This window comes from Lagopus leucura, unplaced genomic scaffold (genome assembly GCF_019238085.1).
Source record: "Lagopus leucura isolate 7727_CA_CO unplaced genomic scaffold, USGS_WTPT01 Super-Scaffold_100022, whole genome shotgun sequence".
Classification (NCBI taxonomy): Eukaryota; Metazoa; Chordata; class Aves; order Galliformes; family Phasianidae; genus Lagopus; species Lagopus leucura.
This window is the reverse complement of record NW_024962275.1, coordinates 3,071,319-3,140,733: the sequence shown is the minus strand read 5'-3', so window position 1 is coordinate 3,140,733 and position 69,415 is coordinate 3,071,319. Positions and strand designations below refer to the sequence as shown.

General features: G+C 52.6%; 1 protein-coding gene and 1 long non-coding RNA gene across 2 annotated transcripts in view; both read left to right on the top strand.

Annotated features, from left to right (window-relative positions):
• Nucleotides 1-22,661: 22,661 nt before the first annotated feature.
• On the top strand, nt 22,662-47,772 carry RXRA (retinoid X receptor alpha). The gene is made up of 9 exons (XM_042878728.1): nt 22,662-22,927; nt 26,532-26,682; nt 27,476-27,655; nt 33,679-33,848; nt 37,758-37,887; nt 40,184-40,316; nt 41,609-41,700; nt 42,537-42,642; nt 44,507-47,772. The coding sequence occupies exons 1-9, from the start codon at nt 22,718-22,720 to the stop codon at nt 44,652-44,654; spliced, it is 1,320 nt and encodes a 439-aa protein (XP_042734662.1). The 5' UTR covers nt 22,662-22,717; the 3' UTR covers nt 44,655-47,772.
• A 9,263-nt stretch (nt 47,773-57,035) lies between these two features.
• Nucleotides 57,036-69,415, top strand: part of LOC122184284 — a 24,094-nt gene continuing 11,714 nt past the window's right edge. The window contains exon 1 of the long non-coding RNA XR_006180525.1: nt 57,036-57,142. This is a non-coding gene — a long non-coding RNA (uncharacterized LOC122184284). The remainder of the gene's footprint in view (nt 57,143-69,415) is intronic.

The following is a 69,415-nucleotide window of genomic DNA, read 5'->3' as shown; positions in this document are numbered from 1 at the left end:
TGGCCTCTCCAGCATCATCAGCTAATTAAAGCTAATGGTTCCCAGAGCAGCACTGACAGCGGCTGATGCTATCGGTGCGCAGCCGGGTCAGTTTGCTGGGGCATTGCAGAGCTGCATCCAGCTCAAAGCCTGTGCTGATTTTTGTGGTCAATGGGAGATGTCATTGGGCAAACATTGCTGTGCTCATGTTGGCTCTGTGGTGGATGGCCCAAGGCTGCTGGTCCTTGGGGACCCGATGGTTCCCAGAGCTGATGCCTGAAGGAAACATATCCCACTCTTGCACTGAGATGAAATATCACCCTGGTGGCTCTTGTTTGCTGGTAAAATCAGGAGGCACGCGGATGCCTCCATCCCTATAGAGCTGCAGCAATGCTCTGTGCATCACCACAGGGTGCTTGGTGCTCTCCAGGAGTGGGACCCTGGGATCAGCCCTCCCTTGGCTGCTGCCCCGGTGCCTGCGTGGCAGTGGATGGGCAAACACAGCATGGCTGGTTTCACTGGGACCTTGGACTCTGCCCTCCTGGAGGCTGAATGGAAATTAAGCATGCTAAAATTAGCTGTTCCTGTCCCTACAAGGCAGGAACCGGACGTGGGAATCCTCAGGGTGTTGCAACCTCTGTCTCTTTGGTGTTGCAGTCTGCCTCATTGGTTTCTGCTGTCTCCCTCCTGCACCAGGTGGTGTCACCTGGCAGAGAGAGCTAGCACTGAAGGTCCTTGTGTGAGGAAAGTTGGTGATGGTATCCCTTGGAATCTACCCTGCTGTCCTGTGCTCTGTGCTGCTGGAATGGAACAGTGCCGGTAACGATGCTCCCCCAAAAGCATGTGAGTGGAAGGATGCTCCTGGCTCTAAAGTCTTGGGGATTTGCACCCTGTTCTCCTCTTGTTGCTCAGGTCTAGGCTCTGTGGGTGCCCTGGGGGTTCAGGCATCCCCATGCTCCCCTTTGCAGCCCAGCTAAGCTGGGAGGCAAAGTCCAGGCTGGCCAAAGGGCAGGGGAACAGGAACAGGCTTACAGCACCCTGCTCAGTAAAGCAAGTTGATAATTAAATCCTGTGGCTTTTATATGAATTCCAGGGCATTTTCCTTGGGCTGGAGCCATCTGTGCTATGCACCCCACCCGCTCGCTCTTCTATTTGCTCTGTGCAGCTCAGGGCTTTTGCCGTGACATTGGGTGAGCACAGTGCTGCAGGGAGATGTTTTTCATGGGGTTTGTGAGGCACATGCAGGTGTATGGGAGACAAAACTCCTGGGGCTGCAGGTGGATCAGGCAATCGTTCTGGCTCCATTGGGTTACTGCTCTGTGCTGACCTGCTTAACTCTTCCCTGTCGTGAGTGGCTCAGTTGTTATTTGGCAGTCTGTGAACAGAGGTGCTAGGAATACTTGACCTGAGCCTCTTGAGAGATGAGCAGAGTGTTTGTGTGACTGTTGGTGGCGAGGACAGGAGGGGAAACTTCTGTTTGGTGGAGAGGCAGGACTGATGCTCTCTTTACTGTCATTGGGTCTTTTTGGGACTAAATGGTGATAAAAAGATCAGACTGGAGGGGCTGTATGACACAGTGGGCAACCCTTCCCTAGCTGGAGGCTGGTGGTGCTCCCGCCTTGCAGCAGTGTCCCAAAGCACCACAGGGAATCCCCAAAGTCCTTTGGGTTGTGCTTGGATCCCCCTTTACCTGTGCTGTTCATGGGATCCAGGGCTGTATTTCCAAAAGATGTCTGTGTGGACATTCAAGACACCTTTTGTCTCTGAGTGTCCACTTACTGAGTGTCTAAGGGCCTTACTGAGGGTCTGTAGGCATTTCTTTAAGCCAACGGATGCATCCCACAGCCCAGAGGATGCTCCAGCACCAGGAGGCATTGCCCTGAGGAGCTTTGGTTGGGGCATGAGGGGAGTAACAGCAATCTCTGGCTGGGATGGTGTTGCCCAAGCTCCATCCTTTGGGACTCACCCTTGGATTTGGATTGTGTGCTCCCCTCTATCTGTGCAAGTGAGAACAAACCCAACACAGGCTCCTTTTTAATCCCTCCCCTCCTGCATCTGCTCGCACTGGGTGCCTCTTAACCAGGGTGTTCCCGCTGAGCACGATGAGAAGATTTGAGCACTCATTTGAACTGCAGACTCAAAGGAAGTGGCAGCAGAGCTCCCCAGAGCTGTTACCAGCTGACATCTGGGCGTGCAGCCGAGTTCTGGTGTCAGCGAGACGTGCGGTTGAAAGAAGAGGAGGTGGGAAGCCCAAGACACCTGCAATTTGGTTAATAAATATTTATTCGGAGGTGACAAATGCTCTTCTGGATAAAACAGAGTTAGCAGAAGGATTGCGAGGGAGTGACAGGGCGTGCTTTCAGAGGAAGGTTTGCAGCAGGGATGTTGAAATGAGCAGATGATGTCGAAACTTGCGTTTGTTTCTCAGTGTGTGATGCTGCAGGCAGATGTCCCACCCCTCTGAGCCCCTGCCTGGGGAGATCCCCTCCTGAGATGGGGGAGAGCATCCCCATGGGGTCCTTCTCTGGGCACCTCTCATGGTAAGGTGTAAAGGGGTGAGCTGGGAGCTGAGGCAGGAACTTTGGACAGAGCAGAGTGCAGGATGTGGAGCTGCTGGGTCTGAACGTCTCAGTTCCTTGCAGGGCACATTGCCTGGCAAACAGCCACTGGGGACATCAGGGCTCTGGGGCCGGCCTGCTTCTCTGAGTGGAAGCACCAAGTGATTTTTGGTCTTGATTTTGCACAAGCAAAATGGTTTTTGGACCATCTTTGAGCTGGGGGCCCAATCACAGCAGGGTAGCTGGTGTGTAGGCACTGCCCATTTTGGGGTGAAGGCTCAATGCCAGCCCTCAGGGATGCTCTGAGCACAAGGAGCCATCCCCACCCACTGCTGCCTGCTCACTTTTGCTGGCTCAGTGATACCCAACCTCAGCAAATACCTGGCCTCACGCAGGGAGATGGTTTTGCCTTCCCAAGGGCAATGCATCTGAAGTGAGAGCAGAGGGGAAGGGCTGCAGTGCTGCTCCTGTGGGGTCTGGGTTGGTTGACAGTGTGACTGGTGATGAGCCCGTGACCTGGGAGATTGATGATAGAACCATTGGCATCCGTTTGAGATTAGCAAGAGAAAGCTCGGTGCCCATCTCGCCCAGCATGTAACTTTAATGCAGAGATAATGAGCAGTGATATTTATTTGTAAAAGATCTGGAGATATCACTGCCCGGAGAGCAGCCAGGAGCTGTCAGAGTCCAGCCTGGCCCTGCAGCTGCTGTGTGGGGCTGTAACCCAAGCGCTGTGCTCTGATCGCTTTTCACGCTCCAGCTCTGCTATCCCAGCAGGGCATGCAGTCCTGTGGCTGAGATTTGCTGGAGCTGATGGTGGTTGGGCTCTGACAGCAAGGGGAATGCCCTTGGTCCCCAATACCAGAAGCTGGGGGGACAAGGCTGCTCCTGGTCCCCTCCTGGTGGGGTTAGCACAAGGGATGCCCGTGCAGAGATGCCCTCGCATTGTGTAATGGCAGGCTTAGGTGGGGTATGGCAGGTGGGTGTCCCGTCCTTATTAAGCCATCCCCTGGGTAATTACTAGGTTAAGGCCTGATGGGATAACGCTTCATTATTTTTGTGCTGCGGAGGGATTAGGAGCAGCAGGGATTTCTTGGAGCTTTATCTCTGCTAAGGCCCTGGGGCTGTGATGGCTCCTTGCATCCTTCCCAGCTCAGCAGTGCCGAATGCTGGTGCAGCACAATGAATCTGTGCGTCTCTCTTACGTGCTGTAAGCCAGAGGGAGGAGAAGAGGTGTCTCTTGCAAATAAACAGGGAGGTGGGTGGCAGAGGGCTTCCCAGGTGGCTTCTCTCATAATTTATGGCCTAGGCAATGCAGAGCTGTTAGCATGGCTTTCGGAGGCTGTTTGCTGAGTGTCACCTCCTGGCATGGAGAGCAAGGGAACATCACTCCAGTCCCATAGCTCCGGGGCTGTTTGCACCCTTATCCACAGCCTGGCCAGCTGCTGGTGAGCCTGGCATTCAACACCCTGAGCGTGTCCCAGAGATGCTCCTAGGATGGATTTGGATGGCAGAAATGGAGTGAAACACACTCGGCGGGCCCCAGGCTGAGGGCTGGAGCTGGCACAGCATGGGGAGCAGGCAGGCTGGCAGTGGGCCAGGCCGTGCACTTGATCCAAACACAGCTGGAGCTGATCTGATGAAGTGAGAGGTTAAGAAGAGAGCATCTGTTATCTAAAGGGGACACACAGTGGGAAACTGTAAGCTCTTTATTCCACCCCCCCCCCCCCCCAACCCTGCCCCCTCTGTTCAGTGCATCATCCCTGACTTTATTTCTTTGATTTATTAAGGAAGCCTGTGCTTCCGGGGCTGTAATTAAGTGCCACTGTGCAAGCTTTTGATAACTGGCGGATGATACAGCGGCTCACGCACTCGCTGGCTGCTGGAGTGCTTTAGGACTGAGGTAACAGGAGAGACCTTCCCTCTTGCGGGGGTTGTGCACAGGGAAGAGATGGTTCAGCCCTGCTGCACGTGCCAGCAGGTGAGAACGTGTTGGCCTGCACCTCCTACCTGGACGTGGAGCTCCCTGATGGGGCTGTCATCTCTGGGCAGGTGGTCCCAGAGCTTCCACTGACATCCCATAGGTATTATGGTGATGCCCAGGGGAAGGTCTTCACTGCCTCTTCAAGCTGGGAGCGTTGGGCAGATGCTTTGGTTTGCGTGGCTATTGGGTGCTGTGGTGCTGCTGGGGCACCCTGCTGTTCCCCTGCCCTTCCCCAGGCTTCCATTCTATCTCAGACAACTCTGAGCCCCTCTGTGCTGGGCAATGCTGCTCTGACATTCGGGTACAGTTTTCTTTCTGCTATGCAGGCTGTGTTTTATACGTAAACAGGATTATTTCAAATAGTAATGCCTCAGTAATGTTAGCTGGAGATGCTCGGAGCTCCAGCACTGCATCCCCCAGCGAGGGTGAGAGGAGAGGGGGGAAGGGTGAATGCCTCACCTGTAAATAAAATAAAAAGTGACGGAGATTATGCACTGCTTAATGAACTCAACCATCCAGCCTCCCGCCGAGCGCCAGCGCTGTTTATAAACTACAGAAAGGGCTTTATTTTAATGGGCAGTAAATCTCATTCATCCCAGTGCTGGCAGTCACGAGCACACGGGATTAATGGGATCGCAGAGAGGGGCTCTGTGCCTCCTCACCCTGCTCCCTGTTGCCCTCCTTTGCCCACGATCGCTGTTCTCCTCCCTTCCTCCTCTCCTTAATCCCCTCTCCGTGCTGATAACCAGGGTTATCTGGCCAGGAAGAACGGAGGGCTCTGTCCCTGTGACTCTGCATGTCACATCCGCTCGCTGCTCGGGTTTGTTTATTCACTTGAAAATTGCTCCCCCCCACCCCAGCAGCTGGAGGAGAGCTGAGCTCATTACACCATGCATTACTTCTTTTTCTTCTTCTTAACAAAACCAGCTCCCCTTTCTCCAGCACCCGCTGCCCAGTCCCGAAGCCAAGTGGTAGCAGGCACAAAATATTTTGTCTTGCAGGGAAAAAGAACTGAAAATAAACAGAATGTGACCTTCTGGGGAAGGGATAACACAGGAGTGCTGGGGAGGGACCGTGATGAGTTGCTGTGGGCTAAAGCCACCCTGTTGAGGAGGTAATCAGGCCTGGCGTGACACACAGCTGTTCTGGGCGAGTGAGCTGATGGGATTTAAGCCGATCACTCTGGAGGCTTTGGGAGCTGTTGTCACTGTGCTGGGGTGATGGAACGGGTGAGGGACCGTGGTGCGGTGACATTGGTGGAGCATTGGAGTCCCCCCGTGCCATCCTGTCCTATGGGGTTTCAGGATGGAGCGTGGGGCTGTGAGCGGTGTCCCTGGGTGCTATCCCTGCTGTCACTGGAGCAGTTTGGGGGCAGGTGGGGTTTTGGACGTGCCTCAGTTTCCCTCTGGGCACAGCAGGTTCCTGGAGGACTCCTGGGTGTAATTCAGTGTGATGCTCTCCTAAGGCGAGGAAGAGAAGAGTGAGTTGTCTATTGCAGTTTGAGTTTAATATCCATAATCTGCTATTAATCAAAATAGGGCTGTAAGATCCTTACTTAGGCCTAATCAGTGCATAATGGATTATCTGTAGGAACTAATAAAAGGTAATTATCTACGCTTTGCAAGTTCCAATTACTGTACTTATATGATCAATTAATTCTTGTAGCGGCTCCGCAGGTGCAGGCACTGCTGGTGGGGATGTGTTCCTTCCCAAAGCAAAAGGAATGGGACTCTGCATGTGGAATAAAGCATCAGCCTTCGCCCTTCTCACTGCCAGCCCTGCCCTTATTGGGCTGCAGAGTTCCTGGGGTGGCTGAAAGGAGGAGGAAATACCGCAGTGACGTCTGTGCAGTTGTAGGGGTGGCTTAAAATGACAGTGAATTGGAGGCGTGCTCTGTGTCCGTTTGGGACCCGGCATTGTTGTGGTAATTGCAAGCAGATTCAGTGTTTGTGATGAGTAGCAGCTTGGAGGGCTCTAAGAGGAACCCAGGATGGGGACCAGGGAGTGGTGGGAGAGAGGAGAACAACGCGGTTTTGGGGATGCGGTTGGAGTGGTGCAGCAAAGCTGTCCCCATGGCAGCAGCTGACCCTTGGCTGCCTCAGGTCTCACCTTGTTGTTCTCCCTTCTCTTTGTGGTTATTCATCTTTTGAACCTCAGTAATCCACGTTTTGGTACCCCTGAGACCATAGACCAGAAAGGAGCAATCAGGACGTTTTGGGTTGGTTTCAACCTTTGTGAAGCTTCTCACGGCACTGCAGAGGAACAGTTTTAAAACATGAGTTTGTTTCAGTACAGAACTGCATTGGAAAAAAAAAAAGAGTCTGCATGGGATCATTTGACAATTACCATTGTTTTTTCCCCCCCCCCCTTCCCTCTAAACACGAAATAAATTCATCTGTGTAATTTCTTGGGAACAGCCTTGGTTTCGTTGGCATTTCTGTTTAAAGATGAAAAAGCAAAGCCACAAAAAACCCCAAACCCCCCAATCCCTTCTGCTTAAAAATGGAACTCCCAGCTCTGCCAGTGATATACAGCTGTGCTCAGTTCCCAGTATGGCTGGGGCTGTCCCCAGCTCACTCAGAGCTGCAGTTTGTGCTGGGGAATTGTCAGTGCAGGAATCTTGGAGCAGGATGGGGCTGTCCCTGCTGCTTGGGCAGGGTTTGGGACGTGGTGGCAATGGGTGCTGTGATGTGAAGCATTGCACTTCGGTGGGGTTTGGCAGTGCTGCAGCAGAGGTGCAGGGAGCTGGATGGAGCTTGGCAGTTCCTTCAACTGCAGGGGAAGCTGAGGCACACAGATGGCCAGAATCCTAAGTGATGATGCCAAGGGGTGAGACCCATCCTTTAGCAACACCATCCCGTGGTTGGAACTTCCCACAGCCTCCTGGCCTCCTTTCCAGCTCTTTGGTTTGTGTTTAGGAGCCGTGACCACCAGGCTGGCAGTGCACAGTGGGCAGGATGTGCTCTTCGTGCTGCTGGTGACCGCAGTGCTCAGCCTCTGCCACCCTCTTCTGCCTTTTGTTTCTGTTCCTCTCCTTTTTTTTTCTTTCCATTTTCCCAAGCAAGCCACCACAGGCTCCTTCAAATATTCCCCCCAAAGTTGTTCTGCTTCTCTGCATTGTGTTTTCAGCACTGAACTCCCATTGCCCCATCCCAGCCCCATGTACCAGCTTTCTGCTCTTGGCTCTGCCTCTGGATTGTAGGGACTGAGTCTGGGCATGCCAATCCCTGCTCAGAACACGTCTGTACCTTTGATTTCACCTTCCCCTGGCAGTCCTGGGACTGGATCCTGGGCAACTTGCAGATTTGAGTCACTGCCTGCAGGCCTGGTGCATGGCTGGGGGCTGGGTGCAGGGTTAGGAGTTGGGTTAGAGTTGGGTAAGGTTAGGGGTTGGATTAGAGTTACTGATAGGCTTGGGTAGGGTTAGTGTTAAGAGTTAGGGATAAGGTTAGAGTTGGAGTGGGATTAGCCAACAGTCCAAGCCATGCAATCTGACCAAGACACCTCTAGGGCTGTAGGATCCCGTAGAGCTGGGGGCATTCATGGTGCCAGGCAGTGCTTAGCATTCATTGAACAGAACTTCCAAACTTCCATTCACACCAATCATAGGTGTGCAACCAACCAAGCCAAACTGGGCCAGTCAACCTTTTTGGCTAGGATTTGCTCTCCTGGGCTCTTCTACAACCCAGAGTACATCTACAAATTCAACCCTTGGTGATGTAAAGCTGCTACTGGATACTGCTTGGCAGTGGGAGAAGCCCAGCAACTGTTTGTGTGGCTTATGAAGCGTGTGGTTTGGCTTAGGGAGGATTGCACACAGATAGACACACGTTCTTTGCATTTGTTTGCTTGCTTGGTTTCAGATGGAAATGGAAGCCTCTGCTCTGTGGTTGGATCCTCCCAGCTAAGCAGCTCTGTGCATACAGAAGTTGCTTAAGGAAGGGAAAAGATGCTGAATGCGGAGCAACTGCTGTTACTGCGAGCGTTCTCCGACCTTTGTGAACAAAACCACTGGCACTCCTCAGTTTGCTTCTCTATGCTCAGCCCCTTTTCCAGCACAGTTACTTTCTGAGCCAACATTGCAGGTTTTATTACTGCCAATTATTATTTAAATAGCTCCAGAGGTGTACACAGCGCCGTGCAAACACGGGGAGGGACAAGGTCCTTGCTCGGGGAAATGGCTGGGATCATTTAGAGGGGTGTAGCAGTGATAATGAGGGCTGAGGTTGGTGTCGGAGCTGTGAGGTAGAGGGCTGGCTTTGCATCAGCCCATGGGAGGGGTCCCCACGTGGTCCTGCAGCTGAAATGGGGATGCTGATCTTCAGCGAGGTAGGTGATAGGGGAAGCATTGGCCCTGCCACACTAGATTAAGCCATTGCACCTTCAAATGCTGCTGTCTGACGTGGGTGAGAAGGGAGGGCTTTGGAAAGAAAAGGGAAAACCAGTCAAGGGCTTGTGCCACCCGGTAATTCACTGACCCAATTGTGCACTGCTGTGTGAGGGGAGAGAAATTCCTTCCTGACCCTTGTGCTCATCAGCCTATGCCCTGAAGCATGAGATTTGATTTTCTTTATCTGGCTTTCTGTAATTGCAGATGTCACGATGGTGCTCCCTGTATCCCACCCCTCGGAAATGGCATCTGTCTCACTTAAGTCAGTGGACCTTCCCTTCTTGGAGTCTGTTCCTGACCCCTTTCTGGGACGAGCAGGGAAGGAGAATGGGTCCCAGCCACCCGCTGCTTTTTCCCTATGAGTGGCCCTGTTTTTCTCCCCATTGCCATCAGTGTGAGTCATTCAGCTCCATAACTCCGGCCTTTCTGCTGGAAGCAGAGACAGTGCAAAGCCCCCACGGACCCCATTGCCATGCAGTGGTCTCTGTGCATTACAGCAGTGGTACCATTTGTCCCCAAGCCTGGGTGTTCCCTGGAGGGGGTGGAAGGGAGGAGAGTGAGGAACCCTGCTAAAAGGGTAATGCATGGAAAAGTGGGATTAGACACAGCCTGCAGTCTGAGTGCTGCTCAGGTTATAAAAATGATGAGCAGAAATCAAGAATGAGGTTACTGTTCTCTGGGCACGCCAGGCATGAACCCATCAGCAAAGCATTGCCATGCTGTGCTGGCACCCGCTGTCCTGCTGTGCATCCCCATCCCTGTCCCTGCTGGTGCTCTGCTCTGTGCTCTTTGCAGAGGCTTGGGGAGTGTTTCCGCAGCACTGAAGTGGCTCAGGAGGCCTCGTTTCCTTTTCCAGAGTGACTCGGGCATTTCTGGGAAGGAAGCAGCCTTCTCCTTAGATGGCCGCAAAATCTTCAGCGTTGCTCTTTGCAAGTGCAGTCGTCAGCACATATTGAAAGCACTGCGGTGCGAAACAGATGTTGTCATTATTATTTCTTGTTTGGATGTGGACGCGTTTAATCCCTTTCCATGTGCAGCACTGGCTCTCTGAGCTGCCCCACTCTTCATTTTGGTGGCTTTCATTCTTTTAACCCGATTCCTGGTGTCACAAACTCCTTCTGGGCCATAGCTTTGAGTGGAAGCTTGCTCTGTGTGAGCTCCCAAGCAGCACCGTGCGGCACGGGCTGCCCAGCTTTGTGTTCCCTCCATGCACGTGGGTAACTCCTGCAGCTCCTTTTCTCCAATGGATGGGACTGCTGTGGACATGCTGCACTGCAGCCATCCCTGTAGACCCAGTACCCAACAACGGGGTGCCCTCAATGGCTCAGGAAGAGCACTGAAGGCACTTCCATTGTGGAAAGCAGCCCTCAGGGGGAGTTGGCTGCTGCTGCATAGCAAGTGCATGGGGTTAATGGAGGATGGGGGTGATGGATGCGTGCCAAGAGCTCATCAGGGAAAATCGCATTCCTTCGAGGAAATCGATAATCCGGGGATGCTTATGTTGCTAATTTGCAGTGGGTCGGCTTCGTCGCGCCTGCTGGGTGTGCAGACGTGGGTTGGTGTGAGCAGGGCCCTCGGCTGTAGATTTCAGTGGCCACACGTGCGTGCATAGCCTATAGATCCCAACTGGAAGTGATGGGGCTGCTCTGAGCCGTTCGCTTTTCCTTCTCCCCCTTATGATGTTGGTAGGAACTTCCCACGTTCTCAGTGATTTTTAGATGCAGGAGAATGGGGAATGCAGAGCGCAACCCCAATTGGACCCAAATGAGACTCCATGAGCCCTGGGAACTCAGCAAACCTGAAAAAAAGACCCCAAGCTGACCCCAAGACCTATGTTGCGTGCTCAGAAGGGTGAAGCAGTGTGCTTCTGGGTGACAGGCTGGCTGGTGGCTTGCATGGGGACCCATCCCCTGGGATACAGAAGAAGGGCAGTTCGTACAGAGGGGGTGCTGAGCTCTTTGCTCGGTGGCACTTTTTCTGGTTTTTTTCCACTGTTGAAAGGGAAAAAAGCACGGGCTGCTCTGTGTGGGGATGACACAGACCCTGGGAGTGCCACCGGTGCATCTCTCCCTGCTCCCACCCCACGTGTATGGCGGGGGAGCACATCTTGCTGTGCTGCTGGGCTCCGTCACTGCAGTGCTTGCGCCTCAACCAGGGCTCAGCCCCACGTCCCATAACGCGTGGTGGCACGGGGCCAGGCTCTGTGCTAATGAGACGGCTTCAAATCAGAGTTAATCATTGACCAGCCTGAATGCTATCGGGGTGTATCTGAATTCCTCGCTCCTGTAGATGTGATGTCGCGGATTTGATTGTCGCGCTCTCGCCAGAGGCTGCTTTGCCAAACGTTTTGCAACGAAAAAACCCCAAACCACATGAAAGCAGCTGAGTTTCATGTTTCATTGTAACCCCAAATTCAGGTTTGCCAAAGGGTTTCAGTCGTTTTACGAACCTTTCCCATGAACCTTCAGCAAAGGCTGCAGCTTAGGCTGTTTTTGATGAAAAACCAGGTGCAATCTCTGCTGCTTTTGAACAAATCTGGAGCTTTGTGCCATGCTGGAGCTTGAGCCCATTTGCACAGAGCGTTGTGCATGCTCTAGGAAAGCCAAATTGCACACATCTGGGTCCAAGCTGCTTTTCTCCGTGGGGACACACAGCCACCAGAGCAGGCTCAGCACAGCCCCCACCAAGCTGTGAGTGCCACCGGGTGTTTTCCAGTCACTGTGAGCACCATGCTGTGCTTTGGTTTGCATTTGGAGCATGCCCACTCAACATCCATCACTGTGCAGGGAGTGCCAGTGGTTTGCATGGGGCTGTCCCGTCCCATTGCGTTGCTCACCGCTGTGGCTTTGCTTTGGAGCAGCCAGGGCTGAGCCTGGCCATTGCTTTAGGAATAACTGCAAAACTCAGGGCTGTGCAAAGAGCTCAAGGCCCAAAGAACACAGCGGGGCCGTGCAGGGTGAGAATTGGGCTCTTTGTGATCCCAGCCTGAGGTTGCTGTGTGTTATTGTATCCACACGCGGATTGCTTTTTCGGCAGCGCCGTCTTTCCTTTCTCCAGCAATTTCCTGAAATAACGTTAGGGAAATGTGAAAATCTTGAACTTTTGAACCTCCCTGGAGGACGGCGTGCAGGGGGTGGGTGGTGGCAGCAGGAGGAGGGGTCGCCGGCCTGTTGGCTGCCGTTTATTTTGGCTATGGGGCCCTGGGGGTGCACGGGGTGGGGGGAATCTCACCAGCCCCCAGCCCCATAGAAGAGCCCCTTCTTTAATGGCTGTCCCATGGGTGGGTTGTGGAGGCGAGGAAGGCAGAGGAAGTTTCCTTTTGCTTGCAGATGCCAGGAGGAGTAAGGGGTGCCTGGGCTGGGTGGTGAGGGCAGGAGGTGGCACACGAGGTGATGGATGGGAGCGGGTTTTCAGCTGGGCTGTGGCCATGGGCAGAGGAAAGGAGAGGGGTGGGGGGGGGGGTGGATACAGAGAGCCTGGAAAGTACTTTTCCCTCTGATGAACTTCAGAGGCGTATAAATCACTGCCAGGCTGCAGCTGCGGAGCATGTGATGCTGGCAAATGAATGTTCCTTCGGAAAACGGCCCGGCCACGTGCTCCCTGCTCACCTCTTAAAGGCACAGCCTGGGAGTGTGGGGCGTGGGAATGGGGCTGGGGGTGCTGCCTGCACCTATGGAAGGGAAGAAGGCGTGAAGGGGGTTCTGCAAAGCTCCCTTTAGTGCAGAGCTCTCTGTGCTGCAGTGCTCTTTGAGGTGCTAAGCTCACCATGGTGCCAAGCTTGCAGTGATGCAAAGCTCTCCATGATGACAGCGCACGGTGCAGAGCTCTCCGTGATGCAAAGCTCTCCACAGTGCTAAGAACTTTATGGTGCAAAGCTCTCACGGTCCATAGCTTTCCCTGGTGCTCTCTGTGGTGGGCTCCTGCTCTGCTAGGTGCAGTCAGGATCAAGATGCTGCTGAGGGAGTCCTGCTCCAAAGTGGAGAAACCACATGCTTTGGTTTCTGCGTCACAGTTCTGCTGCTGTGCTCTCACCCACCTGGGCTTTTGTGCATTGCAGGGACTCACAGAGGACGGAGATGTGTAATGTGGGCTCCAGGACATGCCAGAATCTTGCAGTGACAGTCATTGAGCTAGCAGTGTAGGTGACATCGCACTGGGTGCTGGCTGCCCGCTCAGCAGCGAGCTTGCCAGATGCAGGGGCAGAGGATGGAGGAGCATCTTCCTCATGAAGGCATCATGGGAGGAGAGGAACCCAGAGCTGCAACTTCTGCCCAGGGCTGCTGGCATGTGGGAGGGGGAGGGAGCCCAGCCACTAGCAGAACAGCTGAAAATGACTCAGTGCTTCCATAGTACCTTAGGTTTCTGTGCAAGCAGTTGCCTTCGTTGCCAGAGGGCTGTGGTGGGAGCTATGGGAAGCCATACTTCCTCACCTATTGCCCCAGTGCTGGGCTGGAGAGGTTCCCAGTAAATCCTAAGTGGGAAGTGAGTTTGGAAAAGTGTTTGGAAAGTGCAGTGAGGGCGCTCAGTGGGAGAGCTGGGTGGCTGCACTGCTTTTTGTTATAGTGGGAGAGGAGCTGGGGGGCTGCTGGGGTGCACTGCAGCTTCATTCACTGCATGTTCTCTCACTGCTGTTTGAGCAAGGAGAGTTGAGCAGGCAGGGAGGAGAAAACCCAAACCCAGAGCCCTCTCTGTGGTTTACGTAGTGAAGGAGATAAGGGAATATCTAATTGAGATAAACATATAATGCGAGCGTGGATGCAAACGGAGAGATCACAAATAGAATTTTGTGCTGGAAGAAGCAGAGGTTTTTTAATGTGGTTTGCTTTAGCACTGCTATTGGAGACAGCAACAACCTGTCCAGGGAAGGGGCACCTCTGATGTCTTCTGTCTGTCATTCAGTGCCCATTTCTCTTGAGAGATGCACACCAGATGGGGGGCTGCTCACCATGTTACCCCTCCATCTGCTGGGGCTCCTGGGGTGCAGTGCTGGGGGTGCCCAAGGGGTTAACCTGGGGCTGCTCCCTATGGTGGAAAGGCTCTGGCCCTTCTGTGCATGATAGGAACATTTTATTTTTTTTTTTAAGGGTTATTCCCCTTCCCAGGCCCTCCCTGTTATCTGTGGGCTGTCAAAACGCCTGGAATGTGGAGACCCATTGGACATTGACCCAAGCTCAATTAGCGAGGCTATCTGATTGGACTGTGTGCAGCCTAATTAGCTTTGGCCTCCAACCAGGAACTGAAACCCAAATGCAGGCATAGCATCCTTCCTTACAGCTCACCTTGAGAAAGGGTTCTTAGCTTGGGAAGATAGAGCCTTCCCCAACCTGTCCGTCTGTCCATCTGTTCCTCATGCCAGCTGATTCTGGGAAGAAAAACCTCAATCTGGGGATAACCTCCCTGCTGCCCAGCCCCTGCTGCTGAGCCCTGGGGGTCATGTAAAACCGGAGGCAGCTTTTTTCCCTTGAAAAACAGCACGTGCTGTCTGGCGTCCAGAAGGAACTTGCTTTTACTGAAGGCGTACTGGCTCTGGTGGCTGCCTTCCCTATCTCATCAGGCCTTCCTGCAGCACGTAGGCACCCAGTTCCCAGGCTCCTTGCTCCAGACCTCCCTCTGCGGTGGATGGAGATGTGGGGATGAGGTAAAGGGGTCAGTATGGTTCTGCTGTGGTGTGGGGACTGGACCCCATAGTCCTTGGCTTGCATTGGATTTCCAGCTTTGGCTGCTTGTCAGGCACACGGAAATGGTGATGGGGAAGGACCCCAGGGAACCCCTTGGAACTGGAGGTGGGCACGTCCCCAAGGGAAGTGCTGTTTGTAGGCTGCTCTGATGTCTTCTGCCCAAAGGCCACCTCTGTGCATCACTGTGCTGGCTCTCACCTGGAAGACCCACGCAGTTCTGTCCTTGCCATCCCCTGTTAACAGCTTCCCCTGCTACCCCAAACCGCCTCCAGCTGCTGAAAACCCACTTTGCAGCATTGCTTTTTTGTTGCCCACGTTGTGACTGGTGATGTTGCAATGCCGGCTGCAAGTTGGTGGTGAGCACCGGTGCCAGCCGCATTGGATCAATTAAAGCCCATTATGCCAAACGAATGACTGTAATTATCTCAAATCTGGATTAATGCACGAGCGCAGCACTGTAACTCAATCCGTCTGGCTGACGGTGAGCTGCTGGGCAGGAGGGCTGCAGGAGTCACTCCTTAGGATTTGTCTGATCCTTGGGGGGAAGATATTGAGAGTTTTGGGGTCTGGGCCGGGTGGGCATTCTGTTAAAGGGTTAAGATTGCACAGTGCTCACATTACCCACATGCGCCCTCACCTCTGCTCATGTAAGATCTGTTTGCAGGAAGGGAGGGGTTGTGCCAAGCCCAGGGCTGGGCAGTGGGGGGGATCAGGAGACCTGGTCTGGGTTTGCGTTGGGTTTGTTGGGTCAAGGTTGGTGTGCAAACTTGTCTTGAGCAGAACCTGACTGCAGCACCAGCGTTATCCTTCCCTTCGGCCATTGGCAAAGCATTGGATGCTCTGGAGGAGGTATTTTTTCACTGGATCTCCAGGTCTTCCATTCGCACCTTCCACCCACATGAACTTGGAGTGTTTCTCTTTTCCCTGTTGCTGTTTTGCATTCGGTGTTGTCTCATCCCATAATCTGTGAGCAGCGGTACAGCTCTCCCTCCAATGAGACACGTGGGTCGTCAGCCCCATTTTGGAGATGGAGCTGCAAGCTCTCGTTAACCAGAACTCTCAGCGCTGCTTCCTTGCACTCTTTTTGCTGCTTGTCTCCCTGCCTGCTTTGGAGAGGAAGACTTCAGGGCTTGATGGAGTGGCTTTCCCCAAAGCATGGAGACAGGAGGGGAGTCCATGACCCTGCATGGGGATGGGACCTGTGTGCTCAGGATAGTAGGAAGGGCACTGGGGATGCAGGTGATGCTGTGTTGGTGCTGCACAGCTATTGCCATGCACGCAGCCCCAAACTTCTCCTTTTGCTGTAGCTAAAGCGAGCTTAATACTTCCCAGCTCCTTTTGCATCTCTTTGCCTCCTGCTTGGTTTTCCATCGCTCAGAGCGTAGCACCCCCTCAAGGACAATTAGATCACTTCCAATTTGCCCGTAAGCTCATAAAACTGCAATTGAATGTAATTAAAAGGCCATAACGAGCTTCAGCAACCTGCGGGACCGCTGCGCTTTTGCTCTCACCACGCTGGTTTTGGAGAAAGGGATGAAGTCAGGGAGGATGCGAAGGTCAGTGTGGGCATGGGGAGATCTCAGAGTCATAGAAACATAGGATGGGCGGTGTCAGAAGGGACCTTAATGATGAGATGACGAGGATGATGATGAAGAGGAGGAGGAGGAGAATGAAGAGCGCTCTGCCAGCCCTGCAGCCCTGGCTGCCAGCAGGACCCCGCACCTCTCCTCGCCTATTCCTGCAGCAGGTTCCCAGCCTGTAAATCAGGGGCGCTCTCGGAGCTGCTGACAGCAGAACAGAGTGCATTGTGAGAGCAGGGACCGCGCCGGCCCTTGAGGGATGAAATAGGAGCCTGTAATTTCTCAGGACTGTTGTGACATCTTTGCACAAGCGTGTGATTGAGTCACATTTGCTTTATCAGCAGAATCCTTGTTTGCCCGGGTGCACCCCCCCGCCCCCTTCCCGCTCCCCCCGGCCCTGCTGCAGCATTCCCCCCTCCCATAGGTCATGCTCTCCTCTTGCTCACACTTCCTGCTTTTGCCTCCTCCACCCATAGCACTGCACACAGCGAGGAGGGCTCCAAGCCTGCCCTGGGGTATCAGGGGGATGCCAACCCCGAAAGTCCAAGATTGTGGGTTCTTTGGTGTGGGGTCACCAGAACTCGGGGCTCTGGCAATCCATGGGGTGCTCAAGGGTTGAGCATTTCCCAGCAGGGCCCCCGTGGTGCTTTAGGGTGGGCTGCCGAAAATCCAAATGTTGATGAGCCCTTCCTCACCCCTGCAAGTTGTGCTTCCAAGGACGGTGGGGAGGTTTGATTTTATCCACGAAGTTGTGCCTAGAGGACAGAGAAGACTGAAAGGGATGGAGTACTTTTGCACTTCCTGCCCTTGGTATGTTCAGGAGGAGAGCAGAGGCTGCACAGAGCCAGGGATTGAGGCTGGGGATGCGCAGGGTGCCAGGGAAAAGCTGCCCACGGGTGCTGTGATTCAATGCTGCAGCCTCATAAGATGAGATGTGGGCTGGAGGCAACGTCTTGCATTTACTGGATGTGTGCAGAGGGGCTGGGTTGGCAGAGCTGCACCCTGGGTCGGTGCTGTGAGCCTCTGGCCAAGGAGGAGACCCCAACCGTGTCTGCACCCCATCTGGCATCACTGGTCCTGTGGAAGTGGGGGAGATGGGAGAGCACAGCTGTGTGGCTTTGAGGTTTTAGTTCGGTCAAAGTGAAAACTTGTGGGGAGGGGGAACCCACTGTGAGCAGTGAAACTGAGCTCCTCGCCCTCCCTTCAAGGGAAAGCACCGCACGGCTGCGGAGATGGCTCCCCGAGGAGCAGACGCAGGCTGTGATTTCTTAACACCCACAAGAAGAGATATTTACATGCGTTCTCCCCTGTGCAGCTTTAGGGAGGGCCTGAAAGAGAAAGGGGAAAAAAAAAAGTGATTTTTTTTTTGGGAGGGGGGGGGTGAAACCGCACGACTTCCTCGTGCCTGGTTTGGGGGATGGGCCGCCTGTCCTCGCTGGGCGAAGCGCTGTGAATGCTGTGCGGTTTGGTGTCATTGGCTACAGGATGCTTCTTGTTCCTTGGTCCCATGGGTGCTGCACTGCTGAGAGGAGGGTTTCCCAAGGTGTGTTTGGTGCTGTGTGCCACCCTTGATTGGCTTCTCTCTCTTGCAAGTTGCAAGTGGAGGTTATGGAGCTCTGGGGGAGGTGGGTGCAAGCTGGACGTGACTTTGATGCTTGGGATTGTCACCTCCTTGGAGGTGGCAGGATGGCACCTCACGCCATGCCTTCTTGCAGGATGGGGACCTTGCTGTGCTGGTGTAAATCCAAAGCAAACTCGCTCCAGGCTGAGGGCTGTTGAGTATCATGCACTGCAAATGTGCTCTTTTCCCTGAATTCTTTCATCAGGGACCGAAGCGAGGATCTGACCTCTGGTGGTCACCACTCCCATGGCAGTTTCCAGGTGAAAGCTGGGGTCGAACCATTGAGTCCTACCATGCCGCAGGGCAGGCACTCATCTCTGCACCCAGGTTCCTCAGGGGAAAGCCTGCTGGGGCTCTGCTGTGCTCTTGAGGCAGGAGAGAAATGAGCAGCGATTTTTCACTGCTGAGTACTGTTAGGGAACCTCGCCACCTGCAGAGTCACCAAAAGAAGCAAGGAGTGCTCGTGCACTCGGTGTGTTGCATTGCATTGTGGATTCACATGAATTTGGCTGCGGGAGCTTTGCACGTGGCCAACCCCAGTGTTATCCCTGGGAGCAGAGCAGGACGAGCGTTCCGACAGCCCCATCCCTGCTGCTGGTCCTGACTCCCCTCTGACTGCAGCCCTTCAGTGTAAGGACTGCGCTCCGGAAGGGAGCGGCTTCCCAAATTTAGAATTTCCTGCAGTGCAATACCCAGAATTGATCTGTGTGCTGATTACGGAGGAAGAGGTGCTGAGAAAAAAAAAAAAAATAAAAAGAAAAAGAAGAAGGAAAAAAAAAGCAAATAACGGAAGCGTGGGGGTGCGGGCGTCGTGCTGGGGATGCTGGGCTGTGCCACCACCTGCAGGACAGCAGGGCTGGGGGCTGGAGGTGGGCTTTGGGGCTTCCCCCCTGCTAGCAGCACAGTGAACTCCTGGATAGACCAGAAAAGGGTTTCCAGCAGAGCTAGGTCACTGTAGTTTTACTGGCAAAGCCTCTTAAGCATCAATGAAGATTATACTGGTGAAAGCTTACGCTGGTACGGTTTATTCTGGTACAAATGAGCTATCCTGGGAAAAATCGCCCCTGCGCTGTTGTAATTGTTTCTGCTCTGGTTTAGAAGTGTTAAAATCACAGCCCGAGGTGTTGCTGTGTCAGCAGCCAATGGGCTGCTGGGGCTCACTGGGCAGAGCAGCGCTGAGAAATGCAGCTCTGGTGGTGAATGCAAGTGCTGAATGCAGAGGGGGAGTGGTGCATGGAGGAAGTGATGCTGGCTTGCTCAGGTGCTTTAGAAAACCTAGGGGCTGAAAGCTGCGTCCTGCTGGCGGCTGCTGGTGCGATTGGGAGCTTTGGGCTTTTGGCCCAGGGAGTGCCAAAGGGATTGGAAATTAGAGGTGCAAAGCTGCAGAGGGATGTTTTGTGCTTGTCTGGTCTGCTCTGAGGACTTAATGTATTTGGATGAGAATGGGGGCGAATGTTTTATAATGATGTTTTCTTATTGAAAACTAATAGTAGTTAATAAACGTTGCTTGGCACAAAGACATCAGGCCAAAACAAGGAAACAAACAAACAGCAACAAGGGAGGTTGATTCAGCAGCTGAGACACTGCCAGGGTCTTGCTGTGCCCAGGAGCTTTTCCCAGCTTTGGCTCTGTTTTCTTGCATGACCCTGGGAAGATGGTGGGGCTCTTGTATGCCTTACTTTCTCCAGCCAGGTACTGTGCACCCAATCTGGGCTCTTCTGTATGTTGCCTTCCCCAGTCATGAAACCACGATAATGGCACCCAATGGATGCATTGCATGAGTGGAGGGCAGTGATGAGCACAGTGGGCCTAAAAGCCCCAGCCTCTGACAGAATGAGGCTCCTTACCATGCGGTTGGATCAGAACCTGCCTGCTCTGCTGTGTGCAATGCTTTATGCTGGGACACACGGAGCAGAGCCCAAAGCACGGCTCTGCGTGGCTGCTGCATTCCCCATGCCACGTGGCCTTGCCCTCTGTGTCCATATCTTTGGGAAAATATCCCTCTGGATCCTGTGGCTTGCAGGTTCATAATTTAGAGAGAGGAAAGAGCTTTGCTGCACATTCTTCAGCTGCTGAGCATCTCTTGGTTCTCTCTCCCTACTGCCATGGGGCATCTTATAGGATATATAGAGGTCGTTGTGTTTAAACAAAGGACACATAGAGAAAATAGCCGCAATTTATGGGTGCGGCAAGAGGGGAAATGCTTTGAGAACTGCTTTTTTTCCTCTTTTTTTCTTTCTTGTATTTAGAAACAGACACAGAGTTTATTTTGGTCAGGAGATAATCACACACGGTGGCTTTAAATGGCAAAAGTACGCAAGAAAAATGAACCGCCTCACGCTGCTTGCACTGAAAGCAGCCTCTGGGAAGTGACCTCCCCAGTTTGCTTAGCCAAAGATGTATCCTTCGTTGTAGGTGTTTATTTGCTTGGAGTTGTTTATTTGAAGGATGTTTCCTCAATCTGGGTGTTAGGATTTCAACATAGAGAGATGAACACTTTGGGCTGTGCTCGTTTGACAGCTCATCCCGGGGCTCCCTGCCTGCTTCCTTGCAGCTGGGTGAGATTTGGGGTGAGCACGCTGTGCCTGTGCCAGAGGCGAACGTTTCCTTCTTGCTTGTTGCTCTGCAGACAAGGAAGAGTGCGGGGAGGAGTGGAAACTTCCCGGTGCCTTGAGCTACGCTGCTTCCGTGTGCATGGCGACGGGCTTTGGGTGCGAACGCACCCCAACGCGTGGCTGTGCCTACACACGCTTCTCCCTGATTTGTGTCTTCAGCACGAAGTAAACAGGATGGGTGCTTGGGAGCTCTGTGCCCTGGGGATGGTTATTTCAGGAGAGGGGCTGGGACGGCGAGTCGAGCCCACATGTGCTTTGCTCTCTGACGTGCTGCAGTCGGCACGGGCTGCTCGCCAGTAACCTGCCTGCGACCTCGCCTCGGCAGCGCCTGAAATTCCCAGGACCATTGGAGGCAGGGCTGCGTGTGCTTCCTTCGCCCTACTGCCAGCACGAGGGCCCTGTTCCACTCTGCTGCTTCAGGGCTGTGAGCCCAGTGCATCCTCGGTTGTGGTTTGAGACATCCCCACATGTTGCCTTGGTCCTCAGTTTTAGGACATCTTCATCCCCATCCATCATTTTGGACCCCAGCTGCTGCGGTTTTTGGGTCTCCTCCAGAGCAGGGCTCCGTGCCCAAATGCACAACCTGCTGCAGGATAAACACCTCCTTTTGCTTTGAGCACCCTGAGAGTGAAGGATAGGAGGGTGACAAGGCATAGCTCTCATCCCATGTCCTCAGAGAACACTGTGGTGCCAAGCCCTACTCCAACCCCTTTAAAGAAGCCAAAAAACAGAGAACTGGGAAGAACGGTCCTGAAGCCTCGAGGAATGTCCCGAGGTTCCTGTTGTGCAGCACTCGTGTCACTCATCCGCAGATGACGCAGTGGCTGGTGGTTATTTTAAGTCAACATCCTGCAGGAGCCAACAGGAGGCCAAGACCCCAGGGAACACATGGGGATGTGTGCCAGGGCTGGGCTTTGCCCATTGGTGGTGGCGTTGGGTTGGGGCATACGGTCAGGGCCTGTGTCCCCTCTGTGTGTCCAAGGTAGGATGCTGGGTGCAGTGGTGTGATGCTGAGTGCACTTTTGCAAGAGGAGCATTGCAGTCTTGCTGGGGATCTACGCTTCCCCGTGGTGGGATTTCCTTGCTCAGTTGGTGCTCTCTGGGGGAGCCGGCTGGGGCTGGGTTTGCTGTGGGTTTGTCAAGCACATTTCCCACTGTGCAATGCTTCTGTTGCTTAAAAACCTTCTGGTCTGCATCTGTTTGGCAAGAGATGTGTTTAGGGGCAGCAGACTTGCTTGTAGTTTTCCTCCCCCACCCCATCCCTGGAGCCATGGAATTGCAGTGATGAGACGGAGCCTTGCTTACCCTTGCACCATTTCTACATGCCCATAGAGGCGAGAAGAAGTGGGACAGGAGAGAGACCTGACTGCATGCGGGTGACAGAAGCCATCATTTCCCAGGACAGCATGAACTTCAGCAGCCTGCAGCTGAAGGCAGTGGCTCTCAGACCCCACCACAAAGCCCCGCACTCCAATCAAGGGGCTTTACTGTCACCTGCCCCTCGCTGCCTGTGTGTTTGCTGCTGTGAGCCCAAGGCAGCTCGGGGGTCCTGGGGGAGTTCCCACAGCCCCCCCCCCACAGCCTTCTGGCTGCTCCCCCCGCAGTCAGCCTGGGGGCCACGAGCCTGCCTCTTCCTTGCCTAGGATTGTTTTGCAAGCAGCGTGACAGGATGAGGAGGAAACGTGCCAGGAATGGCTCCATGTCTCCTCTCGGGAGAATTGCTGGCTATTTTTAAACACCCCTCTCTCACTCCCCTGGGACAGCCGAGCTGCTCAGAGCACGACGGGTGCAGCCCCCCCAGTGCTGCCTGCAGCAATCTGTGTCCTCTGCACGGCTCAGCTTGCACAGCTCCCCAGCCCTGCTCCTCGTATGTGGTCTGTCCCTCTGCACCTTCCCTTTAGCATCCCTTTGAAATCTGAATTGTGGTATCTGTAGGGTGGGCCCTGGTCCTGCATCCCCTGGTCCTGCATCCCTTAGTTCTACACCCTCTGGTCCTGCACCCTTTGGGGAGTGATGCTGCTGGGTACAGGGGGTGAAGGAGGGAGGAGGGCAGTGACAGCTCTGGAGTTGGGAACTCTCTGTGTTGGTGATCTTTGGGTTCTACACCAAAAAGACCCAAAACCAAATGGGATTTCGGAAGCGGTGCTGGTGGAGGAGAATGCATCGGGAGGTTGGGGGTGTTGAAAAGCAGCCTCTAGAGGTCTGGCGGCGATACCAGATGAGATTCAAGCCCTTTTCTCTTCTTCTCTCTTCCAGATTTCTCAAACCAAGTGAATTCCACATCCCTGAACTCCCCGACGAGCCGAGGCCCCATGGCCACCCCATCCCTGCACCCGTCCATCGGGCCGGGCATCGGCTCCTCGTTGGGCTCCCCAGGCCAGCTGCACTCACCCATCAGCACCCTGAGCTCACCCATCAATGGCATGGGGCCACCCTTCTCCGTTATCAGCTCCCCCATGGGCCCACACTCGATGTCTGTTCCCTCCACGCCCAGCTTGGGATTCGGCACCAGCAGCCCACAGGTGAGGGGAGAGCGGCAGGGATGTTGCTGCTGGTTTGATGGGGCAGAGCCGTGGTTTTGGGGTTTGATCCAGTCCCACTTCTGGTTACGTTCTCCCAGGTTTTGAGGATTGAAACCCCACTGCAGATAGCACGGGGAGCAAAACCCCATTTCAGACAGCATGGGGATGTAGGCAGGCGCCACAGGGTGGCAAAAAGCAGAACCCAAAGGGGGAAATGAAGCCCGGGGCTTCCTGCTGCTCCGATGTCATATGGGGGACCGCTGGGGTGTAGAGCAGGACCACAGCCATCCATCAGCTGTCCCCTCCCTGCCCACTGCTCCTCTTTCCCTTTACAGGGGGAGGAACTGGTGTTGGTTGGCTGAAGATTATGTAAAAAAACTCCAACTAGCAAGAGATAAGCTCTTTTTAAAAATAGCAAGATTGGGGAGAGCTGGCCAGCCCCTGCCACCTGTTGCTGGCTGCTTGCACGATATGTGTTTAGTAAAAGGGCAGATTAAGGAATTGGCTACCACCTGCCACTCAGTGCCGGTTTATTTATCCCAAGCCCTCGCTGGGAGTCAAGCACCTGCCAGCACCTTTATTTTTAAATATTGGCCTGATTTATTTCCAGCAATAACGGGGTCTTTTTGCCTCTGGCTGGGGAGGGACATGCCGTGCGGGCACTGTCAGCCATCCTCAATGGAGATGCAATGGGAGAGGCAGCGTAGGGTTTGCCCGTGCCCCTGTAGGTTCAGGGGGAGCTCTCTGTGCAGCCTCCTATCCCGTGGCAAAGGGAAGGGGAAGTGAAATGGTGCTTTGAAATGGGCAGTGCCAGCTCTGAAGTGGTGGGGAAGGAGTGGGAAGCAAGGTGGGGCTGAGCCGCCAGCTGGGAGGGGTGGAACGAGGAAGCTCTGCTGTTAGGCACGATGCGGTGTAGGAACTGGAGGAACCGAAATAAAACCTAACCACAGAGTAAAAAGGGGAATTGAGAGCATGGTCAGATGGTGCCTGGAAGCAAGCCGGCGGCACGGTGTCTCCCAGCCCTGGCGGCACAGTGCCGGCACCACGGACTTGTCTTAAGTGGTTTTCCTTCAGGAGATGGTGAGGAGGTTTCCAGCCTAATGGCTCCTGTCCATCTGTCCCCTGTCTGGGTGCATTAGGGCTCCGGCCCTGCAGCAGGCACCTACCTGGGCTTGCATAGGAGCATAGGAGGAGGAGGAAGAAGAGGAAGGAGTGCAGTCCCCCCATTGTGCACCGGCCGGCAAAGCGCCGGGGGTAATGAGGCGTGCGGCCCCAGCCGCCGGGTGGGGATCACCCTGATGGAAGGTGGTTTGCATCAGATGGCAGATGCCACTTGCCATCAGCCCATGCCTCATTGCCTCTGGAAAGGCAACAGAGCAGAAGGGTGTGGGGCAGCCGTGCCGGGGTGGGACGGAGATGTCAGCTCCCAAAATCCCGGCTGCGTTCCCTCTGCTGTTTCTTCCCATGCAAGCTCTGACCCAGCTCCTCCCGGTCTGAGCTTTGCCAAAAGACATCAGCTCTGACCTCGAGCATCTCCTCCTGCCTGGGATCTCACGCAGCCTCCAGACGCAGTCCGGCTCCCAGGCGACTGCTGGGGACCCTGTGGGGAGGGAGGGGGCACGAGCACTGAGCTGGGCACGAGCTGGCAGAGAGCCTGAGCAGTGTGAGCAAAGTCCCAGCCTGCCCAGAAGTCTGTTTGCTGGGATTTAGTGCGTGTTTAAGCCGTCTTACTTAAAATTGCTGTGAAAACAAAGAAAGCATAATTTTCTGTAAGAGATAGAAGGGATGGACTTGCAATGCTGGAGGCTTCTTCCTCCCTCCTGCTTTGTGCTGCTCGAGGCAGCACTCGAAGCAGCTTGGGGCACCGGGGGAATGGATCAGGAGCAGGATTAGGCTCCTCTAGAGCCTTTACACAATGATTTTTGAATGTGAGTGTGTTACGGATGGAAAAAGAGGAAAACTCTGGTTGCCATTAGACCAAAGGGGATTTGATCCCCCGTGCAATGAACTAAAAAGGGAAAAGAGAGGAGCCGAGGAGTCCCGGCGCGTGGGGCTGCCACGTCATTGGGGAAGCAGAGCAGCAGTTCTGTGTCCCTGCTCCATGCTGTGTATGGTGCATTCCCATGGCACGTGCTCCCAGCTCCGCGCCAGCTATAGGGGAAGGAGTGGGGCTGGCGCCAGAGCGGTGTGGGAACCTCATAGCACACGTGGGGCTGGGGCTGCAGGAGGAACTGGTGACTTCTCCCATCCTGGGGCTGACTCAGCTCCAGCGGGGCTGAGTTGTGGGGGCGGTGGCACCCCCATGTCCTGGTACCCTTCAGAAGGAAGATGCTCACATGCTTCTCACGTGGAGTTTGGGGTTGGGGGCTTGATGATGAAAAGCTTATTTTAGCAGATATCTAAAGTCTTCTGCCCCAGCTCTGATGCAGCACCTGATGATTAGCTCCAAAATGTGTTGTGGGGGTGTTGCCAGTGACCCCAAAGCCGTATGCAGTGTTGCAGCTTAGTGTGGCTCATGCCTTTCACCCTGGTGTTGTGTCATGTCCCCAAGGGATGCTCCTGCTGCACCCCTGCTCACTGGGGTGGATTTGCCTCGCTGTGTGCTGTGGTTATCAGCCCTCTGCCTGCCAAGTATTCCCACCAGCTTGGAGGCTTGAAAGTCAGAGGAGTGGCTGTGGTCTTCTAATGGACAGAACGCGAGCCCCAGGACTTCCCTGGATTAATCTGTGACAAGTGCAATTGCCCACTGTCTCTATTAAGGAAGAGAAAGACAACAAGCTGAGACAAATCCTTCTCTTAGTAGTTGGCAGGAGCTGCAGAAGCCTGGCTGCCCACGCAGGACCCCATTATACCTTCCCTGGGCAGGGCTTTGGTCCTTGTGGGGTCCCTCCTGCATCCCTGTCCCCTCTTGATAGGACTGTGCAGGAGGGCACAGTGACACCAGCACAGAGCATTTTTGCAGAGGGGTTTTTCTGATGGCACTGAGCATAAAATCTTGTTGCAGAGAAAATCCCTGAGGCCCTGAGGGTGCAGATGGCTGCTGTGATGGGGACAGCAGCCTGGAACCTGCAGGCTGGGGCTGCGGCTCTGTCCTCACACCTTTCCTTCACGCCTCAGTGAGTTATTTGGGCTATGCAGCCATGGGCAGGGTAGCAGAGCACAGGTTGCTGTGAGCTTGTTTCCATTGCCAGGACTGAGCTTTCTGACAGTTCCGTGCCTCAGTTTCTCTCTGTGCAGGAGGGGAGCACCATCCTGTCCTGCCAGGAATGTGGAAATCAAGTCAGGAATGTTTCATTGAAATCCCAGAGCTGCTGATGGGGCCACGCCAGCCCCTCTGTTCCGGCTTTCTTTGCTTTATTTCCCAGTTCTCTTGGACTCTGCTGAAGGCTGTGAATGGCAGGGAAGCATCCCACACCTGCAGCTCTGCAAAGCCAGACCTTGTTGCACCTGGCTCACTGATCTTTGGGCTCAGGTGCCCACATCCTCCTCTGGGCTCAGCACTGTGGGTTTTAAGCTGTTTGTTCCCATTTGAGGCTTGTCCCTTCTTTCATACGTTTCCCTGCCTGTACCTGATCCCATGTGCTCCCTGCTTGTGTTCTCACAGCTCAACTCACCCATGAACCCCGTCAGCAGCTCAGAAGACATCAAGCCACCCCTGGGGCTCAATGGAGTCCTCAAAGTGCCAGCACATCCCTCAGGAACAATGGCCTCCTTCACCAAGCACATATGTGCCATTTGCGGGGACAGATCTTCAGGTAAGGCTCCTCCTGCACTGCAAGATGCCAATGGATGCCAAGGCACATAGGAGCTCAGCATCATCCCCCTGGCTTAGGGACAAAAGTGCTCAATGGGAAAGAAAAAGCCTCCCCAGGCTTGCTTTCTCCCAGGTGAGGTGTGCACAGCTCAGCTGTTTGACCTCCCCATCCTTTACACTGCCCTAATGGTAACTAGAGAAGTAAACAATTTGTCAGGCTCCTTGGTAGAGCCAATCCAGTCCTTTATCCCCAGCCCCCAGCAGGGAGGACCAGCCATTAGCTGAGTGTCCCTCTCTCTGCCTCCTTTGATCTATGGCTGGGCTCATCACATAGCACCAGATAAAAAGATGTGCTTCGTGGAGTCTCTCCACTGGTGGGAGATAAAGATGTGCTAATTCCCTTTATTCTCACAAAGCTTTAAAAGCTTTCAGCTCTGTTACTGCCCTGCTGTCTGAGTTTTGTGGTCGTGGGAGATGCCTCCTGCTCATCCTGTTGGGCTGGGGAGGGTCGTAGCGAGGTGCCCCCAGTCTTGCTGCATGGATAACCAGGGGTGGTTGGGGCAGTTTGTAGCCCCACAGAGCATCCTGGTGTTATGGAGATGAATGAAGGCAAAGCCTTCCTTGCTGAAGCTCCGAGGAGCCTCTGGCTCTCCCAAATGCTGCCCTGGGAAGGATCATGGAACGGCTTTGGGTTGGGAGGGTCCCTTCGAGAAGATCTGCAGGTCCACGACGAGGGAAAGCAAAGGATCTGTAGGCACCCAGCACCCTTGCTGAGCCCTTTCACCCGTCTGCAGGTAAACATTATGGGGTGTACAGCTGTGAGGGCTGCAAGGGCTTCTTCAAACGCACGGTGAGGAAGGACCTGACCTACACCTGCCGTGACAACAAGGACTGCTTGATCGACAAGCGCCAGCGCAACCGCTGCCAGTACTGCCGCTACCAGAAGTGTCTCGCCATGGGGATGAAGAGGGAAGGTAAGGCAGTGAGCCCCCCTGGGGTGCTGTGTGTCCTGTGGGCACCTGGCCATGTGGTTGGGGTGACACACGGGGCTGACAGGCACACGTTGTGCCCTGTCTGCCTATAGCTGGGGCCGTGCTGACCCAGGAGCGTTCCCTGGCAGTGCTGGCTGCTTTTTTCTTATTGGGAAGAAAGAAGAAATTCAGTCTTGCAAAAAGATATCCCTTCCCCTTACTGGAATTTAAATGAAGGCTCTAAAACTCCCTGGCAGAGCCTCTTTGAAGTGCTCTTTTTAAATGCTGACTGCATCTCTCTGAAACTGCTGGCAGAATGGGCTTTTAGCAGGCGCGATGGGAAAGTGACCCCGCAGCGCTGCTCAGGTCTCCGCTGCCTTCTCCCCTTACGCCTTCACTGGGTCAGGCAGAGCCCTTTCCCTGCTGGCATCACTCTGGAGAGCCCTTGAGGTGCCCTCCCTGGTCCTGCAGAACTTTGGTGCTTGGAAACTTTGGAGTTTTCTGGTGCAAGCAGGGATGGGTTGTACCATGGAGGTGGCTGTGGCCAGCGCAGCTGTGAGCAGAGACCTCATTTGAGTGTGGTTTAGGGGAGTGGGTTTTCCATCCCCTTGGGTTTTCCATCCCCTTGGTTTGTGAGCGGTGATGGGGAACTGCTCCGTGCCCACCAACAGCAGCAATTGCACGGGCAGCACCAGTGAAGTTACAGCTCTGTTAATTAATCTCTAAACGGTGGTGGAATTCCCCGGGGAGCGCGCGTACAGTGCGAGGGCTCTATTAATTCATCTTGATTAACATTATCGCAGTGAATAGCAAATGAATTCATAACGATCAGCCAATTATTTAAAAGTGTGACAGATGGGAGCTTCATAACTCTCCAGGCGTGCTCAGGCGGTGCTGGCATGGCACGCAGAGGGTTTTGCTGGTGCATAAGGTATGATCCCCAAGCAGGCAGAGCTGGGCTCAGTGCCTCGCTCCCCAGGTCGCAGTAAGGCTGGCAGTGCAGAAATGTCCCATTGCTATAGTGGAGCTGGAGCTCCCTGAGCTTTGGTTTTGAGCGGCTCATTAGTGCTGATCCACCTCATTTGCCAGCAGATGATCTCTGTCCCATTGCACCCATCCCACTGCTGCTGTCCTTCCCTTGTTGGCAGCCCCGAGCCTTGGCCATAGTCGTCCCCACAGCATCTCTTTGGGGAGCAGCTCTGGGCTGCATCCTGCACAATGGTTCCTTTTGCCCCAGTGCTTGCTTACAGGAAAGCTGGCTGTTATCCTCTGGTGTAAACTGTTACCTCTTTTAAGTAACAGAGCTGAGGTAATGGGCCTCATTTCCTCACAAAATACCTCACTCTGGAGACCTAATTTATAGCCCCATAAATGCAGAGCAGACTCCTGCTGAGAAGCATCTCTTTTGTAGCACAAATGTGTTTGTATGTCGTGGAAGGACAGCAAAACCCTCTAAATTAAGTAGTGAAGGAATCACTGTTCAGTGGTTCTCCAGTGACTGCTCTACACCCTGGTATTGGGAAGGGGCAGGACAGAGGGAGCTGTTTGGGTGGAGGCTTTAGCAGCCATGTCTGGGGGATGCAGGCTTAGAGCAGGAAAAGGATTCCTTCTGGAGTCTGCATCTCTGGCTGCTCCCTGTGAAAAAACATTACAGCACATCCTGATGCTGTACGAGCCCTATGGATTCTGGAGGTGTTGAGGCTCTGATAAATAAGCAACCAGGAGCATTTTCCCACTGTAAATTACTGCCAGCTTTGTGAGCTTTCGATTTCTGTGCTGTCTCCCAGTGAAAAGTTCAGATTACCATCAAGATCTTTGACTAATGCAAGGACTGTTGTGATGGGGTGGCATCTGCATCCACAGGTGTAACTCTGGTTGATCTGGCAACCATTAGGGTCTGAGGTGAGTCTTGGTTTGCTAAACAGCTTTAGAGCCTCTAAAGCTGTGTGCCAGCAGCTTCCTGTTTCAAAGGAAAAAGTGGGAAGTGAATTAGATGCAATGCCAGTAGGACAGGTTGGTTGTGGGATGCACTGGGGTCCCTGTGTGGCTGCAGATCACCATATGGAGCCCCAGCCCTGCATTGCCAACAGCAGGATATGCTGTCCAGGAGCCCTTTCCCATGCTCTTTTTGAGCCACCACAAGGACCCAGCGCAGCCCATCCCATCCCTCCATCTCCTTCTACTCTCCAGGCAGCTTTGTTAATTGCAGCTGTCACTAATTGCACATGTGATGGTACCTGATGGGATGGGTGCTGGTCCACCAGGGAACCTTCAGCACACCAGGAGACAGAAATCTGCCCCCTGGCATTGCTCTCTGGGAGTCACACCGTGGCCTGGCTCTGTTCACAGCTTGCTGTGCTGTATGACAGAACCATCCCTGCGCCCCGACATCCTCAGGGTGAACAGGAGCAGGAATATGGGAAGAAAGAGCAGGAATTGGGTCTCCATCTCACTGCTCTGAACAAATGCTGAACCAGGCAAGCGGCCACAGCCCAGTGAAGGGGCAGAGTTCAAGAGCAACAGTTATTTTTAGGAGTAATTTTGGGATGGGAAATGCTTTTCAGCTTAATGAGGTTGTTTCTTCTATCCTTTTAAAGAGCTGCTCTTTAAACCAGCTGGTTAAGTGATGCTGGGTTTGTTTGTTGTTTTGGAGAATGCTCCAAGGTTGAGAGTTAAGGGTTTGGTTTGTGCTTTTCTCTCATTGCTTTGGCAGGGCTGTGGTCAGGTTTTGAGAGTGAAGTGTCCTTGAGGTTTTGGTCTTCCAAAGCCGTTCCCTGCACGGATTGATTTCATGCAAATACTTCAATCCACTTTTTAACACTCCATTTCCATGGCATTACATTCGTAGCGTCACAGCAGAATTCTGCCCATCTTAAGAAATAACCAAATGTGGGATTCAGTAAATGTGGAAAAAAAAACGGCGCCATTGATTTCCTGTATCACAGCCTTTGAGGTTGTTCACAGTAATAAGAAGCTGCAACATAGGGGAAAAAGAAAAAAGGAAGCATGGCTGCATGAGGACAAAGCAGAAGAAACGCTCTCAGAGCTGGTTTCCTATGGCAGCACTTTCGCTATAAATGGGTACCTGAGGCATAAGCACTTCAAGATGCACAGCTAAGATACAGCCAAAAAAAAAATAAAGCAGCAGAGCCCAATAAATTCCACTGCTGGTGAAATGTAAACCCAGTAAACCCTCCCTGAGCACCTGGTAGGTAAACAGCCATGCACTGTAGGCTATGACAAACCCATGCAGGTTTGAGTCCTGGAAGCCACCAGAGTTTCTGGGTCTCTAAAGGGCATCCCAAAGTGTGGTGGAGGGCAGTGGCATCTCCCAGTGCCCTGGTGATGTCCACAGAGCCACCCCAATTGCAGCGGATTGGAAGGGGGCCATTGCCATCGAATCATAGAATGGCCTGGGTTGAAAAGGACCACAGTGATCATCTCGTTTCAACCCCCCTGCTGTGTGCAGGGTCACCAACCAGCAGACCAGGCTGCCCAGAGCCACATCCAGCCTGGCCCTGAATGCCTGCAGGGATGGGGCATCCACAGCCTCCTTGGGCAGCCTGTTCCAGTGCCTCACCACCCTCATGTGTCTCTTCTGTCCATTATTGTCTGTGGCTTTTATTCTGCCTAGGAATGGGTTGAGCAAGCTGCCTGCTCTGCAGAGCCCACCTGTGGCATCTGACCTCAGAGAAGATCCCATTGGGTCAGTGGTCAATAGGTCAAGTTCTGGGGAATTATTCTCTTTCAAGAAGAGTTCAGCCAGTAGTCCACAGTGTTGTTCCTGGAAGGATGGATTTCTATCTTGGAAAGAAGTGTACCCATCTGTATCAACTCAGGGTAAGCCATAATTACAGGGCACTGAGCCCTCCCCAAACCATGGCACTGCTGCTGGGGGCACCTCAGCTGGCTGCTGCCTGGCGGATGGATCCTGCATTTTTGGCACGTGAGCAGCTCAGTGTTGTCTGCAGTCCACGGGATGAAGCATTTTGGTGCTTTCGGAGGGAGAAGCTGCCAAGAAGTGGTTTGAGCACATACACTGCTGTGCTTGTCCTGGGGAAGTGCAGATGGGCTTGGGATTGTGAGATGCAAAGCGACAGCAAGCAGCCATAGGCAAGAAGAAGCCAAATCAAGCGGAATAACACGAGCACATCTTCATCAGGTGCCATGGAAAACACAGGCTTCTGTCTTTGGCACGGCTGAGACATAGCTGGAGGAGGCGAGGCTCTGACTGCAATATCTTTTTTCTCCTCAAGTGGATTGCAAGTTTTAAGCCCTTCCCTTCTGTTAAAATCACACTATGGAAAAAAAAAAAGTCCTCTCAACCATATGAATCTCCTTGAAGAAAAAGAAAAGCATTGGCACAACCATCAGACGGGGCTGGGGCACATGCTCTTCATCGCAGGAGTGTTACTGAGGCATGGCAAGCAGAAATCCTGCTTCACCTCCTGCTCTTAGTGCTGAGCAAGTGCTGTGCTGTGGCCACTCATGTCATTGTGGCTGGGAATGGTCCTGAGACCTCCAGGTCCCTGAGCTGCGTGCCCTGTTCTTGTCCACCTGCACAGCAGGACGTATTAGATGGGAGCAGAAGCAGTCTCCAGAGCTGAACATGGTTGTTTCCTCTTAAATACATGTTGGTTGTGTCACCAGGGACAATTTGGGTCTAGAAAAAGAACGTATGGGAGTGAGAGGAAAGATTCAAGCAGGTTTGATGTTAGCTTCGGAAAGGACAGATAAGAACCAGAACCAGACGAGGTCCAGATGGACAAAAGGCACTGCACAAATCTGAGTGTTAACAGCAGCAGCCTACCTGGCCCTGGGCAGCCAGGCAGAAAACACTGCGAACCTCAGGAGCCTCTGCAGCTCTTACATTTAAAAGCAGTTTGCAGAAATGACCTCTTGCTTTTTGCAGATTTCAGCCAGCAAACAGAATGTCCTGTTGGCATGCAGAGCTGCAGAGCTGGGCAGCAGGAAGGCTCTGCAAACCAGGCTAATAGGAGCAGTATCTGTATAGGATAGCACATGCTTTAATTTCCTGTTGTTAAAGAAGAAGTTTTATATTCTAGCTTGTATTTTTTTTGCACTTGGGATGGAGTTGGTTTAGCAGCCTGAAGGGTTTGATTGTGCTGCACGCAGCTCTGGTTTCACTGCTGCAACACCTGCGCCCCTGCTGCTGCTCCTCTCATCGCACAGCCAGGTTCAGATTCAGCAAAGAGGGAAAGTGTTGGGGTAATTGTTAATAAATAGCAGGCTTTGGCATGGCTGAGTGCCTCATTCAGCCCTGAACAAAGAGCTGGGGAGGTTCAGGCCCTGGTCTCTCCTGGTGGCAGCTCCTGTTGCTCGAGCTGTGTCCTGTGGGAACTGTGGATTTAGGGCATGTAGCGCTGTGATTGAGACAGAGATAGTTACCAGTGTAACTGTCTGCGTGGAGCTGCTTTCCAGGTTTAGCGACAGCTTTGTGCAGGCTTCAAAAGGAGATGATTAATAATAATGCTGTTAGCATCTAACGAGCATTTTTCATCTGTGTACTCTTCAGACATTGACTCATCAGCATGTGACATGCTTCTGGCTAGGTGGCTTCTCCTGCATGGGACCTGGGGCAGGTCTGTCCCGTCTGGTCAGAGCTGAGGGCTGGGTCCTGCTTTGCAAGCAGCACGTGATGGCACAACCCCATTGCTGTTCCAGGGGCCTCTGTGGGAATCCAGCACCAGCAGCTTCGGGAAATGGTCTGACTGTAGGCTTATCTGTGAAAGTGACCCGTTTCTCTTTTCTTTAGGACTCCCCACTGCTGTCCCTTCACCTCCTCGTTTTCTCCCCCTGCAGCTGCGCCCATCCGTTCCTCACACCCACTGAGCACACTGCTGGCAAGCTCAGGTTGGAGAGCAAGGCAGCAGGTGTGTGTGCTCTGCAGCTCGTAGGGATGCTGAAGGTGTCCAAGGCTCTGTGGAGCTCCGGGGTCCCAGCTCACCCCTGGCACCGTAGTCAAGAGCCCTGGGCTGATGCTGTCCTTTTCTTCCCTTCCCCAGCTGTGCAGGAGGAGAGGCAGCGGGGGAAAGACCGCAACGAGAACGAGGTGGAGTCCACAAGTAGCGCCAATGAGGACATGCCTGTGGAGAAGATCCTGGAAGCAGAACTTGCTGTGGAGCCAAAGACAGAGACGTACATTGAGGCAAACATGGGCCTGACGCCGAGCTCGGTGAGGCACCTGTCCCTTGGTCCTTCTGTCCCATCCCTTGGTCCTGCTGTCCCTGCACAGGGACGCAGCAGGGAGCTGGGGCTTGGTGTTGGCATGGCGGTAACGCAGCAGCCGGTCTGTATTTGGGTCAGGGCAAGGTTAGCTTGTGGGAACTGGAGCTCTGCAATGCAGCTGCTAGATGAGCTCAGGTGAAAGCATGAGGAAAGCAAGCCCCTCTGCCCAGTGCAACTGGCAGCACTGGTGCTCTGCTGCCTGGTGGCCATAGAGAACGATGCTCATCCACAGCTGCAGAGAGGAACAGACGCTGCAAGGTGTAATTAAAAGGGCTCACGGAGATTTTGTTTTAGTTAACAGCCATTAGCGCTAAAAGCAGGAAGGCACTCCATGCTCTGAAGAGCTCCTAGTCCAATCAAGGCAGTAAACAGAGCTTTGTGGCTGAAGTGCAAAGAGATAAGAGCTGTAAAATAGGGGCGTGACTTTTTGGGTGCTGAATTACACAGCTGGGAGGCTGTGAGAAGGGGAAAGCTGTAGAAGTTGGCTCTCGAGTCCCTTTCCTATTGGAAGCCTGTGTTACAGTAGGGCTTGCTGGAAGCAGCAGGGCTCTCACAGGGCCTTGTGCAAACAGGAGAGAGCTGGCAGGAAGAGAGTAAAGAGTGAGAAGCTGTCAGAGGGAGACTGTCTTGGTGCTTTTTCTTAGATAATTCCCTTATCAGCATCCTTGCTTTGAGAAAGCCTCACTGCAAAACAGCTGCCTCCAAATGTGAGAGCCAACCTATCCTCTGGAATTTGGTTCCTAGGACAGAGCCCTCAAAAAGAGCCTTATCGCAGAGCAGCACTCACAGCCCTGCAGTTAGGATGCAGAGCTGATTCCTCAGTACCCTCAGTTCCCATGGAAGCAATGTTCCTCTATCTGTAGGGCACCTCTTGGCTGTCCAACCCTCCTTTAACTTCCAGCTGGAGTTCTGGAGCACACATCTGCTTCATCCGGAGCAGCAGGAACATGTGCTGAAACATCCTATTACATCTCCTGCTGCTCTGCACGTGAGGCCTGGGATGCTCTCTTTAGCTTTTACCTACAAGAGTGCTTTGTGGCTTGCTAAGTGAAGTGTAAGGCATCTTGCTTAGCTGATTTCTAAGTGAAACTCTTCTGAAGCTTCTTGAGCATGGCATTGCTGCCCCATAGCCAGGAGCTTGGCTGGGGGGACCAGCACTGCCATGGCCAATGAAGGGCTGGAGGAGCTCTCAGGAGTGGAAATACTTGAGGGGAGTTGGAGGCAGCATTGTGCTGGCTTGAAAACAAACCCCAGAGAGCGAGGTGAAATAAATGGGTTCGTCTGGCACTGCGTCTCCTCAGCCTCTTGTAGCAAATTGGAAGCTGGTTCCTGCATAATTCAACACGCATTACTGTGAACAAGGATGTGTGTTGCATCTAAATAGAAGCAGGAGGCTTGTTGAAATGCCCTATTATTGTCGGGCTTCTGCCGATGAGGTGACATTTGTAGCAGGTTTAGTGACTGTATGAGATCAGCAGCGTGGTGATGGTGAGGGGGGATGGAGGTGTTACCCTCCTCCAGTGCTCCACTGTGAGGCGAAGGTGCACATTCAGTCCTTAATAGATGCATGCAAGCTGTTGCCTTCAGCAGGGCAGGTTGGGTCCTTGTGTTTGTGCCCCACACCTTGGTGCATCTCTGAGCACTGCTGGAGGAGCAGCACCCAGGTGAAATTCTGCTAGGTGCTGTCATGCTTGTGGCTGTCACCTTCCTGCTGCCGTCCCTGGGTGGCTTTGGAAGCAGAGGTACCTTTGCTTTGCAGCCTGGCAGTGGTTTTATCTTCCAGCCACAGGGCTTTGGCACAGCTCTCGGAGCTGATTTAAGGGGGGGCAGTGGGGGGAATGCTTGGCTCTGTCCCAGCACCTTAGTTGGCACCAGGGGAGATGGGTGCAGTCGTGCTATGAAGCCTGTGGTGGGGAGGGGTGGCTTTGGCTCTGCCCCTGCACCCCAGCAGCCTGAGCACTGCCTTGGATGGGCTCCTGACTGCTGAAAGGCAAAGCCTGTAACTGAGAGGTTTTATCCCTATGAGTTCTTAACCGGCCTTTAGCAGCTGGTTTCAAGTCACCATTTTCTGGAAGATGCCTCCAAGCTCTGGTTTTCCAGTAGGATCAGGTGCCCTCCTGTCCTTTCGTTCTGTCACACTCTGGCACTGTGCCCTTGCTATTTACTGCAGGGGGAGATTTGCTTTCCATGCATGGGACGGTTCTGAGGCACTGCATGGCAGAGCCCTTCCTGGAGGGCTCCAGAGCTCTGGAGGCCTTTCCAGAACTCTGGCCCACAGGGGGTGATGCCTTCAGCTGCCTCTCAACATTAAAATTCTGCCAGGAAGCACCGTGGTCGTCCCAGGAACTGCAGTGTGAAGCAGAATTAGCACCAAAAGCCAAGTGCAGATTATGCTGCCTGCAGAGCAGCCGTGGTGCATTCAACCTGTGAGAGCTAGGTGCTGGCATTCCCCAGGGAGTTCATACAGTCACAGAATTTGGGTTGGAAGGGATGACCCTAAAGCACATCCAGCCCCAGCTCATACTGTGAGCTGCTTGCTCCAGACCAGGTTGCCCGTGGCCCCATCCCACCTGGCCTTGAGCATCTCCAGGGATGGGGCATTGCCCAAGCTCTCTTGAGCAGCCAGCAGGGCTGGGGGGCCATCCCCATAATGCTCCCCCCTGACCCGTGGAGCTGAGTGCCAGCCCGTCCCCATCCATCTCTGTGAGCAACAGGTGAGAATACTTTGAAGCCGGGTGCTCCTACTCCTGCCATATGCTGGTTATTTTAAGCCTGGAGATGAGAGATGTTGGCCACTGAGACACAGAATGGTGTTTGCTGTCAGGGGACAGCAGAGCCATCCAGACAGGGGAACATATAGGGGTGGCTCTGGGCAGGATTGTAGGGCTTTTTCCTTTTCTCAAAGCAGCATTTCTCACCTCCCTTTGGTTTGTGAGCACTTGGTCAGCTCTGCAGTCAGCAGAGGGAAGGGTTCTTTCCACAATATTTTATTCTCTGACCTTTTCCCTTTCAATTCCCTGGGGCTGATGCATCCCTTATGGCGTGTCGACCTCCTGCTCCCTCCATGCAGCTGGGTAAGGGGTGTGCATTGCATGCAGAATCCCATAGTGTGCTAGGCAGGTACCTCAAAATCCACAGTGTCGAGGAAATATGAGTGGAAAAGTGAGAAGTCAGCAGTGTGGGTGGCAGAAAGAAGGTGAAAAGGAGAGAAGGAAGGAGCACACGGTGGGACACAGACATGTGCATATGGGGCAGCTCCTGCCTTGGCTGCACAGAACCCATGCCCCAGCCCCATGCAATGCAGAGGTGCAGCAAACGCTCCTTCTCTGAGTTTGAAACTGTTCTTTTAAGGACATAGAAGAGAAATAGTTGTACAATCAAAGCTGCTAGGTATCAGTGGAGATTGCAGGGATATGTGAAGGGGCTCATACATCCCTGTCCAGAGAGGTAAACCATATATACACACTTGTGCTGGCAGGGTCTGTCTTTGCTGGGGTTAGACGGTCTCTTCCCATTCCTAATCACAAGCCCACTTTAGCTGTTAGCAGTTCCTTTAAACAGGGATTTGGTGTGTTTAGGCTGACTGTCCTCCTTGAGAGCAGATGGTTTGTGTTACTGGGTAATATTTCAAAGGAGAGGGTTTTTCTCCTTACTGTGATGCCCTCTCCACGCTGTGGGGTGCAGTGAGGAGGTACTAGCAATGGGAATGTGCACGCTGCAGGGTCCCTGCAGATGATACCCACATAGATTGAACACAGAGCTCCCAAACTCGGGGAGCAAGCAGACAGCAACCCCTTCCCTCTTCCTCCCACGTTCCTCCTTGCTTTCTTCAAACCTTTCCATCTCCTCTTTGCAGCCCAACGACCCGGTGACAAACATTTGCCAGGCGGCCGACAAGCAGCTCTTCACCTTGGTGGAGTGGGCCAAGAGGATCCCCCATTTCTCAGAGCTGCCCCTGGATGACCAGGTCATCCTGCTGCGAGCAGGTGAGCCCCAATGCACTGCGTCCCTCAACCGTCGTGCTGGGATTTGGGTGCTGGGAACTGGAGAGCCTTTAGCTGCTTCTGAGGAATAACTTCAGATCGTTCAATTGCTAAGTGGGATTGAAAAAGCCCCAAGGGATGTGTTGCTGAATGGGATCCAGAATGTTGCACCAGCTGCCAGTGGGCTGAAAAATGGCCTGGCCTTCTGTGTGATGAATGAGATGCTCAGGAAATCAAGGGCACGATGCGCCAGCATCCTCCTGAGCTGGGACTGGAAAGACAAGGGGGTTTGGGTCTGTATGAAATGTCATAGAACTGCAATGTTTGATCATAATTAAAAGCAGACAGGGGAGAAAAATATATATCGCCTTCCCTCTCCCACCCACCAAGATGAAAATGAAGTTCTTTGGGTTTATTTTAAATTTCCTTATGCTGCAGGGGGTGTGGAGGAGCGGGGGCTCTGGGAGGTTACAGGCAGTTAACTGGGATGGAGGTGGTCTTCCAGCAAGTAAACGCAAGCCTCAGCTGCTGGCAGGTCCTGCACAAGGACTGGGGAGGGGCAGGAAATTACAAGCAGACTCAGTGAGGGTGCATTATAGGCACAAAGCTCTTCTCATAGCTCCCGTCATCAGAGAAGTGAGTACAAAGGCTTTGAGTCAATGCAGCAGTTTTGTTCCTTGAAACAGAGGGGCAGGCAAGTTGTTGGTGGGATGTGGGAAATCCCTTCCAGCGAATGACAAACTCAGTGGGAAGGATGAAATTGGGATTGGAAAGGAAAAGACCTCAGTGGTTTTAATGTTTCCATATTTTCCCCCAGATGCACTTGGAGTGAATCCTAATAGTTCCTAAGGGTGGTGAGGCATTGGCACAGGTTGCCCAGAGAGCTGGTGGATGCCCCGTCCCTGCAGACAGCCAGGGTCAGGCTGGAGGGGCTCTGAGCACCCTGTGGAGCTGTGGGTGTCCTTGATCACTGCAGGGATTGGGACCAGATGGCCTTTCAGGGTCCCTTCCAACTCAAACCATTCTGTGATTCTGTAATTGCTGCAACTGTTTGTCAGAAGGCGGCTGAGGAAGGCTGAACTGGAGATGTTCTGACCTGATGCTGTCTCTGTGTTGGTGAGGGGAGGGTGGGGGCTGCAGACCCCATCGTGGGGTTCTGTCATGGGTTCCTGAGCACGAGGAGCTCCCGTTGGTTCTCCGCTCCCAGCATCTCTGCAGGGGCCTCAGATAACCTCCCCCAGGTCCTTTAAGCTGTGGCTTTATCTATTATTGAGCGGCGAGAGAACAGCTGCCCATGAAATATTTAAGTATTAAAACTTAGCTAAGAGCCTCAGGTGCACTCATGCATCCTCTGAGGCAAAACTAAGTGGAGCACGCATGGAGGAGCGGTGCTGGGTGGTGGCTGCAGCTTTCCTCTGCAGTCTTGAATCATTTAAAATCTTCCCTCCTTGGGCTTTTTGGAGGAGGAAACCCAACTATTTTTCAGCTGCTTTGCCTGGCTTTCCTTTGTGCCAAACCTGCTATGGTTGAGACAGCAGTAACATTTTATAGGGCTGAGAGGGGGAGCCTGGTTGGGGTTCCTTTCATAGGGCTGAGCCCACAGTGCCTTTCAATGAGACACCATCTCTCCAGGTCCCCTCCAGCTTCCTGCAGACTCTCCATTCTTGGCTTTCTTGGTGTTGCAATCCCTCTGCAAGTGCCAGACCTCACCCAACCTGTAACCAAATAAACGGTCCCTTGATTGGGGTGGAAACATCCTGTGGCCACTTAAGGAACAGTGAACTTTATTCGCTGGTAACAATTTCTAGTGACATCACTGCAGCTGTAGGTAAACACAGCACGCGTGGACCTTGTATTTATTGCAGGCAATGAGAAAAGGCACTTTTCTGTGGAAGGAGGGGAGGTGGAAGACGTATTTGCATGGCATTTCTAGCCCGGAAAAAGAAAAGAAAAAAAAAATGCAAAATTAAATAAATGGAGAATTCTGGGCCCTGCTGTACAAATCTGTGCTCTGGATATCTGGGCTGGGTAAATCAGGCACATAGCGAATGTGAGGACTGTAGAGGAGCCATCTTACCAAAGATGCCTCTCTGGTAATAAAGGTCAAGCTGATTTCCAAGGCATGGTTGTGGCCACATGGGATGCCCATGGAACAGTGTTGCTCCTCCAGATTCTGAGCTACAGAAGCCGTGCATCTCAGCCATTGTATCCACTGATGCCAGGGCAGTGATGCAGCTGATTCCCTCACTGTGAGGACGTGTGGCTCTGACCCATGACCTTGCTGTTGTTTTCTCTGCAGGGTGGAACGAGCTCCTCATTGCCTCCTTCTCCCACCGCTCCATAGCTGTGAAGGATGGGATCCTGCTGGCCACCGGGCTGCACGTGCACCGCAACAGCGCGCACAGCGCCGGCGTCGGGGCCATCTTTGACAGGTGGGAGAATGGAGAGAGTGGGAAATCCCAGCTCTGTCCCTGTGCTCCGTGTCCCCTGGTAGAGGATCTCCTCTGTGCATCCTATGAGCGCGTCGTGTCGCTGCTCCTCGGTGTGCAGAGCCAGCAGCACAAAATAGCTGCACAGATCACAGCCCATTGCAAAGCGATGCTTCTGCCACGGGGTCCGGATGCCTCCCAGTGTTATGAGGGGCTTCTCTTTATTTTCTGTTTCTAATTGGGCCGAGACGTGGTTTTATTGTCAAAGTGAAAAAGCACCAGAAATACACAGTGGGTTCCACAGGCACATCCCAGCAGCTCTTCAGTTGTTTGGGAAAGTGTTCTAGAGCAACAGCGTGGCTCTGGGCATCGCTCACACTGTGGCTGTTATAAAGAAAGGTTGAGGGAACTGGGCTTGTTCAGCTTAGAGAAGGCTCTGGGGAGACCTCATTGTGATCTTTCAGTACTTGAAGGGAGTGTATAAGCAGGAGGGGGAACGGCTGTTAGGTTAGATATTAGGAAGTTTTTCACAGAGGGTAGTGAGGCACTGGAACAGGCTGCCCAAGGAGGCTGTGGATGCCCCATCCCTGCAGGCATTCAAGGCCAGGTTGGATGTGGCTCTGGGCAGCCTGGTCTGCTGGTTGGTGACCCTGCATATAGCAGGGGGTTGAAACTATGTGATCATTGTGGTCCTTTTCAACCCAGGCCATTCTATGATTCTGTGATACGATTCTGATTTCTCTGCCCCAGCCTCATCCTGAGGCACTGACTTGGAACCAAACCACCGATGCTTCGATGCTTTCTCACTTAGCAAGGAAATTGCTCTTTGGTGCTGGGTGACATCATTTGTTTCCTGTGAGGTCATAAGTGCAAGTGCATGACTTCACTGCAGGCTCCAACAGGAAACACTGGGCAATCACTGGAAAATATTTCAAGACCGGCACCTGCAGAAGGAGCAAAGGGAGTAATAAAAATTACCAGCAGAGGAAATTGCTTTTAGATACCTGCCTTATTTTTTTATTACTTTTTTTTTATTATTATTATTATTTTTAGATGGCTTTCTCAGGTGCCAAATTCACACTGAGTGCACAAAGCCAGTCCTGCTGATCTCTGTTCTGTCTCACAGGAACCGCTGATGTTCCTGACAAGCAATTTTTGATACAGGAGGAAAATGAGGGTACAAACGAGCCCTATCCCATGACTTTATTAAACACGTGCCTCTCTCTAGGTCTGATCTTGCTTTTTTTCCTGTTTCTTGTTAATGCTGACACCTGTGCTTCTTGTGTCCTTTGCAGAGTACTGACAGAACTCGTGTCAAAGATGCGAGACATGCAGATGGACAAGACAGAGCTGGGCTGCCTGCGAGCCATCGTCCTCTTCAACCCCGGTACCCGCAGCCACCTCCTCTTGTGGCTGATGCTCTTTGTGATCCTTTCATTACCCATAGAGCTCTCTTGCAATTCACTGTGTGCACTGCTGAGAATGGGGCCAGCTTTCAGACATGTCCCATGCCTGGGTCCGGATCCATACATTTCCCCCAGTGCCTCTCCTTTCCAAGAGGCATTTTCCCCTCTCTCTCTGGAGGGGTTTGGTTTGATCCATGTACGCCTTCTCCCCATTCCCAGCATCCCAGCTGTACAGAGTTCTGGTGCTTTAGGGAGTGTTGCTAAACAAGAGCTACAGTGGATCTGGGTCTTTTAGAGAGACAAAGGTATGGATCAGGGCAAAGTCAAAACATGTTGTTATTATTATTGTCCCTGTTCCCTGATCCCACGCCAGGCTTTTCAGCAGGGTTCAGTGCTGTCTCTTGGTTTCGTTTTTCAGCTTCACTTTTTTTTTTTTTCCCCCTTCTTATAATCACCAGCAATTTGTTGCCTGCAATTTGGGATTAGCCGTATTTGGTAAAAGAAGGCAGATCTGGAGAGGTTCCCATCCTGCATGTGCTTGGGTACAGTGACTTTGTCCCTGCCAGGCTTTGTCACATCAGGGTGACCCTGAGCAGGGGCTTTTCTTACAGCCCTGCTGCAGGGCTCGGTGTTGGAGGGAGAAATCCCCCAAGCTGATGCCTGGAAGGCTTCAAACCTTTTGCTTTCAGGGTCTGTGACCACTGGAATGAGCCAAATGGTTTGGGGTTGGGATATGGAGTGTGGTGAAACACACATAGGGGGAAACCTTGTGCCCATCTCAGGGGTGGCAGCTGATGCTCCTTCTCTCACCCTTCAGACTCAAAAGGTCTCTCCAACCCGGCTGAAGTGGAGGCGTTACGGGAGAAGGTGTACGCATCGCTGGAGGCGTACTGCAAGCACAAATACCCCGACCAGCCTGGGAGGTGAGTCACTGCTGCACTGCCCCACCACACTGCACCCTGAGAAGTGGAGGAAAGTCCTTGTCCCCCCTGCTAGGCATCTCCCCACAGCCCAGCAGGAGCGGTCCTGAGGAGCCCTGGCTCTGCTGTAACGCCCACAGAGGTAAGGGGTATCGTTTCCCTTTTGGAAACCACGGAGAGCAAACCACAGCTGAAACAAGACACACACGGAGTTAATTTTCAGTGGCAGATGAGCATCATTGCTGGGAAGTGAAAGCCTCAATTGATGCTCCTCTCTCCTCCTCTCCTCCCCCAATCCAGCTGGGAATGGGAGGGGGAATTAGGAATGCTTTCCTGGACCGCTCTGGAGCTGAGTGGGCGCATTTTCCCAGTTACAGCCTTGAAGCTGGCAACTGCCAGTTAAGAGACTGACAGTCGTTTGAGAAACCAAGCAGAGCACTGAAAGTGCTGCTGGGGAAAGTGTGCTGGGAAGCACAGCCTGAGCTGTTGGGCTTTGTGTCTCACCTTCATTCCTGGTCTGGGTGGATTGGAAAAAGGATGCTCTTACAGCAGTGGATGCAGTAGGCAGTGTATTGGACCTGGTTATGGGATATCATTGTGCTGGCAGATGAAAAAAGACATTCTGTGAAGAGGTTTTGTGGTGTTTGTGGTTGGGTTGCGGGGTTATAAAGGCCCTCCCCCAGTGGGAAGCACTCTGAGCTTTGCATAAGCATTCACAGTCTGCAGTGGGGGTCGTGCTGGCACCAGTGTGGACTCTGGAGCTTGGTTTGCTGGCTTTGAACGGATATGGGGGCCTGCTTGTGCTGTCTGCACACACTGCTTTGCAAAAACCTCTAGGGGTAAACCTGTAGGGCTGCCCACAAGGGCCAGCATTGAGCCCTGCTCCAACACAGGACCCACTGCAATAAGCCCCAGGGGGCTCAGCAGGGTTAACTCTTGGGCTGCGAGTCTGGGGTTACACAGCCCCTAAGGGAACGCTCTCGGAGTGCTCCTGGCACAGCGTGATCCCCAGCTGGGGCTGGAATCAAGTGGTGGAGCATTGCGTGCTCCCTGCTGCTCTGCAAGGAGGACATGGGCTGTGCGTGCTGGAGGGAGCAGGCAGGGCTGTCCTTCCCACCCCCTCCCCCCCCCCGCCCCCCAGCATGCTGTGCTGAAGGCTGGTGTGCTCACAGTTAAACATCTCCAAGGGCTGCAGCCATCATCTGGTTTGGTTTAAAGTGAAACTTCCTGAATGGGATGGTAGAGCTGATTTGTTTTTCCTGGCTCTGCTCCCGCTGTTCTTGCCAGCTCAGCAAAAGGAAAAAGAAAAAAAAACAGAAGAGAGAAGTGTGCATGCGTGTATAACATCAGTGTGTTTGTGCGTGGTTCTGTGTGTTTCCTGCTCCCCTTCTCTCTGGGCTGGCTCTGTTCATATTGAAACCCTGACTGTGCTGCGTTAAAGCCAAGTTCAAGGGCTTTTCTCCCCTCTGGTGGGCAGTGTGGGGGCTCCCAGGGTGGTCCTGCTGACCCCCACAGGACCCCTTTTAATTCCTCAGCTGCTTTCCCTTTTGCCTGAGCAAGCTGAGAGCTGCTGCACTCTCTTTGCCGCAGGGACCCCGTAAACAAGTCAGGCTGCTCCCTGCATTTAAAGCATGGCACGGATACAGCGCACCCAGCCCAGGGATGGCCCTTCGTGCCTTATTTTCCTCTTTCAGCTTAGCAGATGTTTGCTGTAAATATCCGCTACCAGATCTTCAAAGCTAGGGCTGTAATTAATGATTTCTCATTGTGATTTCTTTGCTTTGGGAGCAGCAGAGCCTGTGAGCTCCCAGCCTGCGCGCGGTGCAGCTGAGGCCCTCTAACTCTGTACCATATTTCCTACCCCCAGGTTCGCCAAGCTCCTGCTCCGCCTGCCAGCCCTACGGTCCATCGGCCTCAAATGCCTGGAGCACCTCTTCTTCTTCAAGCTAATAGGCGACACGCCGATCGACACCTTCTTGATGGAAATGCTGGAAGCACCCCATCAAATGACTTAGAGAACTGCCGCTGGGTCAGTCCCTCACCCAGCCAGGGCCATGCGGGCTCCGTCCTCTGCTTCCTCCTCCTCCTCCACCCCAGCCCCTTCCCTCTGCTCCCCAAATGCTGGAGGCACCGTCCGAGCTTCTCCGCGTGGTCCCCGGGCCGAACCCGCACCTCCCTGCCGCCTCATCACGTTGACCTTTTTGTCCGTTTGCTGTCACTGCTGCATCTAAAGACCTCTGATGGCTGTTTTTTCCCTGCGGTAGATGTAGAGGAGTGGGGACGGATGGCTTCGCATCAGTGCTGGGTGGCACGTGGCATGGGAGCAGGGACGGTCCCGTGCCATCCCGGCCCCGCCGTGGGGTTTGGACGAGTCAAGGGAGCGGTTCGGCTCACCGGATTTGCAGCTGGCTATTATCAGAGGATGGAGTTGTTTTTTTTTTTTGGTGGTGTTTTTAGGTTTTTTTTTGTTGTTTTTTTTTGTTTTTTTGGTTTTTTTTGAACAAGAGAAAAGGAAAAAAAAAAAAAGAAAATTATTCTATTTTTGGTTTCCAACTATTCTTAGTAGTCTCAGCAGTTCCTTTGCGAAAGGGAGAGGCTGTGGGGAGGGGTGGCTCTCACTGGGCTCTATTAGTGAGTCACCGTGGCTGCACGGAGCCTCTTTGCTCAAAGCAAGGGGTTTGGGACTGAGCTCAATCCCTCTCTGAACAACGTGGGGCTGCCCTGTCCCCCTCTGCTGTCCCCAGTGATGCTGCTCCTCTGGGACACGTAGCTCTGGAGTGCTTGCTTTAAGGCTGCCAGGGATGTGGTTCCACTTTTCTGCAGCTCACGGAGGTCCTGCTGGGCCTCCTGCCCTTCTTGCTGTGCCCAACGTCCTGGCACAGCCCTACAGGAGCTGCCTTATTGCAGGAGCTGTCATGCTGGAGCAGCAGGATCTGGTGGCTCAGCAGTGCTCCTGTTGGATTCTGTAGTCCTGAGTTCATGCAGGGGCATTTCCAGCCAGAAGGTGGGCTCAGCAAAATGCCCCACGTGCAGACTGTAGGGAGCAGCAGCCCTGCAACCACCAGCAGCCCATGCATGGTGTTTCAGTAGCTGTGGTGCAAGGCAGCAGTTAGTGGGAGCTCTCAGCCGTGCTGCTCCCTGGGGCATTCATTGGCAATGATGCAGGAATGGAGCTCACCATTCCTGAATATCCCTCATTGGAATGGTGGAGGACCTGTGCCATTCACCTCACCCTCTTGCATTAAGCAGGGGAGAAAATGAGAGAGAAGATCAGAGTGAAGTCTCTCATTGGGGGTTTCTCCCTCCATAACAGGACTGAGCGTCCCAAACACACCATGGGTTGGGGGGAACCAAGGCTGAGTGCTGCGGTTGGCCCTGGACTGAGGGCTTCCCCACGGCTTTTATGTCTGCTGTAAGACAGCCAAGTGGTCCCAAAAAGAATGCAATCTCCTGCAGAGCATCCCACCAGCTGCTCTGTGCCTGGGGAACACAGTTATCACCTGCCTGTTCTCACCCCACTGGCAGCTCAAGTTCCAGCTCCATCCCCATCAGGCCATCTCCTTGCTGGCAAATCCACAGAGGTGGGGAAAATCTTTTGGCCATCTTTCTCCAGCAGCCTGCATGCCGCTGAAAATATTATTAAACAGCTTCACCCTGGAAGAATTTGCCAAGAAAAGAAGGCGAGAGAAATGAAATGTAGTGAGAGTGCCAATAAACGGGGCTGCTCAGTGCCTGCCCAGTGTGAGGCTGGGGGCTGGCAGCAGTGAGGTCAGAGTGTGCTGGGGGTCGGTCAGCTGTGCACTATAATAAACCTGGACCCTTGTTTATCTCCCTTGGGTAGAACCACTTCTTTTTTTGCTTTTGTTTTTTTTAATGATTGACTGCTTGGAAGGGGCTGTTTTGGTTTGCACTGTTGGACGGCTGAGCATGTGCCCCCATCCCATCCCTTCCTGTCCATCGTATCCTTCCCATTCATCATATCCATCCCATCTCTTCAATCCCACCTAACTGTATCCCATCCATCCAGTCAAATCCCTTCACTGTCACCCCATCCCTTCCATCTTATCCCATCCATTCCATCCCATTTCATCCATCTCATTCATCCCATTCTGTCCTTCCTGTCCTACCCCACCCTGTCCCATCCATCTCATTCATCCCACCCCGTCTTTCATACCCCACTCTTCCCATCTATCCCATTCATCCCATCCCACCCTGGTTCCTGTCTGACCCCTACAAACACAAATGCTGTGAGCAGCGGGTTGCCTTCAGCATGCAGCAGGGTGCAAAGCCCTCATGCTGGGGTTCCCAGTCAGGACACATCTCTGTGCCTCAGTTTCCCTGGAGCAGCACAGTTCTAGGATTCCTGCCCCTTACAGAGGAAGCTTTGGGGAAAGGCTGAGCATTGTCCTGGTGTCAAGAGAGCTCCCACCTTGCTGTAAATCAGCATAGCTCACTGTTTCACAGCAGCAGCCTTTTGGGGCTCAGCCCCCGGAGATGAGCCCTGCTCCCCCATGCAGGGCCACCAAGGCAGCCGTCCCCAGCAGAAGGATGAGCTCCCGTGCCTCGCTGTCACCTGCCACAGCAGCCTTAAAGCAACCTGCTCTTGCATGAGTTTGGCTCTTTCATCTGTATTCTTTTTCACTTCTTGGCTTTTAGTTTTTTTTTCCCCCCTCGTCGTAGTTATCCTGACTGTATTACGTGCTTTTTTGAGGAGGTGATACATGGGTAAAAGAAAGGAAGAAAAAAAAAGGCACATTATCCACTGGCGAGGTAGGACGTTCATTTAAGCAGATCTTAGTACTCTCGCCAACATCTGGTTTCCATTAGGGTGATCATTTTTTATTTTTTATTTTTTATTTTTAAATATATATGTATTTTTTAAATTTTCTTCTTGCTGTTGGTGGGACAATCTTTAATTTTCTAAAGATAGCACAAACATCAGCTTTTCAGCCCCCACCATCCGGGCTCAGAGGCGATGCTGTCCCCATCAGAGACCGCCTGGGCTCACGGATACGTGCTGTGTATACATGTATGTACTGTAGATATATACACTGTACAAATAGCCTCACTCACATATACATATATTATACCTGTAGCAATGACAGACTTTATTTTTTGGTGTTGTTTTCAGTTGATTCTTCCCCTCCCTCCCCCCGCGTGTTGTTTTTGCTTCCGTTGTATGCGAACCCCTTTCCCAATTGGCACAAGCCGAACCTGGGTCCTTATAACTCGCCGCAAAGGAGATGCATCTATTTTAAGATGCCTTTTTTTGTTTCTGTTTTGTTCTGTTGGTTCTTTTTCGGTGTTTTTTTGCCGTTGTTTTCCCTTCGGAGCAGCAGGTGGCGGTGAGGAAGAATAGCTTTAGCCGCTCCCCGATGCTTAGCGATGGATGCCTGGGCTGTGGGGGTCGCGTAGCTGAAAGAAAACAAAAAGGAAACACGTTAAAAATTTCGAATAACAAAAACGAAAACGAAAGAAAAGAAAAAAAAAAAAAAAAAAAATAAAGCCTCAAAAAAAATTAAAAAAAAAAAAAAAAAAAATTAAAAAAAAAAATCTATTTTTGTACAAATGTAATTTTATCCCTGACGTATCCTTGGATATATTTTGGTTGGTTTTTTTTTTGTTTGTTTCTTTTACAGAGGTTGTTATAAAGGCTGTCTCTATTTTTCTCTCCTTCTCCCTCTCTCTTTCTGTATTTGTCCGGCCGCAGGGGCAGCGCTCGTAGGGGAGGGAGGAACTTCTGCCCGTGTTTTAAAGGCTTTATATCAGATCTCCTTCTTTTTTGAAATCATTTGTTTGGAACGAACTTTTTATTTCTGTTTTTTTTTTTGCCCCTCTCTCCTCCCCCTACTCCCAAAAATGTTTTTTTTTGGGGGGGGGGGGGGGGGTTGAGGGTGTGTATGGAGGAGGAGGGGGGAGAGGTGGGCTGGTCTGGGGGTGTCTTTTGTCACACGTATAGCTGGCGTTCCCGCAGGTCTGTTTTACTGTGAAATCACTACCGTATGTTATTATTCACTTTAAAAAAAAAAAAAGGAAAAAAAAAAAAAAAGAAAGAAAAAAGAATTGCTGCTGGAAACGCCAGTATTTTGATGAACAATTGTATTAGAATTTGGGAGGAAAAAAAAAAAAAAAAAAAAGAAAAAAAAAAAAAAAGAGAAAAAAAAAAAAGGAGAAAAAAAATATATGAGCATTTTAAAATATAACCCAGTGCAAGTCCTCGTTTGTTCTGCAGGGGGATTTCCTCACGCTGGGGGGGGTTCTGTCCCTCCCAGGTTGTCCCCTGTGGGGTTCTGCCGCTATCAGGGGGGTGACCATCCTGCAGCACACCTCAGCCCTGCAGAAAGAATTCCACATTCCTTTGCTGGTGACATGGGACAGCTCAGAGTCATGCAGGACATGGGTGCTGGGGGAGCCCCAGGCCCCATGGCATGTCCTGGGATCATGGCACATCCTAGGGTATGTCCTAGGGTCCCGGGGACGTGGCACATCCTGGGATCATGGCACATGCCAGACACATGGCACATCCCAAGGACATTGGCACCTCTTGGGGACGTGGCATGTCCTGGGGTCATGGCACATCCCAGGCAGCAGCAGCAAGCACCCAGCCATGGGGACGGGTGCAGTGAAAATGCCTTTCCCATGCATTGGGGCACAGCACTGTTCTCAGCCTCCCTCCACTCCTAGTGCCATGCTACCAGGGTGCCTTGAGTGTCACCTGCCCTCGTTGCCAGGTGTAAATGAGACTGAACTCACTCTTGGGTTTACAGCAGAGACAATTCCCCGCTGCTGGGCGCTGACACAGAGATGTCAAATGGGTGTTTCAATGCAGTTAGTGCTGATCTGCATGCTGCCAGCTCTGCCACAACGTTGTTTCGTTTGGGAAGCACAGGGACATGAGGGATGATGGTGCTGGGAGGTGACAGCTGCTGCATGCTGTGGGACACTGCCTGATGCCTCCTGACCCATGTGGGCAGCACCCGCAGGCGCTGGGCGCTGCGCTCACACACGGGCTGGATGCTGTTCCAGTGGCTATTTGTCTTGTTAACCTCCAGGCAGCAGTTTGTGTTTGGAGAGTAAATACTGACCTCCTCCCTCCCTGAGGTTTATTTTTTTTCCCTCTTTGCCCCTTCTTCCCGAGGTGGATGAGCTGGGATGCGTGGCCAAGGCACCCCACCGTGCTCGTCCTCGTGCCACCACCCATTGGCAACAAAACCATGAGGGGCTTGGAAACGGGGCTTGCTTCTCCATTTAAAGCAGCTAATGTGAAAAGGAAAGGGAAAGCCAAGCTGCCCAATGTTTCCTTCTTTGCCCTGTTCACTGTCCCCTCTGTGGTGGCACAGAGGAGGAGGAGGATGGCCCTTTGGTGAACTCATGCCTGGTTCTTCTGCTTCAACCGGAGTTGAGGTGTGTGTTCTGCTCCCCCCCTCCTGATTCCGTGATGACAGAAGGTGGCTATAAGGAGATGGAATGCTTTGCACGTGCAGTAGTTGGGGTTTCGCTTTGCAGCCGGGCTGGGTGTGTGCAGGATTGGTCCTTGCCCTGGGAACAACATGGAGACATGGGGCTCAGGGATGGCACAGAGGGATGCAGAGCTCTCTAATCTCCTAATGGCAGATCTGCTTACAGCCCGAGCTCTTGGACAGGTGGCACCGGGTGGGGATTTCAGCTTCCTCTGCTCCTCCAGATACTTTTTGGGCACGGCGTGGAGGATACTGTGCCGGCGGGTGTAGAGCTTTCTCTTGGAGATGCACCTCATTTAGTGGCACTGGGCTGGCTGCTTAATTCCTGTGCATCCCAGAGCTGACAGAGATGGAGTGAGGTGTCGGCAGACGGTTTTGAAATCCTTAAGAGAAGGGCTGTGATCCCAGCGCTCTCCATGCCTTTGCTTTGCAGCAAGGAGGGGCTCTACAAATAAATACAGACAGATGAGCTCTTTCACTGGTCATTTGTCACTTCATAATTGCCAAAGAAAAGCAGGTTAGTTTTCTCCTCCTGACCTCTCTAAAGAAGCCTTTTCACCCCAGCTGGGCCCACGGCTGGGTCAGGTCCCCACGGGGCAGGGCAGCCTTTGCCTCGTGCTGGGGCTGCAGGGGACACCTCAGCCTTTGGCATTTCCTGGGGCTTTGCATGGCATTTTGTGGTGCCTTGGCCACACGTGGGTGCAAAGGGGCTGGGTGAGGGCAGAGAGCCTGGAGTGCTGGGAGGTCAGCAGCACATGGATGGCTCGGGGGATGTGGGGTCTGGGGTCTATTGGTGTACAACTAAGTGTGGTGAGTATCGGGTACAAACTAAGCTGAGCTGTGCCAAGCTGGGATGCGCCAGGCTGTGCTGAGCCATGCCAGGCTGTGCTGAGGCATGATGAGCCAAGCTGAGCTGTGCCATGCCATGCTGAGCCGTGCCTTGTTAAAGCTGTGCCATGCCGTGCCGTGCCGAACTGTGCCGAGCCGAGCCCAAGAGCAAAGTGCTGCCGCCCCCTCCCGGCCCCGCTGCCCGCCGTTCCCTCCACCTCCCTCTCATCCATCAAGATTTTAACTCGTTTTTCCATCCAAATGCCTTCTTATTCCTTCGCGGTCCGATGAAGAGTTAACACAGCGCTTGCAGGCAAAGCATTGCCTAAAACGAGCATCCTTCACTCCCAAAGAACTCGAGATCCCAAGGCACAGGCGAGAAATACTAGCCACAAAAATTTAGCATCCCTCCCCCCCCCCTTTACAGCACTGGCAGCGAAACCTAGTTTGGCTTTATAGGCAAGATTTTCCATACCGTGCTCCAACGCGACTCAATTCCACTAAGCCCACATCTTGTTTTTCTACTGACAAAGTGAGGTATGATTCTTGGCTCGCTGATTTTCTGCTGTGGAGGCCTAAATGAAAAGATGCTTTTAAAGCTCATTCACTCAACACTCAGCCCAAAACCCGGGGGGAGGGTCAGATGGAAATTCACTGCTGCTATCGGATGGGCTTTCTGCTTTTACGGTGGGGGTGAGGCTGAAGAAAATTAAATGAAGGCAGAAGGGTTTGCTAGGATACCGGTAAAGGTAGAACAGAGTGCTGAGTAAAACAGCCAAATTGTTTAATTTGTTTTCTTCTAAAAAGCTCCTGTTTGAGTCACTGTGGTTCCTGAGGACACGGCTCTCGGCGCTCATTTTGTCTGGATCTTTCAATTTCTGGCATAAACTCATCATATTCCTCAGGAAGGGCAGAGCATCCTTCTCTCTGTGCAAGGAGTGTGCAGCAGGGCCAGGGCAGCAGGATGGGACAGCATGTGGGAGACAAGTGGCCCAGTTCAGCTCCGGGCAGCCAGGAGCAGAGCAGGAGCTCCGCTGGTTCTGCTTTCAGCTTGGGGATTTTGCACTCTGCAGCCCCTTCCTGGGGCTTCTTGACCACTTTTCACCGCTCCAGCAGTTGCTTTGCACTGGGTTGGGGTGAGCAAGGGGCAGAGAGGGATGTCCCCAAGGACAGTGTGACATCAGGAGGGCTCTGCTGGGATGCAGGGCAGGTTGTCCCCAGTGTCCCCGAGCTCTGAGCAGCACCACGCTGCAGGGTCTGCTCTGCTGTGTCCACAGCCCCCAACATCTGCTCCCTTCCCACAGCAGGACGTGGGTTCCTGGGCGATGCAAAGACATTACCTAATGCTTTGAAACCGGATCCTCCCGTCAGACTCCACTTGGATGGGAAAAGCTTGCTCCGGCCTGTCTGTTCCTGCTCCAAATAATGTTTCCCTCCTTATGGCAAAGAACACGCTGTGCACAATTTCCTGCTATCTGGAGGGTGGAGGTGGGTCCCAGAAGACCCCCTGGATTAACCCCTGCCTGGGATGTCCTGCTCTTCACACGTTGATAGATGTTATTTCCTTGAAGGGAACCACCTTACTAAGCTGAACAACCCCACATCCTCAGCCCTGCCCCGTGGAAGAGGCTCATTGAAGGGGAATTCAGGCAGCTCCTAAGTGCTCCCCATGGGTTCCAGCCTCCAGTACGGCTCAGCCTAGCCCTGAAGCTGCACAGCACAGTGTCCCCAAGCACCAACCAGGCTGTTCTGCTGATGGTGGAGGGAATGGGGTGGCATGAGCATCGTTCCCAACCTTCAGAGCCATTTGCATCATCAATTCTGCTGTAGATAAACCGATGTCTGACACAGGTTGCTCTCACCCGAGAGCTCTGTCCCTGCAGGGACTGTGATAGGAGGGGGTGTCCAGGGCTGGGTGGGATTTGGGGCTGTCCCCTGGATGTCTCCATTGGGCACACACAACCTGTTGCAACCCTGTTGGTGGGTGATGCTGTCTCCAAACACCTCTGCCTGTGGAAGGCTGGCAGGAGAGACAGTTTGTGGCTGGTTATTTGCTGTTGTCACTCCAACCATTTTACCTTAAGAGGCAATAAAGATGAAAGCCAATAATAAGCAGCCAGCCATCATTTTGGGGGGAGAAAGGCTATAATTTACCCCGTCAGGGCTGCAGGGAGTCCATTTGAGGCCGGTGTTATTGACAAGAGGTCTATATGGTTTGTTTCTCACAGTACTTACGTGCGCTCCGAGCAGTTGAGGGTGACATTTTTGAAATCTAAAAACACACAACCAGGAGCAAAGTCCCAGCAGCACGGAAGGGAGAAGGATTTCTGCCCTGAATGTGCTGAACTTTATGAAAAGTACATTTGCAGAGGAGGCTGTCAGGGGTTGGCGGGAGGGGAGCTGCCCTTGGCTGGATGGGGGCATTGATGGGGCTGTTGGGACCTCGTTGCTGCCCAGGCTGCCACGTCCCCTTGGTCTGGTCTAGCGGACAGAATGGCCACGTACTCACTGTAAAAACAGCAGAAATGAGGTTTTAACTTCAAAACGATCTGGATTCTCATTTTCTTCTGCTTAAAATAAGCAGTAGCCTTGCTCATGGCAACAACTTCACCCCGGAGCACCAGGGCTTGACCCTGTGAGTTCGGGTAGCCCAACGATCGAGACCCATCGTAGTCTTTCTCACACGGATCGTCAAACCCTTCCTTCTCCTCTTGTGGGGGAGGGAGGAGGTGGTTTCAGGAAGCACAGCGGGTGACTAATCTGCCTCCTGCCTTTGCCAAGGAGAGCAACCAGCCGCAGCACCTCCCCGCTGCCTGCCGTGTCAGCAGGGCTGAGATTTACGGCCATCAATCCATCAGCCTTATTTATAGCAGCAGCTCTCTGTGAGATTTCACACACGAAGCCTGGCTTGCACCACAGCCTCACTCCTGCCAAAATCCTCTCTGGGCCCCATCACCCTCCCAAGGGCTTTGCTGCGCCATGCCCATGCCCATGCAGGGAGGTGCTGCTGCATGCTCCTTCCTACCCCGTTTCTCCCCCTTTGGGGACTGTGAGCACACAATTCCCACATCACCTCCTTTTCCCTTCTCGTTGCCTCTATCTTTAGGGAGTTTTCTTGCAGCCAGAGCTTTCCACGCTGAGATGGGAAGGGAATTGCTTCTGTCCTGCAGCAGCGGAGCAGACATCTGCCCGCAAGAACCAGTGTGATCTGCATGTTTCCTTATTCAAAACGAGATCTTTATCTCCGTGGCATGTCCACCATGACTATTCAACACACTGGTCTGCTCGCCAGCTGTTGTTGTGCAGCCCTTCCCTGTCCTGCTGTTCCTGGGTGTCTCTGTACCTCGGGTCCATGTGGGACAGAGCCGGTTTCCAACACCATGGGATCTCCATTTGGGAAACTCTGCAAAGCAATGGGGACTTCTCAGCTGCTTTGTGGTGAAACATTTGAAGACCACGGCCTTCAGAAAACACATGGCAAATAAAAGGAATGAGAGCACAGGAGGAATCCTGTACACCCCTTGATTCCATGACAGCAGAGGGACCGGGCGCCTCGGGTCACCTGGGGATCCTAATTACGTTTCTCTCTGATTAGCTGGGAATGGGAAACCCTTTTTCCTGCGGTCAGGGCAAGAGAAAGTGTTGCAGCCTCTGTTTAAACCTGAGCTGCTCGCGGCGCTTCGCTGTGTGTGTGATGGATGGGGCCTGGGGCCGGGCTGCCTGTAACAGCCAAATCACTTACCTTGAAAATGCAAACCTTATGGAAAGCGAATCAATAACTCCTGCAGCCTCCGCTCTGCTGACACGCGGCCCGAGCCCGCAGGAAATAAACCCTTTGTTAATCTTTCTCAAGAGGCACGCAGGCTCCTATAAAAAAGCTTCTGAAGTAAGTAACTCATTACGGGCTGCATGAGGCTCCAGTCTGTCACCCCGACAGCTCCGCGGTGCCGGGATGCAGTGCTGCTGGCCGGGATGATGGACGAGCAGACGAGCTCTTGGCTTTGCTCTGAAAGAGGGAGAACTAATGGGCAAATAAATTACGAATCAATTATTAAACCTTAGCAATGTGCAGAGGCCTGTTCGGGCTGGGTATCAAATATACATTTCTAATTAACTCAACAATTCTTGTCTAAGGCGCACTGGATGCTGCCTGCTGCTAGAAATATGAATTTTGGTCACGTGTGCTGGATGGAGCCTTGCATTTGTTGCTTTCCATCTGAAGCAGAGCACTCCTCGTGCTCAGGCTGTGATGGGAGAGGTGCAGCTTCATGCTCAGTCCGGCCCTGGGTGAGCTGGGAGGACTGGGGGAGCTTTAATGCTGGAGTTGCCACAGTACCATTCTCCCCAAAAGAGCCAAACCTTGAAGTGTCTGTGCTCCATACCAAGGCAATATTTCTGTTGCTCACTAATCAATTATAACTCTTAGACAAGCTCCCATATGGTGCCTTTATAAATCACTCTCTCCAGCTATCAAGCCTGTCTTGTTTGCCTGACACGAGCTGTGAGGAGGGGGGGGGGGAAGAGGAGGCTTAGGCTAATGTTGACTCAAGTGCACAGAATGGGATTTATTTATAGAGTTTTGTAAAAGTGTTTTAAAAGTCAAAATCCGGGTCCTCGAGGAGCTCAACCAAAAGCTGAGCCCTCGTTCTGCTATCTCTGCCTCAGCATCTTCACCCAGAGCCCCTCTTGACGAATCCATCCCACAAACCCACAGCTGAGCTCAGGCTTTGATGGAGGAACCGGGCACAGAACCAGGACAAGGGGCTGGGGGGGGGGGGGGGGCAGAACCAGAGCAAGAGAGAGGAGCTCTTTGACCCCCATGGGAGCAGAAACCATGAAGTGTTTACAGCACATGGGGCTGCACGAGCTCTGAGCACAGAAAACAAGGGCACAGCAGAGCTGCGCGATCTTGTAGTGGGAAACACGACAGCTCCGGATGCTGAGTTTTATTTATCAGTGAGATCTCAGCTGTTGCTTAGCTCGGCTCGCTCTGTGACTCTCTTGCTCCCCCCAGTGCTACGCTCAGCTGAGGTCCCTGAGCATCACCTGCCTCCCTTTCTGTCCAAGAACGCTTCCCCAGCTGGGGACCTTTTTTTCCCCTTATCTTCTTTACATAAATACAAACCCTCTGCTCGAGAGCTCTGTTTTGCCAGGCACCTCCCCGTGCCCCACACACCGGGTTATCTCCCACCTAAGACTTCACAACAAGAGCTCCTTCATTCACCTGCACCAGCCCTGACCTACACTAATGCCTTCTGCTCTACTGAGAGGCCAAATGATTTTGTGCCTGCCCATTGCTGTACATTTTAACCCCTCCCCCCAAAGAACTTTGGTTCTCCTTCCTTTAATTCCAGAAGTATGTGTGTGTGCAGGGCTATTTCTACTCCTGATAGCGCTGAATAAAGCGCATTTTTTCAGTTTCCCATGGGAAAAGGTCAACCTGAAAGGAAAAATCCAGAGCTTGGTGCCACATGGGAGGGGAACCTCTGTGGTAACAGTGCGTTTACATGATTTGCATGAGCTGAAGAGGAATAACAGAGTGGAAGACAGCGTTGGAAAGCAGGGTGAGAGCTAGAGGCAGGTTTCTCAGGAAGCTGGCAGCACAGTGACAGCACAGCTCTCATCAATCTGCTTTGATTCCGGGTGTGAACAAGTTAGAGCTTGCACCTGTCTGAGAGCAGTCTGGGAAGGGATGGATGAAACCTGCAGCTTGTTAACAAGATGGTCAGCTGGTGGGTTTATAAGCCCCGTTCTCAGTTCTAAGTTAAGGAAGAGGGTTGGGTTCTTAAGAATTTTGCTGTTTGCTTCAGGATGAAGCTTTGCCTTACAAGCCATCTGCATGGGGTTGCTCAGGACAGGATTGCTCGGGGTGCCTTCAGCCCATGGGTGAGTCGGGGCGTTCGGGCTCCGCTTCCTCCCCCTCCGTGATTGGGACCATCCCGGGGCGGCGCTCCGACGGTGCCGTGCCTCCAGGCGCCCGCCAGGTGGCGCCGTAACACCGCGCATCCAGCGCCGCCGCGCCCTCTCATCGGCTGCGCTGCGCGTCGCTCCGGCGACGCTGATCCTGTGCCGCCCCCCCCTCTCCGCACCCATCGTTTTGGGGCCTAACAGAGCCTCTCCTTTCCCCTGCTCTGCCGTTCGTGCCCTCTGTCCTGGAGGATCGGCAGAGGCGGGGAGGCATCCACGTGTTCAAAATCACGCCCTGAGTGGGTCGGGTAAGATGGCAGCAGGGGAGTGGGTGTGAGACAGTCACCAAAGCCACATTAAATCTAATGCAGAGGGAGTTGTGCCAGGCTGAGTGCTTTGGCTCTGACCAGCAGGCATGTCCTCTCCTTATTTCCTTCTCTTTCTGTCCCTTTTTCTTTCCTTTCCTCGTGCTCTGGGCTGTTGTGGAGTTGCATGGTGTGTCAGACCCAAAGGTTGCTGTGTGCTGAATTCTCCCTTTGTGCCAGCATTTGTGCTGTCTGACTTGACTTTTATGCAATCGAGCAATCATTCAGCCTGTTACCTGTTTGGAGCAGGGGGATGCATGCGTTGCACTCGTCATTCCTGAAACAACTCAGGAATAAACCCAGAGGGTGCAGCTGCGCTTCCTCCCTCCCCTCCATCAAGGGCAGGGCATCTGGAACGGGTTTGGTTGAGCTGTGTTTGCACTCTCAACAGAGGCTGGAAAACACCCCCTGGTTATTAGGAGTCTGAGGCTCTGAAGACACTGAATGAGTCTTAATTCTGAGGTCTTTAAGTTGATTCAGAAATGAGCTTGACCCAGACTCTCAGCAATTCTTGGCTGGCTGTGTCTCTTCCTGTCCCTCCCATGCTACTCGTTCACAGGGCTCTCCAATCCCTGGGAAGTGCTTGATTTGTTTCGGGTAAACCGTATTTGAACCATTCCCTAAGGTCTGTGTCCTCTGGTCAAACGGTGTCTGTGTCTTCGTGGCATCCCTGGGGCTGCTTTCCCAGCCCTTCCATACCCCATGGGCAGCTCCTGGAGAGGAAGAAGCATTTCCAGCAGGGTGTGACTCCTTCTCCTCTCCCTTTGGGGGAAGGGAGCTCAGCAGAGAGCAGGCAGCATTTCAGGCACCTCCTCTTGAGGTTGCGTTACCCTCCTCCCATCCAACGCAGTGAATTACAGCCCTAATTGAAACCATGCCTAGGCTGCGCTTGCCTGAACTGTGGGGTGAGCACTTCTGCTTGGAGTGAGGCTGTTTATACAGGGACAGATGAGTTCTGCTCTGTCACCAGCAGGGCAGTCAGAAACTTACAGCTTCCAACACAAGCGAGGGTTGGAGGGGCTTAGATGCCACCAGCACCTAGGTGGGTCTCCAAATAAAGTAATGGGACTGCCTCCTGTGAAGCTATATGGATTCAGACAGCAAAAGATGGAGGGAGTTGATGTTCTGGTATGGAGGGACTGGGATGGATGGAGAGCATGGTCCAGCAGCAGGGCTGCTCCAAGTCGAGGAGCTCTTGCTGCCACGTGGCCTTTCCCACTGCAGCACCCTCTGTCTGCCTTGCTTTGCATCTTGCTTTTTTCTTTTTCTTTTTTTTTTCCCCAGGAAACATCTGGAAGCTGAGTGAGAAACGTTAAAAGGAGGGGAAGAGAGGAGAAGGCAAAAAGCTGAGGGGGAGGGGATCTTGGGAGCACCATATGATTTCACTTTCCTAAGACAACAGCAATTATACCTTTGAGGCTTTACCAGTCACTGTAGATTCAAACCACGTTGGATGATGTAAGTGGGAAAATATGAAGGCCTTACTGGCTGCTCACAAGAAAAAAAATAGAGAGAGAAAAGGATCAGTTTCTGGTATTTTATTTAGTGCTGTGAATCACAAGAAGGGCAGCAACCAGATGGGCTTTATCTTCCTTGCTTTCCTAGGCTTGGATGTGCCTTGCTGATCCCTTAGGAAGGGGGGAGTGCCTTCTGTGTCTGCAGGAGCCCAACACAAACATCCCTTGCTGTTATTTACCATGAGAATTGCTGTTTCCAGGCAGCTTCCAGTTCCCTGTGCCTGTCTGGTTCTGCCTCCTGGGCTGCTTTCAGGAGTTGGGGATGTGGGTCTAAGTGGAACCTTGGGCCCAGCGATGGGACAGAGCTGCTCTGAGCAGATCAGGATATTGCTGTCAGATTTAATGGGCTTTTCATTGGAGGCTGCTGGGCCTTCAGCTGGCAGAGGTTAAATTGCCATCAGATAGGCTTGGGAATAATGGAAAAAGTACTGCAGCTCCCATGGGAAGAAATTGGGTGAGCAAATAAAGGGGGAGGTCAGTGCCAAAAGAGGTGCACAGAGCCATTCTGGGGTGATGTGCTGGGAGAAATGAGCCCAGGAGATGATCCAGCAGTTTGGCTGGGGGAGAAACAGAATTATTTCCTAATCTTTTGGCTACTGAAGCTCAGGAAACTGATGCTCGGTTGAAATTTCTCAGCTCCCCCAACACTGAAGGCACAGAATGTTTCGGTTAATAAATGAGGTTGTGTGGAAGAAAGTATCCAATGTGAAAACGTGGGTTTTATCAGGAGAAATAGGAAAAAAAAATCCCAAAGGGAGTCCAGATGGAAACCCAGGGCTCTGTGTCTCCCTGTCCCTCCTGCACTCGCTTCTCCATGCCTGGCTCACATGCAGGGAGGTGTTGCTGAGCTTTGGTCCTCCTGGGGTTCTCCTGGCATTGCTCTGTTGTCTTGTCACATTTTTCTTTCTTTCTTTGCTGTTTGAAACACAGCGATCCTGGCAGGAGTTGGGCTGTGCAGAGGGAATTGGTGATAAATCCAGGAGCTCATAAAACTCAAGGATGGGAGGGAGCCTCAAGGGCCACCGCTCCTCCTTGGATCCATCCCCAGACCTCCTGCCTGCCTGAACTTCAGGCAAGGTTTTCCTGCCTTCCCATGGGGTTGGTGAAGCCTGAGGGATGTTATGGGATGGCAGCACCCTGCCTATCCAGCACAGAGTGGCCCAGAGTGAGGTCAAAATTGGCAGGAAGATGGAAGTATGGAGTAAAATGACCTGCTCAAGGTCAGGGAGAGTGACCAGGCTGAGTTCCTTCAGTGCCTGAGATGTGCTGAAAGCAATCTCTGGGCAGGTGGAATAGTGTCATCGTTTGTCCTGGCTGAACTTTTAACCAGAATGATAATCACAGTCACAAATACTGTTAGCTTTTTCAGTTATTAAACTACAATAAGGTAAAAATAACTTTGGGCCTGGACACAGCATCTCCAGGGCCTTTCTTCTCAAGGAGAGAGAGAAGCAGCAAAGGATGTCTGCAAAAAGCAGTGACTTTTCCATGGCTTTGGTATCCCTGGTTTTACTTTTGCTTTTCCTGAGGCCAAGCAGCATTGCAAGCTCAGTCACTGAGCTCGTGAGTTCTGCAGAGCCTTTGCAAAGCATCGTCTTCCTTCTCAAGTGCAATTGTTTGAAACGAGGCATGAACTGTTGCAGAGCCCAGCTCTCCTCTGGCACTGCTTTTGGGCTGTGTTGAAGCAGATGCTGCACACCAAGGCAGCCCAGACCCAACCAGCCCACTTGGATGTGCTTTCCCCATGCCTTGCAGTGTGCTGTAACTACAGGAGACAGCCAGCCCCCCATTAAAGCTCACTCAAGCCAATGCAAATCTCTCACTGTCTCCAGCAGGCTTATTCTTAAGGAATGGTATTTCTGCTGCTTTTGGAGGTTATTAGTGCCAAAACCAATTTCCTTACATGCTGGAAACAACAAAACAAATGTTCCTGGAAAGCAAATCCATCAGGATTGCAAACATGGGCGCAGTGACAACTGTACTGGGTTTAAGCAAAGGCATACAGTGGGGCACTGTGGGTGCAGAGGAGGAACGGGGTCTGCAAATGTTGGGTGTCACCTTCTGCTTGCAGCTTCCATTGAGCTGAGCGCCAGCAGTCTGTGCTCAGTGCCCACGTGCACGTGTTTCATCTCAGCCAGTGTACAGTGTACACCTCAGCCCTTCTGAGTACGTGTGTTTCTATCAGCCTGACCTTTTCAAGCTGTCTGTGGGCTGACGGCTGCAAGCCTTGCAGGATTTTCAGCTGTGGCAGTAAATAGCTTCTCCTGATATGTTTAGAGAGAGTCAGCTTTGGCCTTTTGGTGATATGCCATAAACAGCCAGCATGCCTCGCTCACGGCATCCTGAATGGCTTTGCTGGCTTCTTGTGAATCCTTGGGGGCAGACAGGAGTGAAAATGTGCACCTGAGTGCTGACAGCCCCCTCTGTGCATGGGATCCTCCTGTCCCAGTGGCCCCAAAGAGGTATTAAAGCACACAGGTCACACCAGTTTGAGTGTTAAGTGCAACACGTCAGACCTGGGTGACAGCAGTCAGGTAATGTTTTCCTGCTGATCAGGTTGTGGTTGAATACAGGAGTATAGGAAGTAACAACAGGCAGAGTTGTTGAAGAGTCTGTGTCTGTCTGTAATGTGGTTTGTGGGGCAGCAGCTCTGCCTGGTGCAGTGTGGGATGCAGCCAGGTAATGCGAGGGCCATGCCAGGAGCTGGGAGAATAAACTGCCCAGTTCTGCATTCGGGACTTTCAACCACCTACCTGCATTCTGCCAGGCAGGAGGTTGCCCCAAGAATCTGGTGACAAACTGTCCCTGGTGTACCTGCAAACGTTGGGCACCTCTGCAAAAATAACCGCCCCCCAGTACCCACCTCATCCTTCCTAATGGCCAAAGGGTGAGAATATCATTCCTTCACTTCTATTCTTTGCACAGACTACTGCCCTGTGCTATTGCAGCTCATGTTACAGCTCCAGCCTCCCGGTGTGAAGCCAAGACTTCTACTAAATCATGAGTGGATATTAGGCAGGTGGGGTGAAAGCCAGGGCACCTCACAGCGTGCTCTTGCTGGTGCCACTGCTGCTCTGCTCCTTCCTCCTGCACCCTCTGCAGCTCTTCCTCCTCCCTGGGGCTGCAGATCCCACGGAGCACCCATGGGTGCTGCCAGTGCCCCTCAACTTAGGACATCTAGCCCTCAAAAAGTGCAAAAAGCCCTGAATTCCTGTATTTTTGTCACCCAGTGAAAAGGACTTCAGGGCTCAGATTAAGTGGCTCCCCATCCCAAAGCGCATCCTGCACGGCTGAGGCAGAATCAGAAGTATTTCAGTCTCTATTGAAACCTCTGACTTCCACCACCCCTTTGGTGGCTGGGAATGGCGCCCAGACATGAAATAATGAACTAAAACCCCCCTCCATGCATTGACCAAATAAAACAAGCTGTCAAACAGAAATATTCCCTCGCTCCTTTTTGAGGCGTACCGATGGAGATCCCATCTGCGAGCTGCGCTGTGTTGTGAAGGCAGCATGAGTAACTCAGCATGAAATCGTCAGCGACGGCGTGAGGTGCTGTTTGTGCAGCATAAATCAGTCTGGGAAATGAAGAGCCCCATCTTCTTTCTTCCAGGTTTGCTCAGCACTTTATACCTCTGCAGGGAGGTTACAAAGGAGGCTTTTTGGCAGCTTAAACCCACGTTTGCTGTTAGGGCCTTAATTATGTGCCGTCATCTCTGCGTTGTTTGCAGGAGGCTATAATATCTCTCTTTCCTGAGCTCCAAAAGACGCCAGCAGTGTCTGTGATGCTGCTCCAGTACAAAGTGCTGCTGGAGAGGTTGGGTCTCTGCTCTCAGGGTGCAGCTCCTGCGCTTCGGTGGCTGTTCAGACTGTGCAATGTGGGCTGTGAATTCTGAGCAAGGCAGCAATTAGTACCAATTTTCTCAGACAGCTGCTCCCATCTGTTCTGTGGGCTATTTGTATTTGTTTGGTGCGGGTAGCAGATTTCTCTTGGAGTTTGACAGAGTGAGATGGGCCGTTTGCTGTAAGCCCGTTCCGTTGTTGTTGTTGTTGTTACACGGAGCTTAGCTGAGATTTCTGTTTTGTGACTGCATGACAGTGCTGCACAGCGCAAAGCCTCCGAGGAGATGCTGGAGTTAGAAATGGCTCAGATGCTTGGCTGATGAACTGCAAGAACTGAATGAGCTCTTCACGTGGCTTTGCATTCAGTGCAGTCATTGCAGTTTTGCTAAATGGTGCAGGTTCTGCTCAGCTGCATGGGTATGAACACCTTTCTTCCTCACTTTCTCCTGTCAGATTGCAAACCCACCTGTGGCCAGCAGACCATGGTGGTGTGCCATGGCATTTAGGGCAAGAGGACGCGTGCTGGGAGGTACACCTGCATGGGCTGCAGTGCTGCATGCACCGGAAAGTGAGAAGGAAGCTGAACACTACTTATCTTCTATCCATAAAGGTGATTGTCTGACCATAGAGTTAGCAGGAGGTGTTGCTACACCAGCCTTGCAAAGCTGGGTTCTGCTGCGCTCTGCTCTGCAGCCATCTGGAATGCATTTGGGATAGTGAGGAGCCCAGCTGGGCTCAGAGTTAACTGCACAGAAAGGAGCTGCCACGTCGTGATGCTGCACAGCACAGAGCGCTGATGCAGTGGGTGGGAAGAGGCAAAAGTATTACATCAACCTGCTCACCCCGTGGAGGGAAACTTTATGGGAGTGATGGAGGTTGATTGAGCTGGAGATGATAGGCAAATAAAGTCATGATTTTTGTGCGATGTTGACTTTCTTAAAGCTGGTACTGAATGCAGGTGAAGTAGTAGAGGGGAAGCAATAGCAGAAATGGGGAAAGCAGGTCTTGGCGCAGCCGGCTGCAGCAGAATCAAGCTCCCACTTGGTTACTGCTTCATGGTCAGGGATGTCCTCCCTATCTCAATATATGCTGTGCTCTGCAGACTGCTTGCCTTCCTTATCAGTGTTTCAGGAGGGAAATGCATCTCGTAAGGCTACTTTCCATTTGGTGTTGATTTCCATCTCCTACAAAGCTTCTACTCCTCCCTTGTGACCTTCCATCCACTTTGTGAGGGAGAGTGTGGTGACAAGGGAGCTTTGTCCTGCTGTCTTTCTGTAGAGAAATGCGGTGCTGGCTCAAAATAGGACACTGAAAAACCTTGACCTTGTGTACCTGACATGAAATGCCCCAGTTCAAGACCTAGAGCACTGGAATATGGGTATGGCTGGCTGGGCTGCCATTCTCTCTGCCTGTGTGCTGCAGAATGTTGGTTGCCTGTTTTTTCCCCCAAGTCTTGTTGCATGACTTGGAGAGAGCAAGGACGTGCCAATAGCCCGTGCCTTTATCTGTGCTCATATTCATGTCCATGACGTGGGACATGCCAAATGTCCATGCCCTTGTCTATGTGCTCATCCATGCCCTGGCACATGCCAACAACCCATGTCCTCATCAAGGGACAAAGGGTTACATCCAAAGGTACTGTTGCCAACCTCAACTGAGTGCTCAACACCCTTCTCCTTGGGGTGCCCCAGAGCTGCCCAATACCTGCACAGGGCTGGGTGCTCTGGGTCTGCATTGTCGGAGCAGTGCTGGCAGAACAGTGGAATCTCTACCCAGGCTGGATTGATGGGGCAGGGAATGAATAGCAGTTCTGTTTGGTGTGGGGGGCTTGGATTTCAGCTTGGAGAGGAAATGTGTGCTGGAGCAGTGGGAGAGGCCCTGGTTTACAAAACAAATAAACCACTGTGGCTTATAAGCATGGGTAATCTGTTATTCTAAAGGGTCCGGGGATAATTTACCACCTGATGTCAAACTCTTACATTTTGAGAGGGGAGTTAACAAATGGAAGTTGGTTCAGCCCCCTTTGACCCAGGCTGTCCAAACCCAGCACAATCCTCTGCCTGTGGGGCAAGGGATGGAGCGGCTGCAGCCTGCATCCAATGTGGGCCAGGACTGGGGATGCTGGTCCCCTTCCCATAAAATCCTCACAGGGCAGAATAACCCAGCCCTGATTATTTTCTTCAGCAGCTCCCTCTGCAAAGGACTGTGGCTGCCCCTTCCCTGTTTACATGACATCATTCCAGCACGGTCTGCAGTGCTTAGGCTCGGCCTTTTTGTTTGGACTACTTTAATCTTTCCATTTTCAAAACTGCTGATTTTTCTAAACAGTTTCAAGCACGAGGCAAAGCTAGATGCTCTGTTTCCTTTCAGTATGGCACTTGCCCAACAACGCTGTGTGAAAGCTGTATCTGGACAATTCTGTAACAGTAAGAAATTTGGGTCTGAGATTCTTGGGAATAAAGCATAACGAATAGGGCAGGCAGCGTCAATGTTGTAAGCAGTCAGAGTGAGTTAGGAGCCAGAATTATCCTCTGGCCACTGACTAAAATACTGGCACTGTGGCTGTGCTAAAGGCTTTTGAGGGAGTTTGGAGTGTGGTAGAGGCATCAGGTCAACCCTTTGCATAGCAGAAGCATCAGGTTCACCCTTGTTAGATAGAAGCAACGAGTTCCATGTGTTCCCAGGAACAAAACTCAGATCTTCCATGGGAGAGAAAGGTGCCTGCAGCTGATGGGTTTGATGGCATGGAGCAGGGTGGGAAGCTGGCAGAAGTCCTGGGAAGGATGGCAGCTGTAAGTGTGGCAAGGAGTGTCCTCAAAAGTGTCCCTGTGACATGTGCATCACACCGGGGTTTCTGTCTTGAGGATGCAGGCAGTGGTGAAGGGCTGTGAGGAATGTGGGGTGGGCAGCTGTGACGGTCAGGCTCCTGCTGCTAATGTAGGTGGGCACTGCTGTAGGGAGGAAAAATGTGAATGTGGGGAGCAAAGGGGTGGGGAAAGAAAGTAAAGGCAGAATCTCACTGCAGCTTCCAGAAGCCCTTTTCCGACCTCAGCCTCTGCGCTGACCCTGCTGTCTGCTCACCCTGCCTGCTGGCTGACCAAGGAGTAGCGTGGCGGTGTGGGTCCCACTGCTGAAACATTTGCAGGAGCAGCTTTGAGCACTTCCAGATGCTGGGCTGGGGTCAGCTGGGGACTCTGACGGCTGTCGGGGCTGCCAGGAGTAGGGACAAGCATAGGACAGAGCCGAGCATGTGCTCTGTGAACACTGGGGGGAAGCAGGGCTCACCTCCTGGCATGGGGTGCCCAGTCCCAGCCTGGTGTGTGCACCTGATTCTGCAGTACTGTGGGATGCTGAGCAGCATGGGGAGCTAGTGGAGCACTGAGGAGGGTGTAGAGCATCTCTATAGGAGCTAGGAGGTGGGCGACTGCCCACGGATGCTGCTGCTGGTGTGCTTATAGGGTCTGCATCTGCGCTTTGTGCTGGGAATCGCTCAGCAGCTGGCTGAGTGATTGGTGATGCTGTAGGGGTAAGCAGCCAGAGCGAGGAGGGAAACACTAGATGGCAGGTTGGGGCTGTGCTGCTGCACCTGAATACCAGCTCAGAGCCCAGAGCGCGGTGATGGGCGATCGCTGATGGCTCATAGGCTTGTGCTCACCCTGCAGGCTGGCTCTGTGGGATGGGATAGATATAGGAGCTTTCCTGCTTTGTCCATCTGTGTGTATTCATAGAAGTTATTCAAAATTCTTTCCCTCAGGGCTCTGGGTCTCTGCCAAATTCAGTAGAAGTTGGCAAGGAGGTTTTAGAGGAGGATTGACAGCTGTGCCAACATTGTGTTCTGAATGTGTGCAGTGTACTGTGTGCATCGTGTGCTGAACACTGTATGGGCACAGATCTGGGCTGCAAGCTAGGCAGAGAGAATTCCAGCTCAGCTCTGTGTAGCCCCTGTGGTCCTCCATGCCTGAGTCCTTTCTGGGCTGCAGAGCACAAGCTGGAAAGAGCCACACGAATGGATACGGGGCAGGACCCCGTGGAAAATGCATCCCCAAATCCCCCCTGCCAGCCATCTTCCAGACCTCCTCAGGGGCTTTGCTTGCACTGCAACACCTCATGAACCCAGAACCATCTGGGGCTTCTCATGCAGAAACAGCTGCTTCTGAGAGATGACTTTTGAGGAATTGTTTTTCCTTTCTCTTTTTATTAAATCCATGCAAGCTGAAATCCCAGTTTTATTACTCTCCAGGGATCCAGCAGGCACATGAGGGCTCATTGGAGACACGCAGGGACTCCTTGCAGACAGCCCATGGGATGAGAGGTATATCTTTGAACTCTCATTGCAATTCAAGCAAGTGCCATTGCTGTTTGCTGTTTGCAGGCTGCTTCACAAGGTCGGGACAAATGATGTGGCACAAAGCTTAGTACATCCAGTTTCAAATCATCATCTGCTCCGTGCAATGCAGCTGCTCACTGACTGGGCTGAGAGGCGCTGGCATGAGCCTGGACCACTCATTTCACATGGAACAACGCAGGCTGTGAGGTGCAGAAGGATTGCACGGAGTTCCCAAGCTTTATGAGCGTTGCTTCATGTGCAGTGCAGGTTTTTAGCCACTCGGTGTCTCCGTGGGCTGCCTGGTGCAGCAGCAAAGCTGGGAAGTGATCTGTGGAGGTTTGGGCTTCAGGTGTGCATCTGTCAGCAAGCATGGGAAGCTGTGGGGAGCTGTGATTCCCACTCGTTCTTTGATTTCTGAAGCAAAACATGGCTAAAGCGAAGGAGATGGGAGCTGTGTGATGCTGCTCCTGGGCTGCTGGCTGGAAGCAGAGAGGAACTTTGTGAGCTCAGTACAGAGCATCACTCTGGTTGCCAAAAGCAGCAATGTGAAAGTAATAAGGAAAAGTGGCAAAAGCATGCCTTTGGGCTGTGTGAACAAAGGGCAGCTCGTTTGAGGGTGCCCAATTTCTTTCTTTGTCGTTCCTTTGAACTGGGGCTTTGATGAGAACTTGCAGCAGAATGCAGAGGTTTGGATGAGGAGAGGGTGGTCCCAGAGCTGGCGCCTCATTCCCCAGAGCTGGATGCACGTGGCTGTCCCTATGGGGCTGCCTTCCAGTGAGTGCTGGGATCCCCAGTGGGGCCACGCAGGGCTCTCTGATGCCTGTGGATCTGGGCTGTGCCTCAGCAGAAGGGAATGTTCTTCTCGAGGCTCTGCAGAGGCAGCAGGAGCTGCTCAGGCCAGCTCTCATGAGTCACCCCCAGCTTGCATGTGGACCATGGCTCTGCTCCTTGCCAACAGCAACACCATGTAGCCTAGCAATCGGGAGCAACCCTACCATAATAAAACCTAGGGAGAAGCTCTCATAACCCTATGCAGTAAACCCATCTAGCCTCATTATGTTTGATGAGGATTTTCCAGCAGGGTCTGCAATTACAGGGAAAGGATGTGCCAGAAGATTTGGGAATTGTTCACTGAGGGAGGATTGGTTCCAGATCCTGGGTTTCCAGAACAAGGCACTAAATGGGTGGATCCTGATCCAACACTGCGCCCTGTTTGCTGTGGGTGGCTCTGGAAGGGAGAGCTCCCGCTGCTGCCCCTGTCTTGTGGCTGTCCGTCCATCCTGGTGATTCTCATAAGCTACACTGCATTCTGCAGTAGGGCACTAGCTCAGCTGTATTTACCTGTCACTCACTGGGACAAGCTCATCCTTTGGGCAGCTTGGAGACGTGGCCAAACAGCCACCCAGTGCCCCGTTAGTGTGCTATAGCTGTGATAAAGCAAACACAGTAACATCATGGTGATGCTGAGGGGTGCCCTCTCAGTGGCCTCCAGAAGCTGTTGTTATCTCCAGGGTAGAAAAAATGAGGTATGAGGAGAGAAAGTAGAGACAAAGAGTTCATCTGATGTGGCCTTGGAGTCAGGGCTCTGTTCTCCTCCAAGGACTGCAGCCCTGAGTCTTGTCTGGATGGTGCTTCCACGTGGGGTTGCTGTGAATCAAGCCCCTCCATGGGACTCGAATGTGTGTTGAATGCTGTTATTTGGAGGGGGAGGGGAAAGGGGCAATAGCTCCGACCTGGCAAAGTCCCTCAGCCTGAAATACTGCTGTTGGAACGCGCTGATTCTTGGAAAGGAAAACTTGTTGTGGCTACGAAGCGGCGCTGATTGCACTTCTATTTGGAAAAGGGCTTTTCAGGTCCGAGATGGGATTTCTGAGCTAGAGCTTGGCCAAGGGAGGGAGGCAACAGTGTCAGGAGAAAGCTTGGGGCCTGGATGGGGCCGGGGAGAAGTTTTTCACAACCTCCAGGTATCTGCAGTTGTCTCTGTCATGAGCAAAAAGCCTGGGAGGTCTCTGGCTTTCCAAGGATGACTGGGGAAAATAGAGCAGCCCTCAGGAGCAGCCCTGTGATGAGGGATGGCTTGCTTGCTCAGTCTGGCTCCAGGTGTGGGAAGAGGCACAGTGTGGAAAAACACCGACTATTAGAGTCACCGATTGCCTGGTTCTGCAATGAAGAGAAACCCCATTAAATGTTCCAAAATGAGATATAAATTAAGTGGCCCAGCTACGGTCATTTATGATGTCTTTCAGGTTAAAAAACTGTCCTCATTTCTAAGGATTTAGAGTTCCCACCTGCCTTTAATGGGGCTATTCTCCTTGCAGCTATTGCCGTAGGTAAAGACTTAAAGTCAAACAATAATTACTCCCAGGAAAGAAACACTGTTTTCTTGTCATGTTCCATTAAATAGTCCACAGCACGAGCCAAAGAATTAATAGCCTTATTATCTGGCCTTCAGAATACATCATATTAAGGAGAAAAAGAAGCTCTGAAGAGCGCAGAAGACACCAAGGGCTCCCATGTCCAACACCATAG

Excerpts from the sequence above, each read along its gene's own strand:
- RXRA (XM_042878728.1), top strand. The coding sequence starts at position 22,718 with ATGGCCACCCCATCCCTGCACCCGTCCATCGGGCCGGGCATCGGCTCC. Across the intron at positions 22,928-26,531 it reads TCGGCACCAGCAGCCCACAG|CTCAACTCACCCATGAACCC; the intron begins GTGAGGGGAGAG and ends GTGTTCTCACAG. Across the intron at positions 27,656-33,678 it reads CATGGGGATGAAGAGGGAAG|CTGTGCAGGAGGAGAGGCAG; the intron begins GTAAGGCAGTGA and ends TCCCTTCCCCAG.